This window comes from Corvus cornix, chromosome 5 (assembly GCF_000738735.6).
Source record: "Corvus cornix cornix isolate S_Up_H32 chromosome 5, ASM73873v5, whole genome shotgun sequence".
Taxonomy (NCBI): Eukaryota; Metazoa; Chordata; class Aves; order Passeriformes; family Corvidae; genus Corvus; species Corvus cornix.
The window spans coordinates 26,900,121-26,972,209 of record NC_046335.1 but is presented as its reverse complement, the minus strand read 5'-3'; the positions used below and the strand labels follow the sequence as shown (position 1 = coordinate 26,972,209).

Here is a 72,089-nt window from a genome sequence, read left to right as displayed (position 1 = left end):
AATTACCAGGACATCTTTGAAGGGGTGTAATTTTTGGGATCTAAAGATTTCTTTGTTCAGAAATAAAAGGCAAACCATACCTGTTTAAGAGAGTTTCTTTATCCTGCCACTGAAGGGATATAAACACGAATTGAAGGTTTTTGTTTGTTTTTCTATGGCTCTGGAGCTTGTATCAAATCTCTATGGTTACTTATTTGTATTTTGTTTTAGAAGTATCTTAAAATATTCAGTGTTCATGGAATATTTTCTCCAGAACAAAGACTGCTCTGAAGGATAGCATCAAATGCTAAAAGGTTGCATGATCCAAATTTGTCGGTTTTAGAAGAAAGGCACTTCCTCCTTTTTTGAAATCTTCTGAATTATTATGAGCTCCTTTCTGTAACAACTCTTTGCTTCTACAAGAAATATTCTGAATAACCAAAAGGTAGAAAAAAAAGTAGCTAGAGAACAACCTTCTACCAGGTCTATTTTTAAAATGGAACTTTGCTTTCTTCTCCAGGGCTGTGACCAGACATTTATTGCTAAACTGAGGTGTTTCATCAAAGCTGTGAGTAATATGGTGGGATACATGTGACCCAAAAGTGTGTATTGGGGATTGAAAGCTTACCTATTTAATCGAGGACCCTGAGACAGGAGCACCTTGCACTATGAGTGCTATGTGTAGGTGCTGCCATGTTGAAAGAAACTGTACTCATACAGGCCATTTATTGCTGTTTTTTGTTATTCCTTTTAAAATTGATTCACAGACATTAGAATCAGGTAAAAATATGATTTGTATAAATAAATATATGCAAATTCACTGGTTCACTCTCTAGGTTGCAAGAGATTGTGAAAACTTCAGCTTAGTTGGAAGATGCTGTTTACCAGATTATTTATTAGGTCTCCTTCAGCTTTGTCCAAGGGTGAGAATTTGGCTTTAAATACACTTCATTTATTTAATGCAAGCCTCCATTGAATTATTCTGATTCTGCTTTTATTGCTGTGTAAATACATTTCTGTTATTTTTCAACCTAATAGCTTTTCTAAATTTCTGCTATTTCACTTCTGGTTTCTGGTCATTTTGAACTTAGAGGATTTTGTTTTGGGGGGGATGAGGTTTTGTAGAACTGTGCTTTGAAAACATGATGTGTGCAATTTGCTACTGGCCCCCTTCAGTGTGCAGCACGGCTGCCTGCTACGCACCATGTGCTTCACCTACAGTCAGGTGCTAGAAACAACAGTCCTGTTTTGTCCCTCTGCCCCATATGTTTCCACTCCATCCTTCATATGAAATCTAGGCTGAAAATTGACTTAATTCAATTCACTGGTTTGCCAGTACTTTTGTAGTTTTGTGCTTGGCTCTTGCTTTAGTTGAGTCAGACATCTGCTAAAGCAGTGAGCTGGCCCAACTCACCCTACAGCCACTGAGCTAGTAGGCTGAATGTAAGTAATGAGGGACAGACCACACAGATAAGGTGTGACACAAAATAAGTAGTCTCAGTGACTGTTCTTTACTCCTGATATTAGCTATGTCTGAGCCAAAGTCCACTGCTCCATGGTGCTTGTGCCAGCTGCGTCTACACTGCCTGTAGCAGCAGGAGTGCGTTGCACTGGTTTTGAGCTTGGAATCTTCCCCACCCGTGCCTGAGTCGTCCCTCTTGGCAAGCCAGGATGGGAGCAGTAACAGAGCTTTGGCTTAATCCTGTGTGATGATATTGTCATAGTCTGAACTCCAGAATCTGCAGCCATTTTGTGAGGCCAGACTGCCCAGCTGTAGCACCACACCACAAGGGGCTGGCCAGCACAGGTGGCAGAGCTCAGCGCTGTCACGCAGCCTGTGGTGGGTAACCCTTGGCAGCAAGGGAGGGAGCATCCTTCTCACCAGAGATCCAAGCTCTGGGCATCTGTCCTGTCTACAATGTGGTGACAGAAACAAACTGTTCTAGTTTGTGTTTTCTTTCTGTGAAAGAAAATGTGTAAAATAGGACTGAAGAGATACATACAATCTTTCACAGACCTTTATTTTAACTGAGGAATTTAATCCAATGTAAATAGATTGCATTTGAGTAAAACAATGCAAATATGTATATTAATGTAATTGGAAGACACTTATCTGCCTGAAGGACCTTTTAATGATTTTATTTTTATGGGTTTTTTTCCCCTGGAATGAAGAAAAGTTCATTTTTATAGAATCCTCTGAAGTCTCTGGGATATGTATTCTATGTATCTTCTGCATGTAAATTTACATATATTTTGGAATGTAAATACAGTGGCACTCTATATGGGGGGGGGCATTAGAATCTAATAACAACTCCAATCTCCAATAACAAAAAGTGTTCATATGAATAAAAGAATTGTTGTGGTTATACAGTAAAGAGACTAAAAATGTATATGAAATTAGGGAACTGGAAAAACACATAATTTTTATCATCACTAGAAAAATATCTGGTAGAAGTCAGTGGAGGTACTTGGTTACCATTGTCATTAGTCTGAGTATTACCCAAAGAGAGAGGTAACTAGAAATAAAATACGAAAAATATTTTTAGAAGAGAAAAGCAAATCACTGCGCAGTTGCTTCTTTATCATTCAGAGCATGAGATGCATATTAGTCATAATAAGTGTTGTGCTGGGGGAGTAGGTGCTTTAAAAGCTTTCTTCCTCTTCTGGAAACATCTTGAATGAAGAGCTTAGGAAGAAATCCCTAGAAGAGAATAAACTATCGTGTTTATTAAGAACATCCTATTGATGGGTTATTTGGAATGGTACTAAAAATTTCCCAAGGGAAATATCTATGACTTTTACAATCAACACTTGAAACAATTTTTTTTATAATGTCATAGAAATCCATTTAAATTGAAAATACTTTGTATCAAACTTTCTAATATGACCAAAGATTTAAATCCAACCAGTAACAGTGAACATAATGATAAAATTAAGCATGTGGTAGAGAAAAAATATCCTGGAACAGACAGTGTGGCCCTAAGTTCAATGTTGCTTTAATATTTAAATTTGTGAGAGTTTATTTCAGTAGAAAAGAATCAAATGCCATATCTGAAAAACAAAATGCTTTCCTTAGAAGAACAAAAATTAATGCCCCAAATCTACAACACACTGTCCAAAGGGTTGGTCTCTCCTCTGCATTTCATTTTCAGGCTGCCTTGTATTACAACAAAAGTACTGCAAAGGCAATCAGAATGATGTTACTAAGGAAAAGTCTGCAAGCAAAAGCTAAGGGGGTTTCTGTCTTTGCAACAGAAAACATGAGAAAACTCAAGAGCTTTTCAGGGAAAATGTAGGAATCAAGCAGAGAAGCAGGTCAGTGAATCCAGCATTTAACTTTTCTGGCGAATTCCTGCACCAACCATTGCTCATCTTTTATTTAGTTTCTGATCTCTAGCCCCTCTCTGAACCCTCTCTATCTGTCAAATTTTTTTCTCTCTGATACAGCCAACTTCAAGGAAATGTCAAGATCATCTTCAGGAGTTTACTGTGTCAATTGCCAGCTATTTAGAGCTAGCCTACAAAAAGTACTACTTAACACTGTTAAAAATATGTTACCTGATTATAACTGTATCTGAAGAACCAACTCCCCCAACCATAACTGTTACAGGAATGTCATACAGCTGAGCCATATCAGTCTTTGGAATGTCCAGAAAATTATTCATATCCTTTTTTTAAAAAATGTTGGTGAAAATGAATAATGATGAACTTGAAAAATACATAATTTTGTTCCATACTTCTCTTAACTTCAAAGCCATACTTGTAAGACATGTTACAAGTTTGTTTCCAGTATCTTTACAGTGACCATATCTTACACACATATTATGAGCTCACAAGCCTGAAAAGCAAACTTCAGTTGTAAATTCAGTATGCTCTACCTGTCTGCTAGTGAATAAATATAAAAGAATATTCAATTCAGCAATACATTAAACATATCCTCTGTACTCATCCCAGGGAGGATATATACAATATAAAAGATTTATATGGATTGGTTTCACATAATACTGTGATTTCCTTGGTCTTGTGTTTTTGTTACCTTGTGTATATAGCACCAGCAGAGACTAGAAATTTGTTTTTATCTGGAGCTCTGCTACAGCTCTGCCTATCATGTAGACAAGAAATTAACATGGCTTTCTTCAAACAAAATACAATTATTCTGAAGGTCTTTCTGGTTCCAGTTGTGACTGAACATTCTGCTACAGGTTCCCGTGTTATTTCACTTCAAGCTAACATTTCATTACCTTTGCCAGTTCTTTCTGGCAAATACAAATCATTCCCATGACGAGGAATGAGAGTGGAAAAGGAAAATAATCTGTCCTTTCTCAGCATCAGACGTGCTCTCTTCCCACTGTCCAGCTGGCATCCAGAACCTAAAGCGCAGTTTGAACAGGTATCAGCAGGCATACGGCAAGAGATAGACAAGTCTGACCTGAAGTTTGTGGTCAGACTTTTTTTGCAATCATGGTGCTACATGTTTAGCAGAAATATTTTTTTCTTTTTTCCAAATGACCTCAGTGATGCTCCTTGTATGCTTCCTCTCTAGACTCTTCACCATCTTCGTACCCCTCATTTAGATGCTCTTTAATATCCTTCTTACCCTATCCTAGCTAATGTCCTTCTTATACTGTGGCACCCAAAACTGGACACAATATTCAAGGTGAGGCCGCCCCAGTGCAGAGCAGAGTGGAACAATCCCCCCTCACCTGGCTGGCAATGCTGTGCCTGATGCCCCCTGGGACATGCTTGGCCCTCCTGGCTGCCGGGGCACTGCTGACTCATGTTCAACTTGCCATTGACCAGGACCCCCCAGATACCTTTCCACGGAGCCTCTCATTTCCCAGTCTGTGTGTACTTCCAGGATTGCCCCATCCCAGGTGCAGAATCCAGCATTTGCCCTTGTTAAATTTCATATGGTGGGTGATTTCCCAGCCCTCTGATTTGTTTAGATCTCACTGCAGAGACCCCCTGCCTCTGAGGTAGTCAACAGCTCCTCCTAACTTTGTGTCATCAGCAAACTTAGCATACTTTTGAGTCCTGTGTCCAGTTAGTTTATGAAGACAGTGTTGGAAGGCCTTTATTTCTCAAGTTACATAGACCTTCCCAGGCATCTGCAAGTGACTTGTACACACAGCCTTCCTTCCCCTTTCTATACCAGCCTAGATTAGCTGCCATGGCAGCATGTTCAAGTTGTTCTACACAACTGCTGAAAGCAAACACACCATTCAGATTGGTAAACAATTACCTGGCAGGACTCTGTTATGATTACATGGCGTGATCTGGTTCTGATGAGGCCCTCCCCACCCTAAGTAGACAATCTCTCAGGCACCTCCCCCTTCTTCTGGCTTTGGCTCGACTCATGGGCTTGTTGAGGCACAAGTCAGTATCATTCCCCCTGAGGATTTTCTACTCATGATCTTTGTCGCATCCTGGTCACTTCTCCTCTGCACTGACAGCTTGATAGTTAAACAAGGTATGGCTCAGAGCAATATCAAATAACTCTAGGAAGGAAAAAGGGTTTTCCTGCCACCCATTGGGAAAGCAGGACAAATTGGCAACTGCTGCATTCTTTCTGTGGAATGGATCTTAGGCAAAGGGACAACAGTAGGGTTATGTGCCAGGCTTAGATAAGGGCTATGTCCCACCCACTTGTCTCCTAGCTCCTCGAGCTGCCAGGTCCTTGGTAAAGCACTCCATTAGTACACAAATATGTATCCCCTGAGAATAAGGAAGCTTGGGAAGGCAGTGTAGTTGGTGACTTGGTGTGTGGACCCTGACTGACTAGTTAGGGTGATATGGTCCATAGTCCAAGAATTGTTCTATCTGCAGAGCAAGCAGGTAACTTGCAATCAGGAATGTCTCTCTGCTGTCATGAAAGGAGTGTTACCTTATGTGTGGTGAAAAGGAGCAGAATACCTGGACAGGAGAAGGTGAACTTGATTAGTATAGCTGCTCATGGCACTTGAGCCACTTGAGAGTGAGAAAACACTGAAGCACCCTGGGCAGATATCCTATACTGGCTTGCTAACTTGTAGGTGTACCTTTTAAAGTGGTAAAATGTAAAGTATGTTCCTCAGTTTTTCTGCAGAGACAAAATTTAACCCTTGTCCAGGCTCAGCACTAGCTAAAAAAGACTTCTGGCTCTGGCAAGGCTGGAGTGCTGTGTGGTTGGTGCTATCTTTTTTTGTTCATGCCTGGCCCTCTGCAAAGGTGAGACTATTTTGGTCTATACCTAAAGCCTGGTATACAGAGAGGCAGGTCTGCTCTTCTCCTGTGTGTGGGTATGGATCAGGTAGGGCATGCTAGATCCCTCCCCTTTGCCTAGACATCTGATGGAGATGGAGAATGGCCCTAAAGTGGGTTTGCTGCCCCCCAGTTTCAGGATGGAGCCTGAAGGACAGCAAAAGAAGAGATCTAGATTATATAAAGCACACTGGGGTGATCGCAGGAGATATCTGTCAGGAAAATACCAAATAACAAAGTTTGGCAAGAAGGAGTGCACGTGTTGGCTATAGTTTTCCAGGGACAAACTGTCTGCATGCCTTAGGAGGAGGAACACTGAAGGAGCTTGGTGTGCCACTCTGAAAGAGGCATGAAATAAAGGGTGGATCAGCATGGAGGTGTTGCAGTCATACTCTGTTTAAAACAATGCAGATAATGGCATCAAAGGAATGACCAAGAGCTGAACTTTGCTTCAATAACACAGAAATACATGTTACTTTTCATGCCCTGCATATGCTAATGAAGTAAAAACTTGCACATGCTTTTTATGTGCTACTAAAATCACTAAAATTCCACCTAAACATGAAATGACATCAATTGTAACTTTATGTTTTCTCCTCCCTCAAAGGAAACAATATAAATATAGCTTCAGTGGGGAAGGGGATCAGAGGGGGCTCCACCTTTGTATCCTGGGACAGTCGATGGGCTGTAGTTATCTCCTTTCCCATAAGGACTCCTATGGCTATTGGCTAGGACCTGAACACTTGGCTGTGCCAAGTGCTTCTTCAGGAAATTCAGAAAGCAAGCTTGTGTTTGTGGTTAAACTTGCAGTGCTATATAGTCATCTTGCAATTTAATGTATTTTTCACTGGCTGTATTATTTGTATTTCATGTATTCATGCCCACTTCTGAGGACTGTATATCACCACAACAAGTAAGAACTTGCATTTCTGTTTCTCAATAAACGACACTATTTTGCACCTGACCATGAGAGATATTGAATGTGACTGGACTTTTAGTCTGGCTGTGAGAGTTCTTTGGGCGCAACCAGGCTTAGAGTGGATCGCATTATTTGTGAATCCATAATCATGGTAGTTCTTATTGAACATGACCAGACTTACAGCGCCACGCTGGCTCTGCATTTCTGTTGCTTAGTGTTGAATTGGCTATCAGTCAGAATCTAAGCCCAGTGACCCCCAGCCACCTGACATCTGAGGACCAGCTGGAATGCAAGGAGGTTTATTTTCTGTCAGATCTTCCTCTTAACGCAAAAGAAACATTATCCTTACTCTTAACACAAAAATGTCTGTGGCAGCAGAGTTTACTGAATCTTGCACAGTATAAAAGCTGGTGTTTGGAGATTGCAAAGACCTGTGGGATAGTTCACAGTGCTCCTTCCAAAGCATGAGATGGACATCATTATGGCATTTGCCAAGGCCAGGGCACTGGACTGGGTCTGGCAAATGATTTGTGCATCTGTGTGCTGTTAAAAGAGATAGAATGGGCATAGCCAGAGTAATCAGTTTAATTAACTTCTTTGTATCTATAATTAGTCTGATTTTAGAGCATATTAAAATCGAAATTAAACTTCCAATACATTATTACAGGAACATATTATCTTTCCTTTATGTCCCATTATAGCTGTAATTAATATATTCAAAAGTATACATTACACTGTCACAATAATGAACAAAGCTAAATGAATATAAATATCTGCAGTAAAATACAGTGAAGTCCTGTGGTGCAATGGTAATGTTAGTCATTTTTGCATGAATAAATTGAAGTAGAGTGTGAAATTCCATAACTCTGCTGTGAAGCAAAGTCTCCAGCTGGCATGGACTGTCAAGTCTTTGCAGGACTAGTCTGTTGTAAATATTCATTATTACTAATTTAACGCTTAGTCACAAAATAAACCTCTTATTCTTCTGTGTGATTTCCTATCTGCACTGTGTTCCATTTTCATTCTTTTCTGGAAATGAAAGCTTGAGATATGATTCTGACAGTGTGAACTTTGGAAGTAAAAATCAACAGAGAAACACTTGCTCTAGTCTCGTACAACAACTGATTCAGCACTTGTGGCTGATTACTGAGAATCTTTAGATATTGAATTGTATTGGCTGAATTCATTGATTTTTTTAAGATCAGAGAACAGTATTATTTAGTTTCAGCTCCTTTCATAGCACTGACACCACATCAAATGAATTTATTATTAAAATAAAAACATCAGCAACCTGTAATCACTATTCCCTTGATTACTTGAGAATTCTCTTAATTACTAAACTAAGGGGTCCTTTACTATGCAAGTCTTCTCCGTTGCAAACAAATAGAGAGCATAAACAAGACAGCTCTTATTCTGATGGAGAAATAAAAAGTATAGGGCAAGACAGGCTTTTCAAACTTTTGTCCAAGCTTGCAATGCATTTCCAAAGTCTTTCTGATTTAAAATGCAAATTCTGAACAGGTATATAGATTTTCTAGTACTTTCATTACAAACATGAGTTCAGATGTGCTAGCAATGTTATTATACTGATGTGTATTTGTAAAATTGGAGTATCATGTAGTTTGGAAGGGATGTCTAGACCTTGTCTGGAACAATGTCCTGCTTAAAGCAGGGTCACCTAGAGTGGATAATTGAGGGTAATTCCCAGCCTGTACAAAGATTACTTTAAACAGTGCACTGGAACTTGTATTCAGACATTATTTGCCATGAACCTTGATCCTTTTTCTAAGTCACCTCTTGACAGGTAAGGAAGTCCTGACTTAAAGAAGAACGGTTTAGATCTGTTGACCTTTCGGATGCAATCTCCACATCTTCCTGACAGATTCTCAGTGCATGTTAAAACGGCATAAAATATCTCCAATGCATTTCTAAATGTGCTGTTAAGGGTACCGTTGGCATGAAGGAATCCTGAGGTACCCCAAAGGCAACTTTGTACTTCTCTTTGCTACCCTTGCCAGGGTGACTTGTCAAGATTACTTTGGGGATGGAAGAGTAAACCAGGAGTGTCATTCACTCCATGATCAGTTGCAAGATCTGTAGTTTTTCCTGCTTTTGTGGAAGAATTCTAGCTTGTGTTGGGGCCTGCTTTGACCTCAGGTAGTTTCAGGAAGAAGGGGAAGCCATTGGTTGCTGCCTTCCAGGGAGTGGTTGCTGCCTTCCAGGGAGTGCCTGGAACAAGGCCAGAAAGTCTCCTTAGCCTAGTCAATTGTGCGCCTTGAGATCCCCTTCAATCCAGGCTTAGTAGACTGAAGAATTCAATATGACAAATATTGCTGTGACAGTAGGTCATGGACAGAGCCCTACTGCCAGGCTACGGGGCTGCATGAAGAAATTCTTTGAACTTAAAAATACCCAGTTACCTAAATCCCAGGTGAAATGCTCTCTAAAGCAGCAACTGAGCATTTTGTACTGCTAGTAGGCTTTAACAATTCTTGGATAAAAACCATAAGTAGGGGCAAAAAAGGTCATATTTCTATATCATGGCTGAAAAGCCCTCATACAAAAGGAATATGCACATTCTTCTAGGAATCTGAAGACAGTAGAAAATGTTTCTTACTATTTACCTGGCAGATTATCAGGAGGAGATAGTAAGTTCCTGTGCTAACCACGTTTTTGACACATAAAAGGACATTGTCCTACTTAGAGTTCAAAGAAGGTTTCAGTTAAGTGTTTTACTCTTTCCTGTGTACTTCTGTGCTGCTGTCTTCAGCAGGTTATGCTTGAGCCAGTTTTTTTTTTTTTCCTTTTTTGAGACATTCACTATTTCTATTTTTGAAAACAAAGTTGTGGAAACTATGTCAATGTCAAATACTGGGTAAAACCTGCTAGAAGTGATGGTATCAGAATGTGGTTTTACAGGCTTGTATAATTTTTGGACGTGATAAAATAAAAATTCCTTTTGTGATATGTTAATTCTTTATAAATACGGGTTTTCTTTGTTCAGCATAGACCCTTGAAGGACTTCAGCAGTCCCACTGGAAACCTGATTTTATTAGTGTTTTAGAAGAAGTACTTGTTGAAAAATCTTTAAAAATTTGTTTGGAGAACTTTGGAACATAGCCTTACTTTACCCATCCACAGTAATGTCTGATCTTCTAAAATGAAATGTTAATTTTGTTCAAATTGAGTAAATGTTATGACAGGGATGGTCTCATGGTCATTTACAAGCTGATGTCTGATGGCACTGTTAAAATACTTTAGTAGCTTTAAGTCATTGCTCCTTTGTAATATATGGATTTATCCATGAATTTAATATTTCTGGTCCTAAGACCTGGATTACAATCAGAGGGTTTTGGTCTATGTTGTGATCAGTGCAGCTACTGTATTCATTTTCAGGAAAACGGAAGTTTAATTTACAGCAAAAGCAGGTTTCTTTACATTACTTTGTGCTGACTTTCCCTAGTACAACTTCCGCAATTTCTGCTGACTCTGCCAACATATTAAAGGGCAAGAGTGGCAAGCAGTCAGAGGACCCTGAGTGTATGGGGATGAACTGAGGAAACCTTTACAGTCAAGCAGTTCTTCAGGATTATATTTCTCTTACCTGTCCATTAATTTAATTCTAAAATGTACCATATAAAAAGACCCCTTATTATTTTCAAGGTATATAGAAAGTGACATCAACTCACTTAAAAATCTTAATTGTGGGGAGAAGCAAGAGATTTTGAACAGCTAAACTACCTCACTTTAAAATCCCAGCAACAAGAAATAGTCTTATAAATTAATGCCTTGCCTTATCTCTGAATAATTTACAGTGTTACTTGTGCCACTATCAGAATGGCTTACTGATCAGAGTTATGCACTGTTTCAAGTCCTGAGAAAGTGCTAGTGAGTTTTTGCAGCAATTCCCAGGCTGGCTGTGTCTAGATCTGGGCTTACACCTTTTAATGCCAGGCCTGGACCTAATTCTTCAATCTCAGGAAGTATGTATTGGAGAATTTTAATCAGAAAATAGGGAAGAGAGTTAAAAAGCTTGTGTTTCAAAGAAATAAAATGAAAATTGGATATCTGTACCAAGGTAGTGCTCTATTTGTAGTATGAAGAGTCAAGGAATCTGAATGAGAAGAAACAGAGTGAAAATGCTCAGTTAGATCATAGCATAAAAATAAACAATTAGTCTGAACTGAATTAAATTACAGATATTTAGATCAAAATGTAAAAGACTATAAGAACAGTATATGCATTACTGAAACGCCCTAAGATCATTGTGCTTCAAAACACACCACAGATTTACATTATGCTGGAAGATTTATTAAAAATGCAATTTTAAAAGAAGAATTAAGAAGATGACTATGGTATTTTTGGAAACTAACAAGAACCAAGGAGAAACCTTGCCTGACACAGGAGAACATACAGCAAACACTTCACAGAATCACAGAATATGCTGAGTAGGAAGGGAGCCACAATGATCATCAAGTCCAACTCTTATCCCTGCACAGGACACCCCAAGAGTCATTCCATGTGCGTGAGAACATTGTCCAAATGCTTCTTGAACTCTGTCAGGCTGGTGCTGTGACCACTGCCCTGGGGCACCTGTTCAAGTGCCCAAACATCCTTTGGGTGAAGAACCTTTCCCTAATATCCAACCTAAACCTGAACCTGGCACAGCTTCAGGCCATTCCCTTGGGTCCTGTCACTGGTCCCCACAGAGGAGAGATCAGTGCCTGCCCCTCCTCTTCCCCACAAGGAAGTTGTAACTGCAATGAGGTCTCCCCTCAGTCTCCTCCAGGCTGAACAGACCAAGTGACCTCAGCTGCTCCTCCTATGGCTTCCCCTCCAGGCCCTTCACCATCTTCACTGCCCTCCTTTGGATGCTCTCTAACAGCTCAGTGTCTTTCTCATATTGCAGTGACCAAAATTGCCCACAATATTCAAGGTGAGGCTGCACCAGTGCAGAGCAGAGAGGAACAATTACCTCCTTGACTGGCTTGACAGATTAAATTTATTTAAATGATGGATAAACTAGAATATTACTGACTTAATGTCTCAAGTTACTGTTGAATCTTGTAACTTCGGAAATTAAAATAATTTGTGGTGATTTTCTTATTGATTTACTCAGAAGCATGATTGCTATATTAGACACACAATTTTTCTAAGATTTCTGAAAATTGCAATATCAATTATAAGAGCAAACAAAAGGAAATATAGAAACCACTCAAACAAACAAACAAACAAAACCACACAAAAAACCAAGCAACCAAAAAAACCCCACCAACAACCAAAAAGAATACTAACCAATGGTAAATCTATATGCCAGGGAATAAATTTTCCTATAATCCCCCAAAGACAAGCATTTATAAATTTCATAGAATCATATCATAATGCAGGTTGGAAGGGACCTTTGAAGGTGTTCTAGTCCAAAACCACGCAATAAGGAGGGCCATTTTTAACTAGACCAGGTTGCTTGGAGTCCCATTCAACCTGATCTTGAAGGTTTCCAGGGATGAGACATCCAATACCACTCTGGGCACCCTGTTCCAGTGTTTCACCACCCTAATTGTAAATATTTCTTCCTTGTATCTACTCTGAATCTATCTTCTTTTGGTTTAAAACCATTAACCCTTGTCCTACCAGACAGACCCTGCTAAAAAGTATGTCCTCAATTTTTTGAAAACTACTGCAAATTATTTTAGAGCAAATTCATTAGTAGCTTTTCTTTATTCAGGTTGTCCATTTCAAATTGTTAAATAAATTCACTATGCAATCTATAGTTCATAGCTACCAAATTGAAATTAGGTCACATCACAAGATAGGTATCTTCCTTCGTTAGAAAATGGAACCAGAAAGTACAACTTGTTGTATTTTAGGGGCCTCTATGTATTGTTTACTATAGACTTCATGTACAAACAGAAACCTAAAACATTCTTCTACATATGGCATATCCTAATAAAGTCACATTCTCTACCTACTAAATCAGTAAGTGTCTACCTGGAATTAAAGTGCATGTCAGAAAAATAAAAGCTCAGAAAAATAATGACGGATGTTGTTTCTTTTAATGTCATTTTCTCTTATTCATCACATGGGGACAAACTGTGGCCCTGTAGTCACTGAAATATATGCTCCAAATGTTCAAACTTCGCATATTGAACTTGGCTCAAAAGACTAACTAACATGTAGAAAGTTAACATATAGGGATGTTCAGACCCATTATCTTACAGAAAAACAATGACAGCAAGAGTACTATGCATTTTTCTGGTGGTTCCTAGGCCTTTTACAGATCTGAAATTATGAAGCCTAACAATAACCTGAGAGATTGCATTACAATTTGTTTGTGGATCTGAGCAGAAAATCTGAGCTGTAAAAATGAAGAAGTATTTATAGTGAAAGGCAGAAGTACCTATAAATTAGGTGTACAACTTGTAAGTATAAGGCACCTGGTGCTAAGAATGGGATTCAAAACCAGGCTAGATGCTCAGGCTCCCCTCAGCAATTCATGGTACCTTTGCTATTCAAAGCACCATCTGGTGAATGGAAAGGGATGTAAAGATGCCCAAAGGAAGTTTGGGAAGCCACCTTGGAGGTGACTGTGCCTCTTAGTTCGAAGACCTGAGTGCTGTGGAAAGTCACCTAGGAAAACAGAGAAGTGGATGTGTTCAATGTGGTCTTTGCCTTTTCTCTTCAGATGGTGAAAATTCAAACTTCTCTAATTACCATGGAAAGACCAAACCATAGACAGGAGGAAAATATTTCCATTGAAGCTGTGCCACTGGGCAGAATGGAAGGAAAGATTCACATGATTACTAAGAGTTAAGAAGAGCCTGACACTGTAGTTGGAACACTAGCTGTATTGGAGGATGCTGAAACACTGTCCTCCTATCCATCCTATGTTAGACAGTTGCTAGAGAAAAATATAAGGACTGAAATAGTTTACAGCACTGAAGCAGTGGGCCAGGATTCCTTACTCCTAAGGAAATTCCCTGGCCAATACAACACAGAGTGATCTGACAACAGTCGGTTGGGAAGGGTTTTCTGCATGTGTTTGTGTCCTGCTTTGTATATGTCCTCATATTTTTTGAATCTGGCCCTAAGCAATTGTTGATTCCACACAGCAATTTAACAGCAAAACTAATCCATGCTTCCATTCCATGACCAGAAACTGTAACTCCTGCAGAGCACTTTTGAAAGGAATTTTAAAAGCCTGAGGCAGACTCAGCAATTTGTGTGATGTACAAATGTGAAAATACCAGAGAATCTGGTTACCTCTCCTGGCGGAGAATGGGTTTTTGACAGCGGAAAAAGAGTCATTTTTTTCCTTTGTTGGCCACAATGGGTTGCACACCCTAATGTAAGGTGGGGAAACCTTGTAAGTACCTGGGAAAGAGTTCTTCCTCTATTTGTATTCTAGATGTAGGTTTGGCTTAGCTCTGCTGGGGATTATTTGCCACACACTGCTTGCATCTTTTTATACTAATGAATCATATACAGGCATCATGGGAGAAATTTGGATCCTAGTGGAGATGTTGGCAAACATCCCACTGACTAAACAGCAGACTTAGATGAGCCCAGTGAAGACTAAGGACACTAATGGATTCCTGTAGGGTGTTTCTCAGCAAAAATGGCCTGCCCTGCTGCTGCTAAGCTTCTGAAACAAGCCAACCATTAGCTGTCCCACCAACTCTTCAGGTTGTCCTTCAGGTAATGCATTTAACTTGAAATAGAAATGAACTGTTGCTTTTATTTTTCAGACAAAGCTAAAATGATACTTCTAGAAAGGTGAGACTAAATGTTCTTTTTTAAAGCAAAGAGCAAAACCAACGAGTCAGTTTTCTGAATGCAATCTGTGTGATTAATGTGTCTCGAAATACAGACATTTCTATAAAATATTAATCACTTCACTTCTGGACTGTATTAAATTACATTTAGCAGTTTTGAAATTCCTTCCATATACTTTTATAAGCAAATAATATTTATTAAAATTTTTGATCCTGTAAACCACTTCTTGCATGATTTTACTCTTTTTGTTAAAAAATCTGATTTGTTTGCCAGGCAAAATAGAAGTTCAAGGAGCTTCCTAGGAGAAGAGATGACTTTTGTGAGCAGGAATTCAAGGAATGTACTTTTTTCCTTATAGCTACAGTGCACAAAATTTCAGACACGTGAATGTTGAAGAGTAACTGATTTTTTAAAAAACATTTTGCTTTTTTAACAGGATATCGTCATCATAGCTTCTCTAATTAAAATTATTTACATAGGTAAGTCTATATTAAAGTTATGAATACAGTTTAAATTCTTGATGTATCTTATAGTACCCAGAATGATTGAAATGTGTTTCTGTTTTACTAAAAAGAAAAATTCCCCTAATTGCAAAAGTAATGTGGTTCCATATTGGTTGTTTGATGAATTAAGGTGTAAAGTTCACAAATATATCTATTAGTTGACATGATTATTTTCATTTCAGTCTTATTAAGGTGAAACTTGGTAATGAAGGATTAGATTATAAGAAAACAAAATGGCAATAATGATACCTAGTGTTTAATAAACACCGTATTTTCTCTTATTGGTGTCTTCAGAGATAGAGAAGAGTGCCACACCTCTTTCATGAGCACAACAGATTCACTGTCAGACAAGGAAGGAGTTGGCAGGCTCATGAATACACTAAAGGAGGAGAGCAGCTGTTTAGCAACAAAACCTTCCTAGCAGAGCCTTTCAGCCAGTTGCTGGACCATTTGATGTGGTGCTTGTGAGAGCGTGCGCACGTGTACGTAACTGGAAAGGCAGGAATGCAGGAAAAAAGCTTACAGTGGATGCACTGATTGTCATGTTAACTAGGTAAATATGTAACTTTTATAAGTGGGAGGTATTTTAAGGTTTTACATATGAAAGAACCACTTTCATGCTTTTCAGACACCAAATGAGAAAAATGTCTATGTTGTTGTTTATTGGGACAGTTCCCATAAATGTATATGCACTCAAGTTGTTTCTAGTCCGTAGAGTACTTCTCTTGACTGCAGTCTGTAAAATCTACGATGAAGAATGGGAAGAATAGGCCTGTTATCCTGAATTGATACCAAAAAAGGGCAAAAGGAGAGAACTGCATATCTATTCAAGGCAATTATCATCCATTATGAAGACATGGCTGTTCTGCATTCTTCACACAGGCTAAAGAGCCACATACACTTTTGATGAAAAAATAGAACACGTGTGCAGAACAATAGGTTTCTAGAGGATATATTCCATAGTTGTATTTCTTTGCTGTTGTCCAGGACTCCAAAGCACATTCTCCACACCAAGGACCTAAATCCAAAGGTTTTGCATTTTTTTCTTCAAAAGTTGGGCAGAAATTATCTTAAAAAAAGAGATGTGTATACCATAATGTCAAAAATCCTATTACATGAATAAATTTTGATTTGCATTTAAATGTGTTCATATGAATCCATTAACTCATCTTACAATGACAACAAAAGATCTTTTTTCCTGTTTATTTTAGGTGGATAATAACTTGGGCTTTTATTCGGCATCACGTCTTAAGACATGTTTGCTCAACTGACTGTTTTCATGCATATATGTTTTAATGCATGATGTAAAGTATTTATCATAGGCATGTAGACCCCATTTCAGAGTCATAGCTTAGAATCCAAGTTTTAGAAGTAAATGTTTACTGTTTTATTAACTTACTATGAGCTCAGTCTGAACTCTCCTAATGTAGTCTCACCTGACTAAATACTGGATTTATAACACTGAGCAAAAGAATAGAGATCTGTTTCTGTTGAAGGCAATTAGGACCTATGAGGAAAATAATGGCTGTTCTGTGTTCTTCACACTGGGGAAAAAAAAAAAAAGAGCCACATACAATTTTGGTGAAAAAACCAGAGCACAAATGCACAAACAGTAGATTTCCAGAAGAGGTATTTGTTTGCCTTTGTCCAGGATTCTGATAGATATACAAAAGAAAAGCCTATTCTGTCTCTCCAACCTTTAAGGCAAGATTCAGCTACTCTTCCCAGCACACTTTTTTCCCAGCTCTGCCTTTATATCTGGGGAGGGAAGACACAAGAACATACAGTCCTATAATTGTAATTTGTCTTGAAAATATTCCAGCTTGGTAGTTGGTGAATATTCTTTATGTGTATTAGATTAGCTATTTAAGATAATTTCTATATAAGTAAAGTACCTTCACAAGGATAGTTGCAATAGTAGAAGTCAGCATGATCACTGGTGTGATCACTTTGTAATAGTAATCTGTTGCTAAAATGAATGTCTTTCCTGCTCCTTCCCTTGGCATTTGTTGCCTTTAAATCTCCTGCGATGTTTGCAATTTGGAGGAATCTTCTCTTCCTGTGATATTAAAAAACCTACAGTCTCTGACAACATTTTATTAGAGAAGGAAAGGTGCTTGCCCTATAAGAAAGACTGCTTTAAAGCACAATGCTTAGTACTGTTTCTTTAGAAATGCAGTATTTTAGCATATTTTTCTCGTAACACCTAAACTGTCACTATCTGATAGCACAATAACTTGGTTATTGAAATCACCTTGTTATGTTCAGAATTTGACCAGAAATATTGTAGTCAAATGAAGCAATGTATTATTCATGCTTAGTTAGGTCAGCTGAACACATTTCAGCCTCACCGTGTTTGCAATCATCTTGACTAGTGTCATAATATTTTCCATCACCTCTCCCGAGGCACATTTATCACCTTTTTTTTTCCCCCTTTTTAGAAAAAGAAATTCTCAATTATAGCTGTAAAAAAACAGGCAACTGAAACCCACCCATTTCCTAAAGCTCTATTATCCCTGAGGCATCTGAAACAAAAACATATCAATACCAATTACTTAGCAGAAAGCAATCAAGAAAACCTTCTCACTTTCAAATCTCTCTTCTCCCTGTACTCCTATAACCAATGTGCCTCTAAAAGAAAAGCCTGAGCTGTCTGAAAGCACACAGGGAGACATGGTGATAGCGAAAGCAAGCCTCCTTTATGACCTTGACCCCATGAGTCTTTTGTGGTATCTTCTTCTCACAGCCCTCTCCTGGTTCACCTGTGATAAGTGTAATCTCTTCTCAGCAGCTCCCAATGCTTCAACTCACTGATTTCAACAAGCAAGCAAGCAACAGAAGAGGTGTTGTTCATACAAATCTATCCTCTCCCTTCATCAGGCCGATGCCTGTACTGAAATGAGCTATCATCAGTAAGTCCATAAGAACTGGCACCCACGCCTGCGCAGGACTGGCACCCAGCCTCACAGCAGTATCCTCTGTGGGCTGGAGAGGATGCTGCGGGCAGGCCTGTTGGGAGGCTCCAGCAAAGGCTGCAGGGTGCTGTGGGTGGCTCGGTGCTCTGCTGTGGCCAAGGCTTCTGTAAGGCTGGGCTAGAGCAGCCAGGGGCTTGGGACAGGAGTTAAAAGTGGCTCATTATAAGTGAAATAACAAACTGAAACAATCCTTTATTTCCTTCTCTATGTTCTCTGTGTTGAGCTAGGCAATCACTCCTCAGTATTTAGGTTTCATTAGTATAGATATAGATACAGATATAGATATAGATATAGATATAGATATATATAGTAAGTGGTAAACGTACTCTGGAAGGTTTGGGGTTTTTTTCCCCTTTTTCTGAACTAATTAATACATGTACGGTGTCTGGCTAGTTTTCTTTTCCAGTTAATTTTTAAAAGGATTATGGATTCCATAATTTTTCTCAGTCTCCCTCTCATGCTCTGTTAGATCTTTCTGCACTCATTTGGGATTTTCCAGTCCCTGGGAGTCATGGGGCTCATACCAGCAGAGTAGAACATAGCAAGGCTTAGAAAAAGGCACGGCTTCATAACACAAAATGCTGAATGTGTGAATTATGTGAATGCTTGATTTTGCATAAGCCAGGTTCACTGCAATCACTGGTCATACTCTTGATGTTTCTTTTGAAATGGTAGATGATCAAAATTATCAAAAATGGTGATCAATGTAGTATTTAATTTAAAAAAATGAATAAAATATTTGTTACAAAAACACAACCCCAAAACCTGAATCCCCAAGGGTGGAGTCGGAGAAAGGTAAAGTTTACTACCTGCTCTTTGTTTTGTCAGGTGTACTGATGATCAGAAAACCAATAATGTTGGTGAGCTTTCCCCTCAATGCCATGGGATTATGCAGTGATGTGGGTCTCTTGGCAAGTAAGTGCATTTATCTAAATTATTCCTATTAGAAACCAAAAAGTCTTCAATAATTTGATATGATGGTGTAAGTATTTATGCTTCTATTTTGCCGTCTCTTCCTGTATACAAATGTTTTTACATGGAGCGCAATGAATTAACGTGAGCATAAATAGCAGAACAATTTCAAAGTATGTGAAGATTTTCTCACAAAGAAGGTGTTGTAACATTGATTCTTAAACTTTATGCAAAACAGTGCCTTTCCCTTGAAGTGAGACAGACCTGGGAGTTCTCCTGTTTAGTTAGGGATGTTGGGGAAGAGGTCTGAAAGGCAGCTTGTAGTAAAATAATATGTGCAGATTTCATGTCCTGCAACCACCAACAGCACATTGATTTTTAGTTCAGTACACTGGTAAGATTGCTTGTTTTGCACTTCCAAGTGCTGCAATGAAAGCAGTGATGGAGGAGCAAGGGCAATTAAGAAAATGCTGTACCCATGAGAAGTACGTGCACTGCTCATCTGATTTGTGGTTTGAAATCCACCAATTCCAGAAGCATGGGGAGATATGCACTTGCCTCTCATTTGGCTTCAGATCACCAGAATCAGATGAAATTGATATTCAGGCTTCTAGAGATATACCAAGTGCTTACTTTGTGTTTATAATCAGCCCTTGAACTATGAGGATATTTCTAAGGGGAAATCTGCTACAGGAAAAGGCTCAAGTAACAATAGTCATTATAAATAACAAATGTTGCAAATCATTAATGTAATGACTTTCTTCTGAGTTTCTCAAGGTTTACTAAGATGTTTCTTTGAAGTGCCTTTCTGTATAATTTACAAAACACTAACCTACTTAAATTATTAATCAGCTTTCATTATTATAGTTTATTTTTATGCCTTCTCTGAGTTACTGTGCTCCCTGTATTCTACTCAGTCATTGAAAAGGCTTTTTGAAAGATTTCTTCTGACAAACATTCACAAATATTTCCGATCTATTTTAATAAAATTTTATATGAAAATGCCTTGACAGAGTTGCTTTCATTTATCTTACTTCATTAGTGACATAAAATCTTAAAGTAGCCCTAGAAATCTAAATATTTTGCTCTCATAAGGGCATAAAACTACCTGTTCTCTCATGGATTTGCAGTTTTCTCACCACTTTCCCTTTGAAACTTTATAAACCTTGCATGTCTTTTTAATATGCATCTGAAACAGTCCATGGATATATCCCTATCCAATAGTTAACATTAAACTGCAAAGTTATAAATTTCATAGAGTCTAGGAAAAACACTGTGTCACAAGTCTGCTTAGAACCCTCCTTGTTGGTTCATTGGACATAATTATTGACTTTTTGTAGCTTTATGCAAAATCAAGGGGTTTAATATGTTGTGCAATACCATAGCAAGCTGCCTACTGCAGCCTGACAGAAGTTTTGCATGCTTCCTGGAAGGCCACAAGCAAAGTAAGTTTCTGCACATCAGTTTCCTCTGATTCTGGTGATCTGATGTGAGGAAATCTATATGAAAATCAATTTTCTGGCTTTACAGTCTTCCTGTGTTACATTAATTTTTGGACGACTATTTAGGATCAGAGGAAGAAGAATTAGCTGATCTAATTCTGCCTGAAAACCTGTTTTGTTTTCTTTCAACAAGGAGTGCTTTTGGAGCTGATGGTGTCTCTTACCAGGGTAACATCACAGGAAACTACTGGTGCCTGTTGCCTTTTGTCTGGCTGCTGTGCATTCTTGTGAAGAGGGTACCTCCACACTCCCTGCAGCCAATGGTGCTGCCAACTGTTTCCAGCTGAGGCACTCCTTGCTGGCCTTGCACGCTTCAGGTTTGAGCTTGCTGGGAAAAACTTCCTGCTATTCCCAAGCCTATTTACCTTACTGAGTTTTTTTTAAACTAAAATCAGGATCAAAGTAATTTATACAATCAATTCCTACATGAGAGATCTTATATGTGATGGACCTTTATGAAAATTCTCTAATATTAACGCTTATGGTAATTAATAACTAAGCAGACTTTCAGAAGGATACAGATTCAAATTTAATTTAAAGATTCCTTTAAGTTTGTGTTAAGCTAAGAAATCTCAAAAGATTTTTATCATATGAATACAAGCTTTTAATTCTGCTAATGCAAAATGGGACTTTAATACTCCAAGGTATTTATTTTCAACTCCCCCCCCCCAAAAAAAAACAACCTCAAAATCAGGCAATTCAAATTAAAATTCAGTTCTGGTTATAGGCTTGTTTAGCTTGCCTTTTGGTCCTTTTTTTTTTTTTTTTTTTTTTAAACTGGGATGTGACTGAAAAAACTCTTGCGCAAATGCTGTGATTACAATGCCAAATAATTTTACATTTCTTTAATGTGGACCTACCTAAGGTAAGTATTTCTGGAAATATTCTCGTATAAGGCAGTGTCCATACTAGGTTGTTCAGCCAAATATAACACAAACAGTTTTAGCTAGTTAGAATTTTCTCAAAAATTCAAGTTTACAGGCAATGTGTCTTTAGAAAAGATCTAATTTTGTAAAACTTTTAATTTCCTAATTTTCAGATGTAATATTTAAGATGTTGTCTTGGGGTGACATATGCACAGATGTGCACGCAGTATGTAAAATTGCACAGAATGAACCATATTGTTATTAAATATTATGATTACAAATATAACACTCAAAACTTGGACTGTGCCAAGAATGAGGTTGCTAGCAAAATATTAATTTGTTCCTTTGTATGCATACATATAAACTATTTTTAGTAATAAATCATGCACAGAATATGCATTTCTGTGTGCACAGAAATAAGGTGTATGTGCATGATGACTAGAGATGTCCTGTTCCCTAAGGTGGATAGAATAGATTAGCACCTACTTACTAGCTCTTTTATATGTTCCATGCCTCACCTGCCACTGCTTGAGGAAACCCAGCCCCAGGGGCAGGAGCACAAAGCTCCTCAACTCTATCCCTGTGGGTTTACGTACAACCCTGGAGGGCTCTGAGAGTGGGAGGGGGATTTCATCTCCTGCAAGCCATGTGGGGACCCCTCCGAGTGCCTGTGCTGCCTTGGGTTGCTTTAACCCGACTTCCAGGCTGTCCAGTGCCTGGTAAGCCCTGCGAAAGAATGTCCTACAGTGATTCCCAAGCTATCCAGGGCCTGGTATCCCCTGTGAAGGAATGTCCTGCGCCTTGTCCCACAAAGGCGGGTGTCACACCTGCCGGCTGCGAGAGGCCCCACTGCAGTGCTCCTTCTCTTTTTAATGACTGACAAACCAAAGAAGTACTCTGTTACACCGGCTAAATCTAGGAAATGTTGTGAAATTTACAGGTGGCCAGGCAGGAGAGGACCTGGGGGCACAGGATTGACCAATACAGCATTTTGGCATCTTTTAATTTCATCCCAGTCATCCGCCAGTTTCTTCCCCGGGAGGCAGCGCTGCTGGCTGTAGGTTTAGGGTAGGCCCCAGCTTAGGCTGGCCCCCACCCGCCAGAGCCGGTGGCCCGGGATCAAGCCCGTGGCCACCTGCACACCTCGGAGCCACTCTCGCGAAGGGGCGTCGCGGCGTCCCGGCCTGCGCCGCTGCCCGAGGCGGGACTCGAACTCCAGGCCCTCCGACTCCCGACTCCCCGCGCTAACCGTGCGGCCACCAGAGCACGAGCGGGTGCGCGCCGCGCGCGCCCCCGCACGGGCCGGGGAGGGGGCGGGAGGCGGGGCGGCGCGCGTGCGCGCGCAGCTGGGTGCCGGCCGCGCGCGCCCTCCCAGGCTTCCCAGGGAATCCAGCGGCAGCAGGAAGAGGCTCTTTCCCGCGCACGCGCAGCTGTCCGGGCGGGCGCGCGCTGAGCCGCGGCGGCGGGAGGGAGGGGGAGGGGAGGGAAGCTGCTGAGGTAAAGTTAGGGGGAGAGAGAGACTCCGTCAGCGAAGCGAGAGCCGGGGAGGCTCGGCGGCCGCCATTACTGAGCGCCGGGGAGAGAGCGGAGAGGCGGGACGGGGCTGCGGCGGCCGGGAGCGCTCGGGAGCTGCGGGCCGGAGAGCGGAGAGAGCCCCGCGGGGAGGAGAAGCCGCCGGGGGCGCCGGCGTGGAGAGAGCGTCCCGGGAATGCTGCCGCTCCCGCCGCCGCCGAGGAGCCGGATCCCGACGGCGCGAGGTGAGGGGAGGAATGCGGTCCCGTGGGAGCCAGCCCGGCCTGGAGCGGGGCGGCCGGCCCGGCAGGCGGAAGGGGAGCGGGGGGAGGAGGCGGCTGCAGCCCGGCGAGCCGGCGCGGCGGCCGCTGGCTGTAACCAGTTCGGAGGGCTGGGGCCGCATGGGGAGCGGGCACCGGCCCCGCGCCCCCCGCCTGGCCCCCTCGGCCCCTCCGCGCCACGGAGGGCGGGCGGGAAGGGCAGGGAGCGGAGTGCCTGGTCCCAGACAGGTGATGAAGGCCTGAGCAATGGGAGGGTCTGAGCCTGCTCTGCGAGGCTGCCAGCTGGTCACGGCTCTCTAGGGAGGGAGGAAGGCAGGAAGGGGAGCTTCCCTGCTCCTCTCTTCTTCCTTCCTCATTCCCTTCTTCTGCCTACTCCTTTAGCTTCCTCCCTTCTTCCATTCCCACTGCCTTTCCTCCCTTTTCTCCTTTCTCTGTACTTATTTTCCTCCTCATTACCCGCTAATACTCATTCACGCCTTCTCTGTTCTTTTCCTCCTCTACTAAATTTGAACAGTTGTCCATTCCCCTCCTCCTTCCTTTCACCTTCAAATATTGCTCGATATTAAATTTCAGAAAACTTCACTCCCCTAATGATGTGTGTGCATTTCTGTTTTTCCACCAGGTGGATTTTAAGGCTTTGGAATAGGGTAGCCAGTTGCAGTGTTGCAGCTTTGAAGCATTTTGAATCCCTTCAAGCAGCATAACCTTTAGACTCTCTCCACCCAAGGGAATCACCAGAGACATACAGATGTAATGCCATGGTGTTGTAGCTATAAGACATAAGGAATATGAAACACTGCTTTAATTGAAAAAAGAAGCAGGACTGTGTAGTTATAAAAGGAAGACATACTTGTCACCTTCTCCCCATTATACACCCCACCCCTCTGTATCCCCCTCTTTTGCTCTCTCCAGTATCGCTTTTGATATCAGCGTGGAATATTTCCTTAATAAGTAGCAGGGGAACGTTTTTAATCTAGACCAAAATAGGCCTGTGGGAGTATGTGTGTATTCTTTAGTTTCGTGTCATGCAGATAAACTGGAGGATTTTTTTTCTTAATAAAATCCTTGACAGAAATTTGAAAACTCTACACTGCAGAGTAAAAGCAGTAGAGAGAGAACAGCGTTTGCTGGTCAATTGGACGTCCATTTTAAACCTGTGCATTGAAGCCAGTTGCAGCACTGATGCCTGTATACTTATTTCATCAAGAATGAGGAGTCAATAGGTGGCTTTTTTGTCAGTTGTGCTGTCTTACCTTCTGAAGGGTCTTCTGCATGACAGTTGTTTTCAGCAGTGACATCAGTGACCAGAGTTGGCTGCCTTCTGATAAAACCTGTACTTATTTATAGTACAAATCTAAAGTAAGGGTATTACAAATATTCATCCAGGTGCATTTTTGTAAGGGTTTACTATAATTTTTGTGTTGCTTTGAAAACTATTTTTAAGAAGTGCTAAAAATCTTAAAATTATATTTATAGTACTCTACTAAAACTCAGTATTACTAGATCTTAAGAAGTATGATGCAAATGTAGGGTTTTTTTTAAAGTCTATAGTACTTAAAGTATGGGAAGTTGTTGAAGCATTTGTTATCACTGACTTGTTTTAGTATAAGTTGCTTTAGGCATGGAACATACTGAACTGAAATTGCATTTTTTTCTAAAGTATCGCTATCTAAAGCAGCTGCCATTGTTGTAAAATTGTAAATAATTGCAACCAAATGCCTACCACTCCCTGGTATTGGACTTTACTTTAGCTAAGGTGTTGCATGTGTAACATAATCTGATTAAATACTTTAGGGTCAGACTAAATTGTTTTAAAATGCTATATTTAGCACTAACAGAACCAAATGCTCCACATGTTTTTCGAGCTATGTGCTTTCCTAAAGCTGTAGGTGTTCTTTCCGTGTGCAGACTTTGTAGAAAAGAAAAGCACTGATTATAATAATAGATTGTTCTGTGTAAGTTTCCCTGTTGGGACTTGTTATTTGAGGAGATGGTGGAAAAATAATTCCTTTATGTTTAATAAAGATATTAAAAGGATGCTGACGCTATCTTTAGGCTTCCAAAAGTACTTTCTTGACACAAGATAAATCCCATGTACTGGCATCCTTCAGGAGTATGTCGCATAAAACTTCACAAAGCACTGCACATCACTCCGTGTAGTAGACTGCTCCGCGGTGTGTCCTTAGGATTCTGTGCAGAGGGCGTTCTTGGGGGGTGACACTCCCTGACCTCCGAGAGAGTGGCACTTTGGAAGGCAGATACCCACGGCTGAGTTCTGCTGGCACGGTTACGTCGGGCGGACTGAAAACAGCCCGATTCGTGGCCATGACGTAGCTGTGCGAGCGAGCCCGTGGTGCATTCCTGCTCGGTGATAAGGAAGGAATGCTTTCCAGAGGGGCCTGCGTCCCGCGGCCAGGGAGGGCTCGCGCCGCCAGAGGGCTTTGTGCGCGCGGCGCTGGCGGGCGCGGGGCTGTCCGGCGCGGTGCCCGCGCCCCCGCTGCCCTCAAGGCCCCCGCAGGGCCCGGCGGGGAGCTCAGCGCAGCTTAGGGGGGTCGCGGTCACACTGGGAGGTCAGGACTAGCGCTCCCGGGGCTTTTTCCTCCCCTGTATCTGTGTTACGTCTCTCCTAATGGGCACACAAAATACTTAATCGCTCTTTAATCACTCTTTGTTTGGTTGTTTGGTTCTTTTTCACTCTTGAGAATTTTTAGCCTAAAGGTCAGTGTAAGTGAGCTGGAAGAGTATTGCATTTTACAGATTATTGTTTGAACTATCTCATCACTTCCTTATGTTTATAGATTTGGTGAAATATTTAAAGAAAAGCAAGTTCATAGTTCCTCACAAGAAAACCTGAAACAATTGTGAAGTTATTTTGAATTTGCATGTTAACTGTGTCTTTCTAGTCACTAACATCTATTGGAAAACAAAATAATTAATCTTTGGCTAGTTCTGCCCATTACATTTTGTGGTAAATAAAGAGGTTTTTTTGGCTTTGAGTTAAAATTCCCACACATTTTTGCAGTTCTGCATCAGTTGACATTCAAACATGACAGAAGAATGTTTGCATTTAAAAAAGCAAAACCAATACCTGCATGCGCAGTTTTTGGAAAAGTGTATATTGTTGCATTTTGGCATTTATTAAAGTTGGCTAATTTTTATGCAGAATATTATTTGGTGCTTATATATGCCATTTCTCTTTCTCGTTTCGTAATTTTAAGAAGGGGATAACCAGTGTTGTTTTACACAGGTAGATATGACATATATCGCTTGTACAAGGTCAAACAACAAACTAAGCTTTACGGTGTCGAGTCCTGGATTCTATATTGCAGTTGCTCATGAAGCAAAATAATCTGAAACGATCCAGATCTGGGGATCAGTGACATTAGCTGTAGTTGCTGATACAGGATGTAAATGTTCTTGTTTTTTTTCTTCCAGGCAATGCATTTTACCTCTTTTTCTGTCCTTACTTTGATCCTTCCTTCTTTGTCTGCTTCTTTTTCTTTCTTCTATTTTTATAAGTTTTTTGATGGATCCCCTTTGTCCAATTTCTCCATTAGTTCTTTTGTGTTCTTCCTGAGTACCTCTGTAAATAAGCCTGATTGGAGACTTGCCCTGAGAAACTTCTCTGACCACTCTCCATGTTTTCGGTTGGAGCTTATCCTATGCATAAAGAATTAAGAATTTATTATTTCTGTAAACTTGCACTTTCCTTCCCTGTGGAAGTACAGGCTTTGAAACTATACTGAATGCTTTCAGATTTTCAAAAATCTGAAGATAAGTAGCTTGAGAGGCCTAAGTTCAGAATACTGCAGTGCTGGTAATTTGAACCTTTGCAATTTACCTGTTTATTGTACCTTGGTTTAATTTTTTTAGGTTGGTTTGGTTTTTCTCTTGTTTGTTTGGTTTTTTTTTTTTTGTGGAGAGCAATGATGATAATAGGTGCCCTGGGACTGCTAGATTCCACCTGAAAAATGATGTTTTGTTTAGAATTCAGAAATAATATTTAGGCTCTGATTTAATTTGGGTAATACACAATCTTCAGTGTATTATTATTAATAGAAGACATTTATTGAACTTAGCAGGAACGAAGAGCTTTGAACTTCTGTTTTTAAACACAGTTTTTCATTGCTTTGTAATATGAAGTTGTCTTTCTTTTTTTTTTTTTTTTTTTTTTTTTTAATACATTGGTTACTTTGCTTTTGTATGGAAAGAATAATCTAGGCTACAGAACTACTGTAGGGATGGTAGTTGGCCATCATACTAACCAAATCTGAAACGAACGGTGATTGTAGTCACCCATTCTCATCCTTCATTTCCCTGGCATGATTAATCAGCATACCAGTTACACCATATTCCTTTTCAGCCAGAGGATCACTCTTGAGGGCATTGCAAGATATTGTCCTTTACAATCTGGATGTTGCTTGATTGAGCTTACTTTGTGATAATGTGATAATGTCTGGATAGTGTTTTTTCTCATGTTGGCTGATACTTGGGTAATTGTTGTATTTATCATTATTTATAAGTAAGATTTCAAGTGTGATTAATTAAGGTTACCAGCACTTGTGCAGGCAAGAATATTGGTATGCTTGTGAAGTGGACAGGACACATTAAGTGTTAGGACCTCAACAGACTTAGGTGATTTGAAATTGTTGATAAGGTGACATCAGTATACTCTGGTTTCATTTCTAAAAAGGATTTTCACTTGAAGGGAAGATTTCTTATGCTTGCTTGAGTGAAAAAGGTAACTCCTGGTAAATACTGAACAAGAAATGACAACATTACATTAGGGTACATCAACTTTTTTTTTTTACTGGTTGTAGAAGGGAACACAGTTGAATTCTTACTCTGTTTTGAGTAGGGCTATAGTTATTGTTGTGCTGATAGATCTTGGGCATTGGGTACTGTAGTAAATGTTTTCCAATGCCAAGTTTTGGTTCTCAAAAAGTATCAAGTGAGGAATGACTCAGTATAAAAACTTGGTGTCAGTAGTAACTTGAATCTGGAGCTGTAACTTTCTTGGAATCATGGTCAGTGATATTTTGAGTGCGCAACACTTTCAAACTCATCCTCCAGACCATTTCAGTGATACCTACTGTGTTTGAATTTACTTTGTGATCTGCTGTAGAGGTTACAGTAAGTTTCTGTTGGTGTATTGGTGTACCTGGTAAAGCAGACTAGGCTGTTCACGTATGCTTTTCTTTGCTTCTCCAGGTGATTTACAAACAGAGTTGCAAGACTATGCTAATTGAAACTAACCCCAGAAAATACTAATCCATAAACGATTGGGTCTATACAACACTACAGAGTGAGTAAAGGACTTGGGGAAAAAACTCTTTATTTTTCCCATTGGCAGCTGCTTAAATAGTTGACAGTCATAAGCAATTCTGTAGACTCTTTCAGACAACATTTTTACTTCAGCCATGTTAGGTCTAAAACATTTTTAGGTTCAGAAAACAGGAGGGTATTGAGAAATACTCAGGAGTATTTATCTGTAAGTGATTTTCTTGACTGTGAACTCATCTACAAGTTCCTGTGCAGCCACAATTACTAAATAATGATAGGTGATTAACTCTTCAAGTATTTATTACTTGCTAATAATATGGCATTCTACTCTAGTGTTTAGAATTCAGCTCAGAAGATTTTGGGAAACGTGTATTTGTAAATAGAGATTTCTCTGGCCTCGTAACGTTTCTGACTGATGTTGTGGGGGCCTGTTTTTGAGCTTTCTCTTGTGGCCGTGTCCGTCAAACCTCAGATGCCATCTTGCAAGCAGAGACACTTTCCTCTCAGCTCTTCCACATACTCCTGAGTTCTTCAGAGTCCCATTGTCTTTTTCCTCATGAGCACCTATCTGCTCTGCTCAGGTAGCTGTGGATGTAGAGGAGTGCCACAGCTTGGAGATAAGGGCAGGGAACAGCACTTACCGCCTGTCTTCTTGTTCAAATGATAGAATTTAGCACTGAAGCTCAGCCAGGCTTAATGCAGGACTGATAGACTTCTGCCTATTAATTCAGGTGTTGTTTGGTACCACCAGATTAGTTACTGTTGTGATATTGGTATATTGTTTATCAGTATAGCCAAACCGTTTTTGTCCAAAAGAAAATTTTGCTAAAGCTTAGACTCTTTCAGTTACCTGCATTATTCCCAATGCCGAGTGAAATTACTAAGAATATAATTGTAAGTGGCAAAACAAGAAAAAGCTCTGCTGTTTTGATATAGTATTTAGCATATATATAGTGTGGTGCTGCATCTTGCTTAACAATGACACCTTTCCTTAGTTCAGAATGGCTTACATAATATTCCAGTGCAGGTGACTCAAGTTCCTTTCCTTTTCTGCATCATAATGTATGGATCACTGGCCTGGCAAAGTCTGGGTTTTGTGTGAATGCAAAGGGAAGAACAGTGGAAGAGAGTTCAGTTTTTTGTTACTTTATAGTAGCATCCCTGCAGTGAGATCAGCACTTAAGAGGGTTATATTAGTAACTTGTACCCTAGTTGAGAATTCAAAATCTTCAAATATAATTATACTTTCAATTTCTAATTTGTCACAGTTCAGGAGGCCTTTTAATTTAGAAGTGGTGTATTACAAGTAAAAAGGTTTTGAGGTAGACTGTACTTTTTTACCTAGTAATAAAATATATGTACATAGACATACATTTGTTTAATATATTTTGTACTTATGACTATACCAACTTCATCTGACAAAGCTGTGTTCTAAATACTTTAGAATTCCAAATTACTCTACAAGTGATTAGTGATTTTTGTAGCTCACATTTTATATGTTATCTGAGAAACTACATTAATTTTTTTCAGAACAGGCTTCTACAAACTAGGTATTGTTGAAATATCAAGTTGAAATTCAAATCACAGTCATGTAAGAACTCTCCCCTTTAACAGGTGTACTTACAGGATTTAAAACTTCTAAACTTAGATAAATACCAGCTTGAGATCTTGAGTTTTGTTTATGGGTTTAAAATAAGGAAAACAATCCTCATGCATAGCTGAAGTGTTGTACCTTCTCTGATTGCTGCTTCTTCCTTCATAAACTTGAAAGTTTTAATGGTTCTTATTTTTTGTTTTCAGATCCCTCAGGGAAGGACTTACTGAAGGGCACTGTTTAAATGTGTGACATTACTGCAGGAAGATCACAGCAGGATAGTCATCTTGCTTTGCACCTCGTTTTCCTAAGGGTAAGTTTGGGCTTTAGGCCTTTATTATGTTTAAGGGGGAAGGTGGGTAAATAAGTACAAGATGCTACCTTAATTTCTTTATAACTACACTTGGAAATCTAAAAATCTGTAGAGACAAGGTCCTACAGTGCATCTGTAGATGGTCAGAGATTATTCCTGTAGTGATGTCAGACACTTTGTATCTTCTGAGTGCCTCGGAATTTTCTGTATATCATAGATGTATTATTTTCAATCCTAAGATTGAAATTAATTGGGGAAATCAAACAACCCCTTGTTTGAATCTGTAACAAAGGTGGGGGGGAGGGTTGGGTGAATCGTAGTATTTACAATTTGTTATAATTGAATTAGGCAGATTGAACTAAGATAATGGAACTAATTTACAATTAATTTCCAGTGTACGTGCTTTAAAACAGTACAAAACTATAAAAGTATCTTTACATTAGTGGTATAGTGAAATGAAAAATCTTACATTTGGAGAGCAATTTAATGATGATTACATATTAAATGTGAAGCCATTATAATGTCAGATTTTTACCAGTCGTATTACTTAATTAAAATAGATTTCATTTTGTGACTTTGTACAATCAGTGCAAAGTAGGAACTGTATTTAAAAAAAAACCAAACCCACACTGATTTTAAATCTCTTTAGTGATTCAGCTTCTGCTATGGTTAAAATCTTCCATGTCAGAACTTTAATGATAGACTGATGTGTTTGTTCTCCCTTTGTCAGTGTCCCCTTTCATCTTACTCCTTGTACTTACTTGCTTAAAAATGTATCAATTTAACAAAACATTTCATAGATGGAGGAGGAACAACCTTTGTTGCTGAGGATGTAGAGTATCTGAAAGTATTAATTGTTTCTTATAAACTAATTGCAAATTGACAGTGTCTTCCTGATGAAATGAAGTAATCCTGTGGATGAAGATTTTTGTGTTCTAGTTTAGTCCACATGAAATCTGTATTGTGCTGTGGCAAACAGAAAACATTTTATAGTGAAAGTGCTGACTAAATTTCTCATTCTAACAGTTTGAATGATGCTACTATGATAAGCTTTGCTTTAGAAAGAAAACACTGGGTTTATTTGTAGTAATATAAATACTGCTTGTAAAGGATGTTACTTTTGCTAAGTATTTTTATTCCTGGAGCCATTTTCTGTTAGCTCCAAATTCTGTGTTTTAAGAATATAATAAACACAGTGGAAACAGTGAAAAGCAAAATTCCAAATACAAGTTGTCTTTCTGAATGTGTCTTTGAGTAATCTGATGTAAACAAAAAATAATTCTAAAATCTGGCATAAAAGTTTCAGTTTTTGCAATAGAAGAGCTCTCAAGTATGAAAATTAGGTGTTCCTCTTCATTTTGTAATGAAGTTGATACTTTTTTCCTAAAAAAAGTACTTTCCTTTTTCTGTAATTTCTATAACTAATAGCTGGTTTTATGTATGTAGTTTGTATTTTATATTTTGGTTAGTTAATTGATGCTAAGAAGGGCAAAGTATGTAACACTAAAATTTCAGTACTGACACTTGTTATATTTGTGTTCTTATAAGGGCTATTTGCAGGTTTGTTTTAAGTACCTTTATGTTGTTACTTTGTACTCTACAAATGTAAAAGCATTTGCAAATATGTTAAGTACCGTGGTATCTACCTTTCATTTACAGTGCCATGTAATAGTTGTCTTCTTACCAAGAAAATGAGAAGTATTTTAATCAAAATATTTTCACAGAGTATAGAACAGTCACCTAGGGCAGATTTCCCAGGTCTGTGTCCAGATGTCTTTTGAATATCTTTGGTGCAGGAGCCTTTGCAACCTCTCTGGGCAAACCAGACCAGTGCTCAGTCACCCTCACAATAAAAAAAGTATTTCCTGATGTTCATTTGGCATCTTGTGTATTTTAGTCTGTGCCCATTGCCTCCTGTCCTCTTCTGGGGCACAACTGAAAAGTCTGGCTCTGCCTTCCTTGCACCTTTCCTCCCAATACTTGTACACATTGATGTTCCCCTGAGATCTTCCCTGAGTCTTCTCTTTGCCAGGTTAAACAGTCCTAGCCCTCCTAGCCTTTCCTTGAATGAGAGATGCTGGTGGTGCTTTAACCCCCTGCTGCATTCTCCAATAGTTCTGTATCTCTCCTGTACTGTAGAACTGGGCGCAGTGCATCAGGTGTGGCCTTACCAGTGCTGCAAAGAGGGGAAGGTTCACCTGCCTTGACCTGCTGGCAGTAAATTGTCTAGTGCTGCCCAGGGGACTCTTAGCCTTGTTTGCCACAAGTGCACACCGCTGGGGTTCACGTCCACTGGGATCCCCAGGTCCCCTTCTGTCCAGCTGCTCTTCAGGCAGGTGGCTCCCAGCATATACTGGTACATGGAGTTATTCCTCCCTGCATGCAGGCCTGTATCACCCGCGCCTCCTAATTTTGTCATCAGCAAACTTGCTGAGGATACATTCTCCCCTGTCATCCAGGTAATTAATGAAGATACTGAGCAGTGTTGGACCCAGTACTGGCCTATGGAGTGCGCTTCTAGTTACTGGCCCCCAACTAGATTTCATGCCACTTGTCACAATCTACTGGGACCAGTTATTTGGGTATTCAGTTTTTTCTTTCTTCCTCATAATGTAATTGATTCAAAACCAACAAATACATTTCCATTTGCAGTATGCATGCAAGCAAAGTCTTCTGATTAATAATTGAGACGTAGTCTTAATTGTTATACTTGATGACAGCTTCAATAAGGCCACTGGAACCTTGTAGTAATTCTGTTAACATCTGAATGTAGATATAGTAGTTTTTTTGTTTCCAGTTAATAAAGGTCTGGTTTTTTTTAATAGAAACAGAAGGAATGACAACACTGTATTCTTAAAATCTATACATAAGTCCTACTCTTAGTATTTTTATGATATATGTGTTTTCCTGTAATATTCAGGTTTGAAACATCACCTTAAAAGCAGTTTGCTGTTAGTGTACAAATAAAGTAGTCTACTTTGGCAGATAGGTAGCAGCTGAGCCATGCGGCCAACTGCCTGCTTTTACAACTACTTATTTTGAAGTTTTCTTTACTGCAACCTAAGCTCAAAACTACAAATGCACATAAAAGTAGTGTTGTTCATGCAGATGAGCATACCTAGTGAAAATGTGAGTGTGAATAGAAGTACATGAATATTGGGTTGGGTTTAGAGGTTTTATGTTGTATTTTTGCTTTTTAGTGCCCAGTATTCATAAGTTAAGGAGGAAAAGAGTAATTTGGGGATTTGGGTGTGGGTTTTCTTTTTTTAGAAGTAATGCTGATCAGCTATCAAAACAGCTGACAAACTACTACTAAACTGTGCCTAAAATCTGTTTATTTTTAAATTTGTCGTATAAATAGCATTAACTATAGTTCATACTGAACTGTGAATTTAAAACCTTGTTCAAAGAAGTTGAATTTTCATATACACAGAAAATCAGGGTGATCAAATAAAAGTGCTTCTTAAAATCTCCTTTTTTAATGAATATTTTAAAGAAATACCTGCAATCTTGAACAATCTTTTTTTCTCTGTATTTTTTAGGAAGATGATCCTCCTTGTCATGGTTGTCTGAGTTTCTCTGAATCACAAGCTGAAGCAGGAATGACTGAAAGCGATTTTTGGAGCCCTGGATATACAATTTAAATTTGTAGGAACCTTTTCCAGAATGAAAACCGCATACAGTTACCTTGATAATTGCAAAAGGATGAGAGGAAAGTTATGATGGCAAAAAACAAAGAGCCACGCCCCCCATCTTATGCTGTTAGTGTTGTTGGACTGTCTGGAACTGAAAAGGATAAAGGTAATTGTGGAGTCGGAAAGTCATGTTTGTGCAATAGATTCGTCCGATCAAAAGCAGATGAATATTATCCTGAGCATACCTCTGTGCTTAGCACAATTGACTTTGGAGGAAGAGTTGTTAACAATGATCACTTTTTGTACTGGGGTGACGTAACACAAAGTGGTGAGGATGGAATTGAGTGCAGAATTCATGTAATTGAACAGACTGAGTTCATTGATGATCAGACTTTCTTGCCTCATCGGAGTACAAATTTACAACCGTACATAAAACGTGCAGCTGCCTCCAAACTGCAGTCCGCAGAAAAACTAATGTACATTTGCACAGATCAGCTAGGCTTGGAGCAAGACTTCGAGCAAAAACAAATGCCTGAAGGGAAATTAAACATAGATGGGTTTTTATTGTGCATTGATGTAAGCCAAGGATGCAATAGGAAGTTTGATGATCAACTTAAATTTGTGAATAATCTTTATATCCAGCTCTCAAAGTCTAAAAAACCCATAATAATAGCAGCAACAAAATGTGATGAATGTGTGGATCATTATCTGCGAGAGGTTCAGGCCTTTGCTTCAAATAAGAAGAACCTTGTGGTCGTGGAAACATCGGCAAGATTCAATGTCAATGTTGAAACATGTTTTACTGCACTGGTACAAATGATGGATAAAACTCGTGGTAAACCTAAAATAATCCCCTATCTGGATGCCTATAAAACTCAAAGACAGTTAGTTGTTACGGCAACAGATAAGTTTGAAAAACTTGTCCAAACTGTGAGAGACTATCATGCAACTTGGAAAACCGTTAGTAACAAGCTGAAAAACCACCCTGATTATGAAGAGTACATAAATTTGGAAGGAACAAAAAAGGCCAAAAACACATTTTCAAAACACATAGAGCAACTTAAACAGGAACATATTAGAAAGAGAAAAGAGGAGTACATTAATGCATTGCCAAGAGCTCTTAATACTCTTCTGTCAAATCTAGATGAGATTGAACTTTTGAGCTGGTCAGAAGCCTTGAAGGTAATGGAGAAAAGGCCTGACTTCCAGTCCTGTTTTGTAGTGCTTGAAAAAACACCCTGGGATGAAACTGACCACATAGATAAAGTGAATGACAGAAGGATTCCATTTGACCTTCTCACTACCCTAGAGGCAGAAAAAGTTTATCAAAACCATGTGCAGCATCTTATATCTGAAAAAAGGAGGGTTGAAATGAAAGAGAAATTCAAAAAAACTCTTGAGAAAATCCAATTCATTTCACCTGGGCAGCCGTGGGAAGAAGTTATATGTTTTGTGGTGGATGACGAAGCATTCAAATACATCACTGATGCAGATAGTAAGGAAGTGTATGGTAGGCATCAGAGGGAGATTGTTGAAAAAGCCAAAGAGGAGTTTCAGGAAATGCTTTTTGAACATTCAGAGCTATTTTATGATCTGGATCTTAATGCAACACCAAGCACAGATAAAATGAGTGAAATTCATGCAGTTCTGAGTGAAGAACCTAGATACAAAGCTTTACAGAAACTTGCACCTGATAGAGAATCTCTTCTGCTCAAACACATAGGATTTGTATATCACCCAACTAAAGAAACTTGTCTTAGTGGCCAAAACTGCATGGACATAAAAGTAGAAGAGTTGCTTGCCAACAGTCTTCTGCAACTAGACCATGGACGCTCAAATTTATACCATGATAGTGCCAACATTGATAAAATTAATCTTTTCATTTTGGGCAAAGATGGCCTTGCACAAGAATTGGCAAATGAAATTCGGACACAATCCACTGATGATGAATATGCATTAGATGGAAAAATATATGAACTAGATCTTAGGCCTGTTGATGCCAAATCCCCATACCTGCTGACTCAGTTGTGGACCTCAGCCTTCAAACCACATGGTTGTTTCTGCGTGTTTAACTCTATTGAATCACTGACTTTTATTGGGGAGTGCATTGCAAAAATAAGGGCTGAAGCATCTCAGATAAGGAGAGACAAGTATATGGCTAATCTTTCATTTACATTAATATTGGCTAACCAGAGGGACAGTGTTAGCAAGAATCTACCTATTCTGAGACATCAGGGACAGCAATTGGCTAACAAGTTACAGTGTCCTTTTGTAGATGTGCCTGCTGGTACATACCCACGCAAATTTAATGAGGCCCAAATAAAACAAGCTCTAAGGGGAGTACTGGAAGCAGTTAAACACAATTTTGATGTTGTAAGTCCAGTTCCCACTATTAAAGATCTGTCAGAAGCTGACTTAAGGATTGTCATGTGTGCCATGTGTGGTGATCCGTTCAGTGTGGATCTTATTCTTTCACCTTTCCTTGATTCTCACTCCTGTAGTGCTGCTCAGGCTGGCCAGAATAATTCTTTGATGCTTGATAAAATAATAGGTGAAAAGAGACGTCGAATACAGATAACTATATTATCATACCATTCTTCAATTGGTGTAAGGAAAGATGAACTTGTTCATGGATATATACTGGTCTATTCTGCGAAGCGAAAGGCATCCATGGGAATGCTTCGGGCATTTCTTTCTGAAGTTCAGGATACGATTCCTGTCCAGTTGGTGGCTGTTACTGATAGCCAGGCGGACTTCTTTGAGAATGAAGCAATCAAGGAACTCATGACTGAAGGAGAACACATAGCAACAGAAATTACTGCGAAGTTTACAGCTTTATATTCATTATCTCAATATCATCGTCAAACTGAGGTTTTCACATTGTTCTTCAGTGATGTATTAGAGAAGAAAAACATGATTGAAAGTTCCTACATGTCAGACAGCACAAGGGAATCAACGCATACAAGTGAAGATGTTTTTCCAAGATCGCCGAGAGGAAGTTCCCTTGACTATAATTACCCAGATTCAGAGGATGATGCCGAAGGACCACCGCCTTACAGTCCGATTGGTGATGATGTAAGGTTACTCCCAGCACCTAGTGATCGTTCGAAGTACCGACTGGATTTGGAAGGAAATGAGTATCCTATTCACAGTACGCCAATCAATTGTCATGACCATGAACGCAACCATAAAGTGCCTCCTCCGATAAAACCGAAACCACTTGTTCCAAGAACAAATGTGAAAAAACTGGATCCTAACCTCCTGAAAACAATTGAGGCAGGTATTGGCAAAAACCCCAGGAAACAGCCTTCTCGAGTGCCTGCAGCACCGCCAGAAGATACAGACCAATCTGACAACTATGCTGAACCTATTGACATGGTTTACAAACACAAAGGCTTTGCAGATGATATCTATGCGGTTCCAGAGGATAGTCAGAATCGTATTATTAAAGTTCGAAACTCAATTGTTATAAATACCCAAGGTGAGGAAGAAAATGGGTTTTCTGATAGAGTAGCCAAAAGTCATGGGGAAAGAAGGCCTTCAAAATACAAATACAAGTCTAAGACACTGTTCAGCAAAGCCAAGTCTTACTACAGGAGAACACATTCAGATGCAAGTGATGATGAGGCTTTTACCACCTCCAAACCTAAAAGAAAAGGAAGACATCGTGGAAGCGAAGAAGACCCACTTCTTTCACCTGTTGAAACATGGAAGGGTGGCATAGATAATCCTGCTATTACATCGGATCAAGAATTGGATGATAAAAAAATGAAAAAGAAACCCCACAAAGTAAAAGAAGATAAAAAGGTAAGTCAGTTAATTTAAATTTTATTTACAACTTCTGGTGCATTGTAAAAAGGGAAGACACAAAATATGAAAGAGTTGCACCCTGTTTTGAAACAGGTGCTTTAAAATTTCCAATCAATATTTGTTAGATTTTTTTTGTCTTAAGTTCCTGTTAAGTTGCTTGGAACTAGCAAACCTTAGGGAATGAGATGGTTTGTCACCTTATCAGCTGTTTAATAAATTTCAGTTGTTTTCATCTCTGTACTTACATGTGGAGGCTTCCTTTCTTTTAAGTGAGGTGGTGGGGGTTTTTTTAAGGAAAAAGATGCTTTATGACTTCTTGAGTAGAACTGGTTCTTTCAATTCTTGCAGTTTTTGCTGTTGGAATGAGGTTTAGGGCTGGTGAATGAAAGGAGTGATTTCTTTTTAAGTCTTGGTTGTCTACCTGGAACTCTAGAACAAGTGCATGAAAAGGAAACTTTGTATAGTAGTTCTACTGACTGCTGCATTTTCCTAGTGTGAGCAAACAGCTGATCAAGTTGAAAGTTATACCACTTGTAAGGTTCTCTATTCAAGCAGAGTAAAAGGAACAAAATAGGGAAATAAAAGGAAAATAACAATGTTGCAGTTTACTTGAAAAATGTTTCATTTTCATCTTTATGCCTGAGAGTTACTTATTTTTTGACTTACTGTCTGAGAAGTTTTATCATCCAAGGTAGTGTTGTGGTGTGGGTTCTATATGTACATTCTTTATAGTTTAGATTTTAATTTTAGGCCAGCAGTCATTGTGTTGGGTATAGTTTTGACATGAAATCAAGACTGTTCCTGATCAGTTAGATACTTTCTGTCTTGTCTAAAAATAATCTGACCTTTTTAATATTATCTTTTGTAGCATTTTCAAAATGTCACTTTTTTAGCTTAAATCTGATGGTACTTGAAAACCAGGTAGAAATAAGTTTTGTTAAAGTAGAGCATAGTTACATTTTACTAGTAGATAAAATTTTTCCTGGTGTGCAGCTGTGATTTGAATTACACATGACTGATTTAAAGGGCACTAAATTTTCTTAGGGCTTACTCATAAGCATGGATAATGATGTCTTGTGGGCATAAAATCATATGGTTAAAAATACCTTGAAGTTATCCTTGTGGAGAAACTTCGATTTAAAAAAACCCCAATAATTTATATACTTTTCATAGGATCGTTGAATATCCTGAGTTGGAAGGAACCCACAAAGATAATCAAGTCCAACTTCTGGACTCCTTTTGCTTGAAATAATCTTGTTACATAGAAATTGAAATGTAGTTTCATAATCTTCCTGCTCTCCCAGCTGTGTTGAGTTGACACAGAGTTATTCTGTGTTGAATATTTATGTTTTAAACTGAGTAGATCTAGTAGAGTGGGGTCTTCTCTTCCTATAATTGTGTCAGGAAACCTGCTGATGCCTCTACCAAAGCCTCCACTTTTGGCTTTAGCCTGTTGAGAAGAAGCCTGAGTTGCAAGTTTCAGGCTGTTTTAATTTTTGTAGTGGGTAAGTTTCTTGAAGAGTAGAATTGTTTTAAGTTTTGGTTGGTTGGTTTTGCTTTGGTTTGTGATTTGTTGGTTATCTGGGGGTTATTTTTTCGGAGGGGGTTGTATGTGTTTTGTTTTTTTTTTTACTCGCAAGTAGCAAAGCTGCTACTATTAGAGAAAACTTTTAATAATCGTGGAAATTATTGTAATGATTGAGAAAACAAATTTAACTTGATAGCTCAAATGTTTGCAAGTTTTTAAAGTATCTTGAGTGCTATTTTGAGTGCTCAGTGCTTTTGATAAGTAGTGACTTCTGTGTTGACTTGAATGAAGTTGAAGTGAGAGCAGTTCCAGTTCAAGTGAGTCATTCTAGTTCATTATCTGTTCCTTTGGGTTTTTTAATGCTTAATTTTATTTCAGAAGAGATGCAGTTTTATTAATTTTGGAACTTTTTCCACATGTTTTCCTGTGTTGTTTTGGATGAGCAACTAGCAGTCTTTTATTACAGAAACAAAAAATTATTCAAATTATATTTTCCTTGTCAAGTGTTCTTTGGTCCATGCGAGAGATGTTAGTGCACCACTATTTACAGATTACTTGCCGAGTTTTTTTGAGAGTTTTGACCGCTTGAATGTGAAAGAGATAAATAGAACTTGTGTACTTTCTTTCTGACTATTTCTTAAATCTCTTGCTGATACTTTTTCTGAATTGTTCAGCTCTTTGTAAAGGGAACATAGGATACATGTGTAACTATTCTTGCTTTAATTACAGTGGTTCTGAAATACAGAAATCCTATGAACAAAATTAATTTGTTTGGAAAAACTTGAACTTTGAAGTCTGAAGTCCTAGTTGTCTTTTTCAGAGATTGATTGTTTTATTTTAAGCCTGAATAGGGTGTAACACTCTTGATACTCCTTGCATTTTTGTTTGAGATGTGATGTGTTTCTGGGTGGGTTTCTTGTAAGGTGTCTCAGGAGAGACATAACTGTGCTGCAGGATGCTCATTCTGCCCTGATGCTTTCAGGACCCCGGTCTCCCAACTCACAAGATAAAATCACGTAAAAATATGGGCACCAGGACATTTATAGGGAGGCAGAAAATGGATGTAGAGTGATTGTAGGGTTCAGGTAAAAAAACTGAAGGCAAAAAGGCAAGAGTTGGGTGGGTAGGAAGGAGGAGTCAAGATCTGACGAACAGTAGAGTGGGAAAATGAACAGCTGTAGTTTGGCTAACACGTATCAAACTTTGAAAATCTATTGTGAACACATGTTATTAAAGGCAGAAGTAAATAGTCAGAATTGTGCTACTTGTTGCTATTTGGAAGCATAAATTAAAATGTTTTACTGTGGAAAGTAATAGCAATGACAAATCTGTGGAAAGCAGGTAACATTACTTGCAAGGTCATCTAACGTTTCTTACTACCAAAAGAAACAATTTAAAATTCAGGCCAGTTAAGCAAGTGTGCTTTGGTCTGAATTATTTGCCCATTATTTTTGTCCATAACACTGTGCTAGTGTTCTTAGGTCTTCTTTCAGTATACTGGTAGTCAGAACTGGAAGAGAATTGTCCTTGAGCTCTTCTTTAAATTATCACAGCAATATAATTCCTCTGAAAACTTTTATCCCCTCATTACTCATTTTCTCTGAAAAACTCATCCAGAGCTTCTGTTTCCTCTGTATTGGTGAGCAATCTTGCAATTCCTAGTTTTCACCCTTCCATGTGGTAACCTCTCTCTTGGAATGTTTTTTTCTCTGTCTGGTCACCTCCAAACTGGTAAAGAAAAAATGGCTGCTTCTTGACCTGAGTTTTAGAAGATTTAAAGAGAAATTGGAATTGTCCTCTGAACCTGTGTTTTTAAATGAGGGTGACTGAAACTGTGCATAGTATTGCAAGGAATGTCATAACACAGTGCATCATATAATCTTAATGTTTGCTGATGTCTACTAGAAATTACTACCCGACACAGTTGTGCGATTGTACCCAACCTTTGCTTAGCTGCAGTTGCTGTCACTTTAGGTACCTTTGGCCTGCTCTTGTCCTTGATAATTTCCAGGTAATGACTTCACACTGTATAGTACAGGTGGTTTATTGTACATACACACCTGTATAGTATATACACACGGTATCCGTACATTAGAGCACGTGCTACAGACACATAACAGCGCATAACTGTTACTAGTTGCGCATTCCAGTGCATGATTTTTCCATTACTCTACGACTTTGTCCTTTTTGTTGTTGAGTATCATCTTTTTTCTGCTCCTCCAGTTGTCACTGTAGTTTCCTATATGCCATCACCAAGTGCCTTACTAAAGTTCAGATTGGTACGACCAACAAAGAGATGGTAGTTCTATCTTTGCCTCTAGAAAAGTGGAAAAGGTTGAATCAGTATAGTCTAATCTGTGATACACCCACCTTTATCCTATTTTATTTTATTAGCATGTGTCTAAATGTTCTGAAAAATCCATTATATGGCCTTGCATGTGCTATTAACAAGTTGACCATTGAACTTTTTCTGGTGGGGATAAATATGAAGAGAAGTGAGGAGGTGGTGAAGAAAGCAAGCGGACTGGCTTCAATCACAGGACTTTTTAGCCACGTTCATGTGGAGTTGTGTGTGCACACTGAGCTTGAAATACTTCAAGTGCATGTTGTTCAATATTTGAAGTGCATGCTGTGTGCTAGTATTTGTTAAGCTGTAGTGGCCTGTTTCTTCACCTACAGAACTTCTTCTATAAAGTTTCTCTTATGAGAAAAGCATCTTGTCCTTTCTGTTGTTGCTAAACAAAATAGCAAAAAAATGCATTTTGTGGAGTAAATTCTCCTCTATATTGTCATGCTTTCTATGTTTGATTGTTTATTTCCATCATGGTGTTCACAAACTTTAAAGGATCTACGCACAGACTAAAATGTTAAAATGTAGCTTTGTCCTGTTTCTTCTTTGCCAAGTTAGACCTCTCCGGCTGAGATGTATGCTCACTCATCTCCATGTCTTTATCAGAAACTGGAAGTGGGAATTTCAAGTAGATGCTCATCTCAATTAGAATTTTTAACATTAAGGTCTAGTATGAACATTATTGGTGTTGGTACACATGAAAAGCAGCAGCCTTGCAAGCTGTATCATAAACTGAAGACAAAAATAGTTTAACTTAATTACTTTGGAGATACAAAACAACAAACTACAGAAAATTTCAGGTCATGAAAGGGCATGAACATTCCTAGAGGAAAAGGATCTTGCTGAAGGAAGCCTTCTAATATCTTAGGAAGAACTGTTTCATGTGTGTGCAATAACATTAAAGCTGCAACTGATGCATTTTATGCATTAATAGAAAGCCCAAACCACAGTAGTCCTTGCCTTTCCATTCTCACTGTGTAAACAAGCCCAGTGTAAATATTTAAAAAACTAGTCATCAATTATTATCAATGATTTTTTTTTTATTATTATTATTACTATGAAATAATAGCCAGTTGTTTTTGATCCTTGTCTTAATTTAGTAATTCCCTCTTCAGCAGGAAGCCTGCCTGATGTGGAAACCGGTAGCTATTCCATACAGTGACAACTAACAACCTTGTTATTTGTTTTTACAATGGAATTGATGTGTATTAAAACTTTACCCACCTGCTTTAGAGCTCTTATCTTTGTGAACACTTTGAGATATGTTCAGTGTCTAATTTAGGCTGTTTTTTTTCTCCTCTTAGAGATTATGGTTGTTTAGGTTTTTGTCCTCCACAACATATAAAGAACAGCAAATATCCTGACTAAATTTTTGCAAAGGGAAAGGAAAAGCCTTATCTTGAATTTTTTAAGTACTTCTGAAAAGAAATCCTAACAAATCCACCCACCACAGAGACTAGAGAGATCTTGTAAACAATACAATCAATTACCTGTTCGGTGATAATTCTTTGGCATGTCATTGTTGAAATCTGAAAAAGTTCCACTATATGTTCTTTGACCAATGGTCAGTAGTTTGGTTATTCAATGTCTGATGGGTTTTTTTTTTTTTGGTGAATGGAGTTTCCATCTGTATTGCTAAATCTGAGAAATAGTGTTTTAAAACATTGCTTTGTAATCCTGTTTGCAAACAACACTGGTTGCTTCCAGAGAAGTTTGTGAATTACTTCTTTCCATTTTCATTTATACCAAGATGATTGATTGTAAGATGCTTTTTACTTTAAATGAATCTAAACACTTTCCTCAGTTGTTTCAGCAAGAAAAATCCACTAGCATCTTGATGAAGTCTCACATATTTTACTTTGACTTTTTAGAACATGATATAAGCAGTACGTTTCTCATCTATTTTTCTATGCTTAAACTTGCTTGCTGCCATTATAATTTCAAAACTATATGAAATTTTGTGTTAAAACTATTACAGAAATAGTATGAGGAACTGTAGAGCCCATGTGTGTTGATCTCAGTTTTAATAAGACTATGGTAAATATGTGAGCAATGGCAGATCAACTTACATTTTTATTCAGCTGTTCTTGTGTAAATTCAGTGGTTAATTTAGCAAAATACTGTACTTCAGACTGGAGTGTGCAGTGAATTTTTTTTTGTTCTGAGGAATATAGGAAATATTAGAATCTGTACTTTCAGGTTTCATCTGTTCAAATTTAACACTCTTAATATGCATATTTAGAGCCATATGCCTTATTGAGCCACTGTAGTTTAAAACAGTGTAACAAGCTGGAATTCTAAAAATGGCAGAAGGCATGAAGTGAAGAAAGAGCATGTTAGGGACAGTGATCTGCATTATTCATATATCATATAATTTCTGAAGAGCTGGCTGTGAATTAGAGATTACAAATACTTTATTAAGTATATTTATTCACTATAAAGTGAATGCTGTTCATGGTGTGTGGTTTTATGAAGTCCTGAAAATACAGACTTTGCCCTCCGTGACCCTAGGGCTGACTGCAAATGATGCAGGCAGAAAACTTCCTTTGCATCAAAAGTAGTAGTGAAGTCTTTTGGAGGTAGAGAAGTGGTTGAATTTCTTATTTAATAAATAAATTATTGATGGTAGTTCTGGTGGGATGGCAGTGAGAGGAAAAAAAAGCCTGTCTTGAACAGAGTAAGCAGCCCATCCGTAAAGGGACTTGATAGGATTTTGGCAGTTTTTAGTTTTCTAGGTTAATTTTAAAAGGTTGTATTTAAGTGCATTATACCCTCAAGGCTCACAACTGGCTAAAGTCTTAGCCTAGTTTCTCTCTAGATGATGAGTGTTACTTAGCTGGTTCCCTAGTACCTGTAGTCAAGAGGTTAAGCTTGGGTATTCTTTACATCTATATTTTCAAAGTTAATGTTCTTTGTAATAATATTTCTTTGAAATCAAGAATTGGATACTGTGCCATGCTAGACTATGTTTTTGTGTTTACCTTGTCTTATGTTAAGAGGACTTTAGCTAATCTTTTGCAACATGTATCTTGGTGATTGAAGTACTGCAAAATAAAGCAATATTGCAAGTAAATGCAATGCAAGGCAAGTTTGGAATTATCAGAGTTATAATGCTTTCCTGCCAAAATATATAAGGATCAGTTGAAAGTTTGGCATTAATCTGTTAGGGTATGACGAGAAGTTGTCTTTGGCAAGAAGCAAGTGGTGAAACCCATGCTGAAAGCTCAACGTAAGTGCAGCAATCAATTATACAAAGCCCCACAGATCTATACGAAAACAAAGGATTTCAACTTCATGGTCTTGGGCCTGTATTTTAATGACTAGCCGGAAAACAGTGGTATGTGAAACAATGAGCTTTTTGCTAGGCTTAAGTCACAAAACTTTTGTGCTGGTTCTTGTCTTCTTTAACTTGGTGCCTATTAGTTATTTTTTTATGATGATGTAGGAGAAGCATACAAAATTGGTTTTGGCTGTGCCTAGATTAGTACTTGCTGCATGCAGTATTACGTGACTGCTGCATTGTCGGGCGTAGGTGTTTTGGGAGGATGATTGAACTAAAAATACCTGGGGCAAAATCATAATCTCTTTGCCAAAATCTAGGAATTATGGTTCACCTTACTCAGGTGCTGTTTAACTAAATGAATAATTTAATGTTTAACAGTTTCTGTTTATTGTTTCATTAGAGATATTTTAAAAGAATTTTTTCTGCGTAAAATTAAATGGTAGTTACTATCTTGACTAGGAAATCTGAAAGTTCCGTTCTATGTCTGATAGATCAGAAAAAAAAGGTGTTTTCTCAGAGTGGGGAACAGGGGTTAAAGAAAAGCTTTCACTAAGACTTAATTTTGTTAGAAATAAGACCCATATTTTTTTCCCTGAAGCCAATTGGTCTTTTGGCAAAGATTAGGTCTTTTGCACAGTACACCTTTTTGTTCAGAACAAGTTCTCCACTTAAGAAATCTAGACCAACAACTTCAGGAAGGTGTGGAAGTCTAAAATCAGGAAGTAGCATGTTGGTTTTTCTTAATGCCTTAAAGTTTTGTTTTTAATTTACAGAAGTATTTTTTGTAAAGATCATGTAGATAGTGTTATTTGCAGGAGGATTTGATTTATGCTGTCAGTGGAGAGTTTATGCACTCATATACCCCAAAAGAAAGGAAAATAATGAGGGAGATATTTTAATAAATACTGGCCAGGAGAGGTACAAAATACATAATGATACATAATGAGAAACAGCTGATAAACTTATTGTTGTAGCGGCCTTGTGAAATTGTAATTTCATGTTTATGGAATAGTCTTGCAGTGATCATATCTTGTATTCTGCCTTTAGACCAGTTTGCAAAAGGACTTCAGGGTTCTCTCCTTTTTCTCTTTATTGTTTTATTCTTTATGCTTCATTAAGTTCTTTAGACAAATTTTCACTTTCCAAACTGGGGATTAAACTGTTTTCAAGTAAAGAGTTCATCTAAGAAACCTTTTTGCATTTGTGTGTGCATAATGTCAAACGTGATATCACAGTCCCTTGCAACCTTTCTTCTAAAAGCAGGACAATTATTGGAAAAGAGCACTATTTACTCCGATTTTGTAGCTGTGTCTGGTATTTCATACTATGTCCAGGTATTCTACACAGATAATATTCATAATTTTCATAAAATTTCTGTGGAGTCCTAGTTTATTATTCCATTTGCCTGACTGCTTTCCAAGAGACACACAGAGTCTTTTTCTATCTTGTTGATCTTAAATACACAGTCTTGAGTGTTGCTTCATTTATTCTGTGATGGTGAAGATGTGCAGTGAACACCCTGGGAAAAAAAATTGAGTTGTTTCTCCTTTCTTTACCACCTTAATATATGTATCTAAAATGATCTTTCATTTAACATTTGACAAAAATGTTTTCAGTGAGTTTTATACATTGTTTAGCTTCAGCTTGGCCCTTTCAGCTGTTGCTCATCTGAGCTGGATGCTGCCTAAATAAATATTTTTGATGTACTTTATATTTTCATCAATATTCAGAGATGCATTATGGTATCTGATACAATATAACTCTTGTAATCATCCAAGGCTGGTTTATCAGTTCCACTGGTACAAGTCCTTCTCAGTGGGAAAAAAAAAAATAAAAACAGGAAAATTCCGTATGAAACTCTCCATCTTAGATTTGATTGTGTGCAAACCTCCTTTTGGCTAAAATCCTATGCCTGTAACAAAGCATCCATGCATAATAGGAGTGCCTGCAACTTTAACTTCAAGACTGATTGTTAGTCATTCTCCATTGTCATGTTTCTTGTATAGTTGCAATATAAAGATTGTTTAGTATCTTTAAATATATGCAGAAGACACCAGCCTTGTTTTGGTGATATGACACCGGAGTTTTATCCTGACAATTTATAAGGAGGTGTGGTTCGGATGTGATTCCTGTGAGCTGTGCTGAAAGACTTGTCACAGCACTCTAAACAAGTGGTGTCTTTACTTCTGTTCCTGTGGTCTTTCAGTTACTGATATATTGGGTCATCCTGTTCCTAGTGTAATACAAAACGGATCAAAACTTTTAGAAGTTGAGTGCTTTGTATCTAATGTATTATTACTTTATAATTAAGTATTTATAAATTTATCATTTTAAAAGTGCATTTAATTTTTATTCATTCAGTTTGCTGTAGAGGAATTTTAATGTCTGATAGATATATGATCTGGTTGTGTTTACTGAATGATTGAAATATGAGTTGGTTAAAATGTTACTTGAATATTACTTAAATAACTCTGTTTTGTTGTAGCCGAAAAAGAAAACTAAGACATTCAATCCTCCAATCCGTAGAAACTGGGAAAGTAATTACTTTGGGATGCCCCTACAGGATTTGGTTACACCCGAGAAACCAATACCTCTGTTTGTTGAAAAATGTGTGCAATTCATTGAAGATACAGGTAAGATAGGAGGACTGTTAGAGGAAAGACTTGCCCATTTTGCATAACAAGTAAAGCCTCTCGTTTTCTGTTATAAAGTACTTACAGAATTTTTTACTATAAATAAATACATGGGGTTAGGCACATTTAGAAAGAATGTTTTCTAAATTGTGTGCTTAATATGTGATTTTTTTTTGACTTAATTTATACAAATACTTAATTACTTTTTGACAAATGTCTGAAGTTTAACATGTTCCCTGTAATTTAAAACTTGTATCACTGTCTAATGCCAAATGACGTTTAACCCAATGGCAGTCCAGTCTTACATGTCTTACTATTGCCACTGCATTTTCTTTCATATATTTAAAAGCTCTGAAATCCGCCTTTTCCAATTATAGAAAACAGGGACTTGAAATGGCTTCTGACTTGGTTTGATTAGTCAGCTTGCTTTCTTGATTTTGAAGGTGAACCTAGTTTTGCATTCTAACTTGTCACAGAGACAAACATTTATTTTCTAAACACTGTGTAATTCTCCATGAAAAATGTTAATCTATTTAAGATATAATTTCACAGTATGGTTTTCTCTCTCTCCTTTTTCCCTGGCTTCCTGGTTGTGTGTTTGTCCCTGCTTTCAGCCTATTTACTGTGTGACCATGAGGCAAGTAGGATGATTTTGCTGGTCCAACAGAAGACTACAGTTAGGAGTGGGGATTTGTTTTGAGGTTTGGGAATGACCTGTGGTTGGGTTTTGCTTGGGGTTTTGGGGGGATTTTTTTTGGTTTGTTTGTTTTTGTGAGCACTGTTTTTCAGTTAGTGTGTAGATCCTGCTTGCTCTGAAGTTTTATAAATGCTATATTGCTGTATTTAAAGTAGATGACAGTGTGACAGCTGAAACATGCAGGACCATCTTTTGATGTGTGTCTGCAATTGGATGTTGTTTAGTGTAAAGTAAAACAGCATCTTTTTTCTAATTTGCTTAGATCTCTAATACAATTTTGGCTGTAAGATGACAGTAGCAGTTTTAGCAAGAGTAAAGCTGAAAGGTTTTTTTTCTTATAATAAAATTCAGTTTTACTGCCATCTGTAAGAATAGTGTTTCCAAAAGAATTACCACAGCTGGTAAGCCTAATAGCTGTTTTTAAAGACTTACATACTGCATTATTGCAATAAAAAAATTAGGTGACCTAAACCTCAGGCACTTCAGAGTCAGAGATACTTGTATAGGTCTGTCTTTAACCTTTACTTTCTATGGATTAAAGGTAAGAGCTGTATTTTCTTCCCTCTTGCTTTTTGCTTTTTTTTTTTCACCCAGTTAAAAATGGGAAAGGAGGAAGAAGGGCAAGGAGTAGTAGAGTAGCATAGGCAGTTTAACATATATATATATATGTTGTGTTTGCTGTTTTCTGTAGCAAAAAAAAACCCCAACCCAAAACAAACCAGCATAAATTATGGGTGAGTCACTGTTGGAATTGGTGTTCTTTAAAAGTGGGTACATACAGCTACTATGTGTAGCTATATGAAACAGGTATTAATAGGTATTGAAGACCAATTTCAAGAGTTTGTAGAATCTAGCAATAACTTAATCTGAGCATGTTTCACTTTTTAAGAATACTTTCAAACAACAAAATTACAAATCCAGTTCTAAGAGTTTTATTTGCTTAAAAATATTGTTGTCTTTGTGGTAAACTTTCTAAAAAAAGGTATTTCTCCTGAAGAATTTTCACCAGCTTGTGGGGTGAGAGAGAGAACTATAAGAGTGTGGAAACATAATTTGTTGTCTTTTTTTTTTCTTCATGATTGTCAAACCGTGCGACCAGCTGAAAGATTCAGGACATCTTTTCTGGTGATCTGTCTTGGGAAAATGTTTGGTTTAGCTGCTGTGTGTTCAAAATGTAGGGTCTCCTCAAAAGTGGTGACTCAGAAGGCACAACTTCACTGTTAGGTGCATATATGTTAGTTCATCCTGGGATGCTGCTATACAGCTGGAGAATTTTAATTCTGGCCATAAATGTAAGCTGGACAAACATCGTGCCATCTGCAAACTTAGTGACTGTGAAGACAGTAGTTGTCTTGCTAGTTTTGTTTAAGCACTTAGAACAAAACCTCTACTTTTGATCTGTATTACAATTTTCTTTCTCTTACTCTGGATTCTGTGTAAGTAGTTTTGGTGTTGTTTTCAGCTTCCATAGTTGGCTGTGGGAGTTTTATTTTTGGTGTGTATTATTTTTATACTGAATTAGTATGCTGTAGGCATTTGAGGTTCAAGCAGGGTTCTGATAGAATGTATTTGTTACCTTTGAGAGAGGAGAATGTTCACTTGCATTGCCTTCAAATCCTGTACTGAGATAGATTCACATCATTGACTTTGTGACTGTGAGAAAATTCCACAAATACAGTTTTGAAGATTTATCAGTCTGTACAAGACAAGTCAGGACCTACTGTCTCCAGGCTGGAGTTCAGAATGGTACCGTTCCTTTATGATAAAGCTGCTTGGCCCTGGGGAGTTATTCAGTACTCCTCTGTCTATTAGCAAGTCAGCCTGCTGTCAATTTGAACTGCACTGAATTACCAGTGTTTATTATCATGGTCTTTTTAATCAAGAAGTGCAGTCTTTTCCAGTTTGGCTAATCTGTATCTTTCTCTTACAGAGGATATAATTGTTTAGCATTTCCTTTTCAGGTACTTTCATGGAGTTCAGCTTCTTCCTGTGTAATTTGGATTGTGGCTGAATTTGTGAAGCTGTGATTAATCTCTGTTTGAAGGGCTTATCTTAATTTTTAATGTTCCCTCTTTCTGTCTCATGAAGTTATGCAAGGCAATGCTTTGTACCGAGACTAAATTTTGGCCGAGGCTAGAAAGTACACAGTGTGAAAAAGTTTTCTGTATTTCAGATGCCTAGATGAGACAATAGCACCTTAAAGTGTCTTTGAAGATTCTTGCTCCACCATAAACCTTAAAGAATCGAGCACATGCAGAAAATACTATCAGATTTTTGTTTTACCATAATATTCTGGAATAGCCTCACAAAAAAAAAGTGTTTGTCAGTAGAAGAGGGACAGTTTGGAAAAACTAAAGTAAATTCAGGAACTTAAAAGTTCTAGCCTTTTGTAAATAAACAGATTTTTTTCTTCTGAAGAAGCCGTATTGTTCCTGTCAATGTAAAGGGTGATCTGGTAAAGATCAGGGATCCTAAGTCTGTGCCTGCAGGTGAAGGTTATTGTCTCTGTGTTCCTCTTTAGTGTGTTTCAACAAAAAGCTTTCTTCTAAACTGGTTTAGCTTTATGGAGCCGACCAGTTAGTTTTTGAAATATAATACAGAGTTTGAATCCCCTTGTAATCTTCTGATAGTACTGGAAGCAGAAAGTGGGGGGCAAAGTGGTTAATACCTGAGTAGATCTAAAGCTGGTAAGCTGTAAATATATGTCAGAACCTCCATTTCAGAACAGTCGGCACTGTCACTGGTACTGGGGGTATGAAGCAGCAATAGCACATAATACTTGGTCTTGTTGGAATCTATTGATTAAAAAAAAAAATAGCACAATATCATGTGTGAACATCTTAAATTTTATACCACTGGCACTTCTGGATAAGAAGGAAGGAAAAATTTGCTAAATATTGTAAACAAACTTTGCTTCTGTGTTTCTGCATTGTCCATGATTACAGGAAAACCTTTTTTCTATCCAAGCCTTTAATTTTTGAATTCATTGTAATTATAGCAGGATGAGTAATACTTTGTTTGGTTGTCAGAGCTCTTTCTTGGTTCACTGAAGATGATCAAAAGATTTTTTTTTTTCAGGTAAGTGACTTGCCAATGGTGAATTACGAAGTTTTCCACTAAACATCTTGGTATAAATGTATAATGTTTTCAGGAAAACTGATTTTTTTGTAAAGATCCTGTGATCTTATCTGTAACTTTTTACAGACTATATGAACGCTTTTCTGTCACTAGTGACATGTATGATATTTGTATGCTTTTACCTCTGTCACAACCTTTGCAAATCAGTTTGTATCTTGCCTATGAGGGCAGCTATTTCAATTGACTCTTTGTCATTGGTAGCCATTTTTGATTATGGGCTTCCAAAAGAGTATTTTGATGATACAGTTGTTCTGGTCTGTTTTTTGCTTTCTCCTGATGGACTCAAGAGAACTTAATTTTGTTGCATCATTTGAAATGAACTTCTAAAGTGTATTAGTTTTCTGCAAACTAGGTTTATGAAAATGTATTTAGCAGGGAAACTAGAGTTTTAATTTTTAAGAAAATTGTAGTGGCTGTTTTTGTGTGGAAGTAATGGTGCTATGCTGAGACATACTAGAAAAAAGATTACCTGCTCTTTTAAAAAAAAAAAAAGTCCAATGTAGACCATTACCTTTTTTAGGGCAATTCATTTTTTTGAAATATAGGCAGCAGATTGAGATACTTTTTGAAACTAAACTGTTTAGCTGTATGAATTGCATGAATTCTGTGTTTCTCTAATAATTATCATGGAGAGAATAAGGTAGATATTCTGATACGCTGATAATTTTTTTTGAGAGAGAGGAACAGATTTCTGAAGGCTAATTCAATGTCTTCAACAAAATGTTAATATGGTTTGAATTTTGTATTGCAGTGTAATGGAAAAATATTTACTGAATGTTCGATTGTAAGTGTAAAGAGTGTACATGTTTATGCCAACTTTGTAGCTTGAGTGTTTTGTTAGTAACATTTTTATGCTGTTATACACACCCTGAATTTAGTGATGAACTATTCCATGTACTGTTTGTGTACTGTTCAGCACCTACTGTTGTTGATTTTTAACTTTTCCCAAACTTAAAATAATTCAGGCAAGATGACTTATGCTAACTGATACTATTAGCGTATGAGGGGTTTTCTAATATTTCAGTATTTTTTTGGGTTTACTTTTTGTATTTGTTCAGGCATTGGTGGAAAGTTTGGTATAGATCACATTTCATTCTGTTTACCAAGGAAGGAGACAGCAAATTAACATTACAAATACTAGTAGTTTTGCCATTTAGTACATATAGCTCTTGAAGATATTCAACTTTAATATCAGTATTTTAAAGTTTTTTTCTCTGAGCTTTCAAATGTTTTAAATTTTTTTTGTAGAATATTGCTATCCATGTACTTCATTGAGCAGATTATAAATTTTAAATTCCGTACTTCATAGAAAACTGATAATATTAATAGATTGTTAATTGTACATGAAATAATTTAGCAAAGAGAGGCTTACTAGAATAATTTGTGGTTTAATAATTTAGTTACTCAATTAATATGAGACAAGGAATGGAATAAAGACGGAAGAAGGAATTTGACAGAGTTAAATGTCAATATCTCACATGGTTCCTATGGAGAGCTATAAGGGAAATTAAAAATTGTGTACTTGGTATATGTACAATAATTACTGCTTTTGATATTGAGACCATTTTTGTAATGCTGCTAAATTCAGTTTTGGAGGTAATTCAAGTAAAAAAATATTGCCTTCTGTGATTCCTTCAAACCTAGGTTACACCAAGGTCTTTTATGCTGTATCTGCAGTGAGGCCAGATTTTTACACTGACAGTATAGATAAGGCAAAGTTTGTCTCCAGAGAATGAGGTTTGATAGAAATAGGTGAAGAAAATGAATCAGCAGTGCTGCTTGTGGTAAAAATGTTAGGTAAATCATTGAAATATATTCCTAGTGGCTGGAAAATCCGGAAATCCAAGGTTGTTTACCTTACCTTTTATTCAAGGGGCTTGGGAGAGCTAGAGGGTTTTAGGAGCTTGGTGTTTTGGACAGAGAGAACAGAACCGGACATCCCCCTGGCCTGGTGTATGAGAGCTGGCATTCTCAGCGTAATTTCATAAGAAATAGTATAATAGCCAGAACGATTCTCTCCTGCTGTATGCTTCTGCCACTTTTTACTTTGGGTACTTGTCAGATGTCTCTGAATCAGTGGCGTTCGCTGTTTTGAAAAGCTGTATCAGCAAAAATGATTAAAGTCCTGCTGTGTAGTATTACAGCTGGTAAGTTAAGGGTCAAATATGTGCCAAAACAAGTGCAAGGCAGGGAGCAGGAGCAAGGGAAGGACAGAAACAGTGATTGATGAGGCAGGGAGTTAGACCATCTTTTTCAGTCTTATTGTTCAGTTAAGTTGACCCAACTGCCCATGAAGCTTTATGTTTAGCAAAAAACGCACATGGGCCATGCCTCTGCTACTTTTGTTTCTGGATAGGTACAGTAACAATAGATTTAAATAGTACCCTCATCAAGTTGGCGAGTGATTCTAGAGTGGGTGGTGTGGTTAATGTATTTAAGACCAGGGCTTCTGCTCAAGGGAACATATACCAGCTGGAGGAATGGGATAGTAGGAACCTGAAGGAATTCATTGAGGACAAATGCCTTCAACTAGAATTGCAAGGACTAAACACCTGCAATAGTACATGCTGAGGACTTGACTGGTGCCGTATCAGTGCTAATGAAAAGAATCTTGCAGTCATGGTGGATAATAGGCTGATCATGCCTTCTGTATTGGACTGTCCCAGTAGAAGGGCAGGCACTACAGAGCAGAAGTGGTTACTAAGCTTTGCTCTGCACTTGTTGGACATCATCTGAAATACTGCAAGAAAGGCGTTGACAAACTTGAGTCTGGCAAAAAGAGGTCAGGGGCTGGAGTTCCTAATATGTGGGTTTTTTCAGGTTGGAGAGAGAGGCTGAGGAGGCCCCCAGAAGCGGCTTCCCATACCTATGAGGAGGTTACTGACAAGGTGCAGCCAGGCGAAAGAACTGAAGAACAGTGTCACTAATATAGGAGGTTCTGATTAAAAAGAAAGGCAGTACTTTTGCTCTGAAGGTTATTAAAGCACTGGTTCAGGTTAACCAGAGAGGTTGTGGGGTATCTTGGAGACATTCAAGGGAAGTTTAGACAAGCATCCGAATCTAAATTCTATGTTGACTGTTGTTTGAGCAAGAGGTTGCACTAGATGATCTCCTGAGAATTCCTTCTGTGATCACTTCAAAACTGGCATAGAATAGGTTTCAGTAGTTAGGAGACTGTACACCGGTGTGTGTTTTGTAACTTTGAAATTAAACAACAGGGAGGAAACAAACTCAAGAGGGTAAAACAGGCATCAGTCATTTCTCCTAATGGAAGACTGACTACCAAACAGGGGAGGAGCAGATGCATTAAGTTAGTAGTGTAGAGAAATAGTAGTAGTAGAGAGAATCACTGAAAACTGTAAACAAATATGTTTTGAAATACTCATAAAACACATGTTGTGCACTTGGGTTGTATGGCTAATGAGTTATCTCTTCAAAGGAAACATCATGGGAGTTATAAAAAGAATTCCTAAACAATGCAGGTAGGACCAAGATGCCAGGGTATGTACGATAGTTACGCTGCTCCACTTACTCCATCTGCATTCTCCAGACCCAAAGTGACTAAACAGCTGTACTATATGCCTGGAAAACTACAATGCTTCAGTTGTCACCCATTTTTAATGAAGCAAAGAATGCACCTACCTTTTCCTAGGCATGTTTGTAATGTCATATTAATTGTAGTCTCTTGTTCTTTTTTTCAAAATGAACAGGCCATAAAATATGGGCTTGAGGGGCACTTCATAAATGATTGAGGCCTTGTTTAATAATCAGTTAGTGTAAATTGTAGAAATGTTAATTCAGCTTTGGAGAGCTTCCTATTATAAGAGTCTTTCTAAAAGTACTGCTTACTTCCTTACACTGCTTATTGTTTATTGAACATTTCAATATGCTATAAATTATTTTATTTCAAGAAGCAGTTATAAACTTATTTGTGGTTCTGGTTTTCAGTGTGTGAATTGAATATCATATGTCTTTAAATGTCAGTGTTGAAAAGGACACATTAAGTGTGTTTTATGTAAGTAAAGTTAGTGCTAGATTCTTACTTAGAGTTTGACTTTTTTGCTTGGTAATTACATGCATTCTAGGTGTACATAGAAATTAATGTTTTGGATCAGTAAATTGGTCGTTCCTTTAGTCTTGTGTTGTAACATAGGGGTTGAAAAGAGGTACAGCAGATCCATGGAATCAATCCATGGAATAAAATTAGAGAAATATATAGATCACCAAATTTATAAAGATAAGTGTGGGAATGATAGTCTTAGCTATTGTAGTGAAGAATGAGTCCTTAAAGTACCATTGGCCACTGTAGAGGAAGGAATTGGACTGGGGAGAGACAGGCTTGCTGTGATTGTGGCATGTATTCAGAAACACAGACAGAACATAGCAGAATCTGGCTGTGGATGTTCTTAGCAGACACTCCATGACTTTCCAGCAGTCTAAATGTTAGTATAGCTGTTGTCACTTTGGAAAAGGCTTTGGAAACATCACAGACAGCTCTCTAAAAACTTAAACTCTCCGTACTTGCTATCAAGCAAGCAAAAACCAAAAAAAATAGAGTGTTATGGAGGAAGAAAAATCATGCTATTACATAATGCCATGTATACATACAATTTGGATACTGGTTGCAATTTGGTTCAGCCTTTCTCAGAATAGAAAAGAATTGGAAAAGATAATACATATGGCAGTAAAAGTAATTCTTGGATAAAGATGAACTGAATGGATTAGCTTAGAACATTTCTGAGGAAGAGAAATTACATAAATTTAAAAAACGTGCTGGGAAAATGTAGAGAAGTTAGTACTTCTTGTTAAGAATAAAAACTATGCAAACTTCAAATGCTGAGCATAAACTCAGTGTGCTTTCATAATGTACATTCTGGAATGACAAAGCTGCGTTCACCATGATGTAAAGACCACAAGACTTGAAGGGGTTTGGGTGAATTAGTGATGGATAAATCCCCAGGTGGCTATTACAACGCCTTATGCAAAAGCCTGTGTAAGCCACCATCTGCAGGAAGCTGCGAGGATATACCACAGAAAGATTGCTGGTAGGTTTTGGTTTTTTTCCTCTCCTGTCCTTTCTACGTCTCTCCTCAAGCACCTACTGCTTAGTGTAGTATATGGGATGGAAAGTAGATATTGTACCAGGTTGACTTCGGTCTTCTCTTGTGCTGTAGTTAATTCATTCTATGGAGGAACCAAGAATTGTGAAAATATATTGAAGCCTAAGAATGGAAGTGTCCTACAAACTGATTATGCATATAGGTGCAGATCCACCTTGCTCATTTTCTCTGAAATGCTTTGAACCCCATGTGGCGAAGTTCCAGTTAGATGGGATGGAGCCCTGGTCACAACTGGCAGCACAAAAGAAGTTTATTAGGCTCTAGAAAACTTTGAGAAAAGAGTAGTCTAGGCAAAGGGGATATGATTGTTAAATATATATAGGTTATTGTGATGTGAAGTAAGGAGAATCTAAGTTTTTAAACCTAGTGGTGTTGTAAAGCTAGCAGGACAGAGAAGCAAATAAATCATATGATTCTGATGTATAATATTACAGTAACAGTTGTGTTCAGTAAGGATATATTGAAAATTACGACTGGACCAGAATGCAAGCAGGGTAAGAACATAGAAAAAAATTCTGAAAAACCAAGAGGCTTGCAGATGAAGGAACCGAATTTTTAAAAGGGTGCCAGAAAAAAGAAATGTTGAGTGCTCTCTGTCTCTCCCTCTTTTATTATAGATATACATTATAGATATACAAGAAGTTTAAAAGCTAAAACTTGTGAACTAGAGTGTCTGATACTTGCTGAAGGTCCTGATGTAAGAAGTGTTGGAGACACCTGGTTGCATGATAGAAAGCAACAGAGAATTGGAGCAGTACTTAAAGAATGCTTTCAGACTTCTAGCTGTGTGTATACTCACAAACAGCTTAAACTTAGAAAAAGTGTAATGGCAATTGACCAACTGTTTCATGAAGTGTGACTTTCTAGAATATACACAAGCAAGAAAAAGTTTTTCCTTGAGGAAGAAGACAAATTTAGTTAGCTTAATCCAGAATTGCAGCACTTCACTATTTTTGGAAGATGCCTAAATTCAGTAGGCATCTCCGTGTTTAACCTGAAAATTTTCTGAAGTACTATAAGTTGTTTTTCTATGTTTCTTAGAGCTGTAGCCCAGATACCACACTAGAGCATTTATGTCCAGAGCCAGTTGAAGTATTCAGGGTCTATACACTAAACAGTGGCTGGGTCAGAAACTGCTATTTGCAGCACATTCAGGTTTTTTTTTTTTTTGCAGAAAGAAATTGAATTGTAATTGGATAAGACAAAGAATATCCTGGGGCTGTAGGGTCTCCAATTGAGAATTCTCCCATACTAGACAAAGAGAATCTTGATCATAGCTTGTTCTTATCTACCAGTGGTCTTTTGTGTTTATTTACAGCTTCTGGAAGAAGAATGCAAAGTGTTTCTGGCTTTGATCACATATAGCACATTTGGGGCATTCTTTTGAAGGCAGGTTTGAAAACCCTTTCAGATGGATTGAGTCATTGAAACCACTTTTTGCCCTGTGCCACCAGATTATACCTTCTGGTGGTGTTCAAGGATATCAGTGAACAAGGCTCAGGTTTTTTGAAAGGACTGTTCTGGTGTCTGGCTACAATAGGAGAACTGCTGGCTATGAAACTGGAAAGCTAAAAGGTAGACATGAAAGTTTATTGAAGAATTGCTTACTAAAATAGCCTTGATGCAGCCAGTAAAGAGACACATGAGTTGTTGAGGCATTAAGAAGGAAATGAGTTAGAAGAGTCATATGAAATCATTAAAAATTTCCCAGCTGTATGAACCAGTCAAGTGCTTCTTGTACTTTGAACATTGTAATAGGGTTCTTAATTGTTGTTGGTAACTTAAAAGGAACACTTGGTGGATTGTGGTGTGTCAGAGCAGTTAAGTATTGATCTGATGATCTAAAATGCATTCAGTTTTTGACCTGTGATGGCAAAAGGCCAAGAGATTCCATAAAGCTTTGAAACCTGTGAATTTTTTAATAAAACTATGTAGTGTTATGGAGATCTAGCATACAGAGAATTTTGCACCCATAAAGGTAACTTGCAGAGTTATGGACCTATAAGTTGTTTAAATTCCCTAATAGTTTCTAAATTAGAAAAATACCTCGGGTAATGGTGTGAATATCAGGATGGACTCTTTCATTCAGTGAGTAGCTGTGGGCAAAAAAGATAACGATATGATAGGAAGCATAATCACTGGAGTGGAGTGTGCAAGTGTGTGTGTGCATAATTAAGGTGTACTGTTCAATGTTTACCATGAAAGGCTGATGGAATTATGATGACTCTGTAATGTGTGGTAAAACAAAGTAATAATGAGAAGCTTGGGGAACCTCTGCTTCCTAAGTCCTTTCCTCTTTTTCCCTTTTCCCCCACCCCTTAAAGAAAGACTTGTAAGTGATGTGGTAATTTACCTTAGATAAGAAGTGAGGGGAAATGGATTCAAAGTTTATAAAATATAAATGTTAAAAGGGAAAGAATGTTGGAAGATTAAGTTCTTATCATATACAGGAGTGTGTTACACCATGAAATTAAAAGATCAGGATTCAGTTACAAAGGCTTAATTTTTATTTATTTATTTTTTTTTCTCCCTGCAGAGTATTTTTAGTGTGTTGTTGCTTACCACAGTTAAGTTGTTAAGCCTAAACTGTGAAGACAGTTTTTAAAACCATAAATGTTGTGGGTACCACAGAATTTAGGTTTTTGATTATTATTTAAAAAACTGTATAAATAACAACAGTCTAATAGAGATCAGTGAGAGAATAATTTTGGGTACATTATTCAACAAATATCTGCCATCAGAGTTTTGTTATCCTACAATGTCATTTCCTCTGATTCATATTAAATGGAATAGTGGACTCTAGACAACTGACATTTTGTGTTTTGGTAGTCCTATATCCCTGTTACGGTTAATGTGTTAACTTTTTAGGCACTTAAGAATTGTATTCCTACTTTTGGTTTCTGAATTAGTAGTTATAACTGGTTCTGCTTTGCTCTATGGTATATAAACTTGCTTTTAATTATTTATTTTTCTTCCTCTTCTAAGGATTGTGTACTGAAGGCCTGTACCGTGTTAGTGGGAATAAAACAGATCAAGACAACATTCAAAAACAGTTTGATCAAGGTAATCAGAAATTTTATTATTTAAAGCCAAAACAGAACATGAATTCTCCATGGATTTATCACAGTGCAATATGAAAGGATTGCACTTTCAAATCAACTTCCATAGCACTGAGTACTTAATGCTCTGGTGGGTTGTATTGGTATAGTCCAGGTTATTACCAGTGAAACTCCAAGGATGGGAAGGGAATCTTGTTGCAGCTGGATTAAGTGCTATTAAAATATTATCTAAGTGGTATTTGAAGGTTTTAAAGAGTTTGAGTGCAGTCGTAGCTGCTCCTTGTGTTAGCAGTTCATCAGTCCTAGGCATTAAGGCGTTCACTTCTGCTTCTTATGCCCCAAAGATAGTAATTCTTGATATTTACTGGAGTGAAAGGTCTCTTGAATAATACACATTAACAATTAAGTCTGGATAATTTCTAACACAGCCTTTGTCACTGTAGAATATAGTGAAATGTGATTGGTGGGTTAGGCTGTTCACTTTGGTGTATTTGTTTTTTAAAATGATAACTCTTATTAAAAATTCTTGGATGTTAATAATGAAGTTGAGCCTGTGAAAAATAGTAAAATATCTCCTAGATGTTAAAGAAAATAAATGTACTATTTCTTTATGCCTTGCTTTGCTGTTTAGCAGCATTTGGGAAATAGAATTTATAACTCCTTACTGGGCAAAATTGATTAATCGGAAGCCAGTTAAATGACAAATACAGAAACATTCAAGTCTTCATTGAGAATTAGACAACTTTATTTTTCTGATCTTCTACTGTTTTGTAATACTGTCAGAGTTTGTCATATTTGATTCCTTGTCGGTCGGTGTGATAGCAACTTATCAATATATTTGCCTTTTCATGCCTTATTTAATAACCATTTGGCAAAATTTTAGTTTTCAGTGTTTTGAATAAATTCTTGTTTTCATAAAGTATTATAAGGAATGATAACAGTAGGTTTTACTTACACTGCTATTTAATTTTTCAAATTTTGTTTCGCAGATCATAATATCAGTCTAGAATCAATGGGAGTAACAGTGAATGCCGTGGCTGGGGCTCTTAAAGCTTTTTTTGCAGATCTGCCAGATCCATTAGTTCCTTACTCTTTGCATCAAGAGTTGTTAGAAACATCAAGTAAGTACTAAACAGCCTTTTCTTTATTTGTGTTATTTCCATTGCCCTTATTGCTATTTTTACTTCATTGTAAGTTGAAAGGACTATCTGCACTGAATATTTTTTAAATTGCTTAGATATGTGCATTTTTTAATATTCTTTAAACTTAGAAGAACTATATGATGAGATGAATGTAATACATTTTTTCTTCAGAATGAATTTGGCTTATTTCTCCTTTTCCTAGAAAATTTAATTGGGAGAAATCTACTTTTTTCCGTTTTTTGTTAAGTGATGAAAATGATGAAAGCTCTTGGAGCGGCTTTGCAGTTCTTAACAGGAAAAAACCTCTTGAATTCATGAAGTCCTACATTCAAAGTAGGCTTTAAAAATCAGACACATCTATGGGATATTATGGTAATTCTCTAATTCTCTTAGATTTTTTTCAGATTCTTTTTTGAGCTCTTATAAAAGATGCTTAGTTTTGTTTGCCTTGCAAACATTTTCAGACATTTCATAGTATTCCTATCTTTGAAGTTAATGTCTTGTGTTGGCAGCAGGCTGTTCCACAACATGACCACCACACTTTTTACAGAATACAACTGTGACATACAGTATTCCAAAGTATTTTTTGTTCAAAACATGGAAACACTAGTATAAGCCTAAGGCTGGGGCCTGGGCTTGAGTCATATATAGCCCATTAGAAATTTTGTATTTTTTGATGATATCTGTAGATACCTGTTTCTGGTGTTTTTACTGTACATTTCAGGCATATTGCTTGTTTAATGTAATTACCTTAGTTTTATTTTTTCTTAAAAGTATAGCAGTTAAATTCCAGTCAAAGCATAAAGTAGCTTAGAATATAAGTGGAATTACTGTTTTAAAATCCCATTAATACTGCTTTAAATTTATATTTGGGATATACTGGACTGTATTTAACATTTTTTCTATGACATTAGGATAGATCAAATTTCTTTTTAGCAATGCGACCTTGTATTCCTTTTTATGATATGAATCATCATTGATGAGAAGTGTATTCTGCAGAATGTATGGATCCACAGCATTAGTTGCTGGGTTTTTTAAAATAAAATTGTTACTTTATTTCATATTCCTTTCCTACATGTTGGTTATTTCCTGTTTGAAGCATGAATAATGTCCTTTGGTCCTGTGAAAAATCTCTGCTCTTCTTTAAACAGTATATTTAAAATAGCTGCACTAGCCCTATTAGTAATTATTTTCTTATTTGAGTAACTGTGAAGTTTAAGATACTCTTAAGCTCATGTGAATGTCTTTCTGTCATAATGTTTTGAAAGCAGAGGGAACTCTTAACAAGAAATGACCCTGTCACATTGTTATTCTACAGGCCAGCAGTAAGCTAGTGAAGTTCAGTTACTTGCTGAACACATAAATAATTCTGCTTAAATTCAGAAAAATATTTTTGTGCTTAGTTAAACTCTATCATAAAAAAGTTACTCTGTGGAAATAGGAATTTTATTAAATATTTTCTCACTTGATATTTCTCTGTGGGTATCTTATCTGTACTGTTATACTAGGGAAAAGACTTAGCAACACTTTATTCAGTATGTCTTTCTAGATGTGTCAGAAAATGTCACTTATTTCTATAGAAATCATGGATAAGACAGAACGGCTACACGAGTTAAAAGAAATTGTGAAGAAATTCCACCCAGTGAACTATGATGTCTTCAGATACATAATAACACATCTAAACAGGTTTAGTATTTTTCAATTTCATTTAAGTTGTAATAATTGCAAAAAAGATTGTGTTTTTAACAATGAAATATCTACTAGAATTGAAAATGTGGAAAAATAAATTAGGAGTTACAGTTGATTATTAAAGCCTTGTAGATTTGTTTCTCACATTTTACCGATATATTTATCTGGCATCATTGCTACTATAAAGCTATAAGAATGATTGCTCTACATAAAAAAAGCTTGAAAGAATAACTGCACCTAATAATAACAACGTACCTAATTACAACTATTACAGACACCCCCACCCCCCCCCCCAGGAAATAATAGCCATTAAAATTATAGACTAATCTAGGTTTTAAGGAATTTGAGTCATTTGGCCTCCTCCCCCTGTCCCCCTCCTGCCAAAATATCAAAATCTAAAATATAGAGCCCAAACCTTGTGCTGAATAGTAAAACGTAGAACAAATCTGTAAGTAACAGTAACTTGGTTACATTTGCTTCTTAAATTTTGCTTCTTGCATAAAAATTTAGTGTTTTTATCTTTAAAAGTTATTTCCATATTTACTAAAATAGTATTAATGGATGTATATCACATCATAATCTGAGCCTTTACATATACAATATTGTCATAAAAAAAGAGAGAAAAAGACTAGCTTACTTGTGCTTCTTATGAAATTATTCTCTGGAATCCACAGAATGAGATAAACAGTATTGTTGTTGAGGTTCAGGGAGAGATTGATCTTTGGAGATTGTTTTGTTCAACACCATTGCTTTGACAGAGTCAATTACAACAGATTACCCAGGATGGTGTCCAGTTTGGTTTTCAGTATCTCCGGGAAGTGAGACTCCAATTTCTCAGAACAACTTGTTCAGTGCTCAGTCACCCTCACAGTAAAGAAGTGTTTTCATATGCTAAGAGAATTTCCTGTGGATATTTGTGCCTGCTGCCTTTTGTCCTATGCTGAACACCACTCCAAAGAGTCTCAATTCATCATCTTTACATCCTCCTATCAGATGCTTAAAACCAATGATAAGACTTTCCCTGGCCTTATCCAGGCTAAGCAGTATTAACATTCTTGGCTTTTCCTCATTTGAGGAATCTTGGATCTCTTAGTGATCTTCTTTGTCCCTTCATTGGGCTCACTCCAGTAGTATGTTTATATGTCTGTTGTGCTGGAGAGTCCAGAGCTGGATCCCAGACTCCAGATATGGCCTTTGCAGTGCTGAGCGGAGGGGAAAGATCACCTCCCTAGATCTGCTGGCAGCACTCCTAATGCAGCCTTGGGTGCTGTTGGCCTTCTCTGCCACAGGGTCACCTGGCTGACTCATGCTCAGTTTGTTGTCCATCAGGACTTTTTCGTCTCTCTCTCTGCGCTGTTACTTTTCAGCCAGGCAGTTTTGTGTATACACGCATATGTAAGCTTTTCATGACATATAATTGTTCTGGACTACTCTCTGTGTGTTTGTGTTTATGCAGGTATTTGTAATGATCTAACTGTGCTTGTATTATGGAGGTAGAAATAAGAACCTTTAACTTCCCTACTTAGTCAACAGGGAGAGTGTGGGTAGTCTGTTGCAGTTTGGAAGGAGTCTTTTTTCATGGAATGTGTAAGATTTTAGAATTTAGGTGCCTACTTTTACACTTCTCTCCATCACATATACAACTTGCTTAACGTTTATAAAGTCATCCATTTTCCTTTTCAGGGAAATGGATCAATTTTTCCATTGTAGTCTTGTCCAATACAAATTCAGCCCTAAAATAGATTAAACCATATCAATGAACAAATACCCATATTAGAGAACTTCATGATGTGCTTGCAAGTATCTAAAGTAAAACTAAATGTGTCTGACTTGACTTGGTTATTAGTTACCTGAAATGTTTTGTTAATTCTTAATCAACCTGATAAAAATTTTTGTGGAAGAATGGCAGTCTTGGAATTGTCAAAAGTCTTCATCTGGTCACCTATTTGTGTAGCACAGCTGAATGTACAATGTCAAGTACCTGGATTGCTGCAAGTAAAAGCGCTAAACATAATTTTAAAAATCCCTGAATAGGTTCTAATGCATGCATATCTACAAACAAATGAAACATATTAATCATGGAATTCACTGGAGAACATAAGTGATGTATGCTGGCCTTTACTTTCTGGTCTGGTCCACTCTATTAATTGGTGATTTACATTACAGGTTGCTAGTAACAACATGATCTTTTCTTAAAGAAAGGCTGTCATTTTTTGTCTCATTTGCAGTGTCAGGTAGTTGCATTCCATTCAGCAAGAAATCTGCTTCAATGTAAGCAATTGCATATATAGAAAGAGGTGGATACAGCTGTGTACAGGATCTTAAAGGCTACTTGCAGCTAAACTCTTGACAGTCTGTATTTATTTTTAAGAGATTAATTTGTCGTAAATTACTGCTGGTATATAATTAAAATGGAAATGTTGTTTGCCAAATGAATTGCTCATTTAATGAGGTAAAGCAGTCTTCTACATGATGAAAGAGCTCTCATCACAAGCTAATGTTTTAGATGCTTTGTTTTTACATCCTATGTCATTACACTAAAATGTGTGCTATTGTTGTATAGTTAGTAATGGTTGATTGATAATATTTTGGTGTGTCTACAAGCACAAGACCTGGTTATTGAAACAAAAAAATGTAAGTATTGTCCACATCGTATGAGACCAGTAAGCATAAGAATTCAGTAAATGGCAACAGTGAGATGAATTTTTCATTAGTGTTATAAGCACCTCTCTGAGCATTTCAGGTAATTGTGGTTGATTAACTGTAAGCAGAAGCGAGCTTTTAAAACAGGATAGTATTGGATTGAAATTGGCTTTTTTGATACTGGTTGTGTTTTATGCACGTTTTTTGGTGACAAGATCCTTTATACATAAGGACTAATATGGCATAATATACTTCTGAAGTCTGGGAAAGCACCAGTGTACAGCTTTTGAAGTCTGATCAGAGTGGGTTTACAGTCTGAATTTCCTGAGACTTGGCAGTGGAGGAAGTGGGCAAGATCAGGAGAGACACTCGTCATTTTTCATTTTGAGTGAACATAGAAGGTAAATGAGCATTTGCTGAGCACTTAGAAGAGGATTCTGAAGTAGTTTGGGAAAGTTTGGTAGGAGATAGCATAGAGGTTTGGTAGGGTTTTGCTTACTCTTAGAAACTACAAAGGTAAAGTTGAAGCACAGGAGGGTATACAGTTGATTGTTGATTTTGTTTAATCTGATAGTGAGCTGTTGTTGGGGACGAGGTGCAATGCCTTTCTGTTTATTCTGACCTCTAGCCATAGGTTCCCATTGCTTCATTTATTGGGTGTAATGATTGTGGAGATACAGCATGTTAATAATAATGCTAAGCAAAATGTAGCTTACATTTATTCTTTTATCTGTAAATTAATTTAAAATGTAATTTTTTAGCAAAGAGATTATGAACGTTACTGCCATTCAGAAATAGTATCCAAATGTCCTTTCGACCAAACTTACTCAAAACAGATTGAGAGGCAGTGTTTGTATACCTTCACACTATTTTTTATGCTTTATAGTTACCAGGATACATGCATTGTAAATGAGTGGAAATATTTTCTTATAGTGTTAATTCTAGTGTTTACTATGACTTTCACAGCTTTTGAATCTATGGGCTACAGCCAGCTGTCAGAATTTCTTGTGGGCTGCTCTTGTTAATCATCAAAATTGTAACTGACAAATTTCTGAAGTTTTATTTTCTATTTCTACAGGACAATTGTAGGTCTATTGCCTTTGTGATGTGTACTGTAATATAGAAAATGCATGTTGCCAGCTGAATGCGTATCTTAGGTGTTTTTCAGATGTATTAACACATGCTTTTTAATGTATCTCTCAGTAATTACTTCTTGATAAAATTGTGATGTTGGTTTAGAATGCAGAATATTTTAGAAAACAAAATATCCAGGCTCTTTGTAGCCTATTACTCTGAAAAGCATTTGTTTTTTCTGAGGAGGCATTTACTTGTAGGTGATAAATTTGGTAACAGGATGGTTTGTTATTCTTTGGATGTTTGTTTTTGGTTTTTTTTTGTAATACTATTGCAATAATGAATTCAGATAAGTGAATAACTTGTTTCAGTTTGTTTATTATTGTCAGTTCAAAATGCTGGTGGAATGTTGAATTTCTTTCTTGATTAAAAGCTTAATCAGATTTATATTAGTTAACTATCCAAATCTGGAAACAGCATGGTTTCTGAATTTTCTTCTGCATAATTGCATAAAGTATTCCAGCACAATTGTTTTAATGGATTGCTGGAGGAAAGGAGCAAAAATCTTGAGATTGTTTAGTAATGATGCCTACAGTTAGAGCGTGATGAGAATATTTCTAGTCGATTGCATACTGGTTTTAATTCACGCTGTGTGTATCATTCTCATTTCAGGGTTAGTCAGCAATATAAGACCAACTTTATGACTGCTGATAACTTATCGATTTGTTTCTGGCCTACTTTGATGAGACCTGATTTTGAAAACAGAGAGTTTCTTTCTACCACCAAAATCCACCAGTCGGTTATAGAGACCTTCATTCAACAATGTCAGTTTTTCTTTTACAACGGGGAGATTGTAGAAGCACCTAACCCAGTGGCTTGTCAGCCACCGCCTTCCAACCCAGTGCAGATGGTGGAACCCATGGTACCCCTGCAGCTGCCACCCCCGCTGCAGCCTCAGCTGATACAGTCGCAGTTACCAGCAGACCCTCTCGGTATTATATAGACAGAAGATGATTGCAGGCAGCCTGGCGCTGGACAGTAGAGACAAGCTATAGACATGCATGTTTCAGGATACAGTAATGTACTTCATATTTATGAAAAATAATTCCCATCCAGCTGATTGGACATCTTTTTGTTATATCCCGTACTGTGCTCCTCATTTGTACACGCTGCAGATAAAAACTATGTGATAAGCATGACTGGAGAGGTTTAATTTTTAAAAGCAAAAAATAGCTATAAAGTACAAAGCTGCTGCTGCATGATACCTTATTGCAATCACTATATCATTCCTGTGACGGTTTGTCACAATATATTGTGAATAAAATTTTTCTATAGAAATGAAATGATTAAAAAAAATTACATTTATGAAACATTCAGTGCTTACAGCCTGCTTTATGGCTGGTTTTTGTTATTTAACATGCTATTTTTGGCAATTTGCTTCACATTCAAGCATTCTGTGTAAACAACTAAAGCCCAGCTATAGTTCATTTTGTAATCTCCTGGCTACTTATGTGACTTTATGCTTAGGGTGGTTTATGGAAGAATGCAAAATGCACTGTTGAGAATTTTACGATCCTTCACCATCCATCTTTACTTATAAGTAAACCTGTGGACAGTTTAAGGGTGGGTGAACTTGCTTATTATTTCTTATAGCACAATACCAAGGACATGCTTGTTGTAAAAGTGAGTTTCAAATATTGTACAAAAATTTTGATGTTGCCTACTTATTTCTTTATGTTCCATTACTGAACTAAACATTTTGTAAAACTGTTAATTCTGTAAACAGCTGCATGTTTAAAAGATCATTGACGGTCTTGTAAACTTAATCTAATATATTTTAGATATTTTAATTTTTCCCACTTGGGAATACATGTAGTGTTTAGAAAATAGTTCATGACATTTTCGTATAAGGTTATATAACTTTTCATACATAAACATGATTTTTGTTGTAGTAAAATTCTCTAAACCAAACAATGTTTTAATCTAGGACTTCAATTAATCTATTCTTTAAATCTATTTTTATGTGACCCTCTAAAGATATACAAAAATGCATTGCTAATACATAGCAATAAATACTTTGGGTACTGACAATTAACCTCTTTGGAGTGTGTATATATAAAATCACATAAACTTGTATTCATATTTTTTTCCTGTGGTATGTTGTACTAAAATTTCAAATGACTCTCTTTTTTTCACTATATTTTTAAATTATCTTTTTTTTTCATTTATTTTACTTTTATATTGGTACCAATTTTGCTGTAAAAGAATGCTGCTTAATTTAAACAAATCTTTTGGTTAAATATTTTGATAGTGGTAAAAAAATTAGAAGGTTACAAATTGTAGCAAAGGGGAGACCATAGATAAACACTACCTGTGAGACTTTTCACAGCAGCTTTTTTTCTTTCATGCTCAAAATGTACCTTTTTAGGTCTGCAAAGAAGAAAGTTTATTTCTCATTCAGCTGCTAGAATGTTTTGTGTAGTTTTAAAAAAAAAAGCTTTATGATGGTCACTGTTGTAATCTTCACTTATAACAAGATTTAAGATCGTCTTGTATGTATTATAGTAAATAGATGATTTTGAGAATTAAGGCTTTTATTAAGAGATTGATTTGCTCCATTTCCCCAAAATAAAAATTGCCTTTCCCACTTATGTCCTAGGTATTGTACTTCTAATGACTTGGATTATCATTCTAGATTACTAAGATACCATAAACCTGGCTGCTGTTTGAAGTACATGTATATTATAAATTATCTTGATATTGTGTTATATTCTTGCAAGTAATTATCTTTTTTAAGAAAACATAAAAAAGAAAAGTCAACCCTATTCCTATTGCAAAGCACACAGGAGCTAATAGTCCAATAAAGTCTGTCCTGTAAATTGTAGCATTTCTAACTTGTTCTACTTTACCTGTTGTCTATATAGCTTTTATTTATAGTTTTCAGTCTAATCTTGGCATGTTTAGCAAAGAAAATGAAACTTCAAGAGTTTTTATAAACTATTTCTAGGTTGCTAAAGAATTTATTTTTCTACTGTATATGGCATAGACAAAGCATCACCTGTACAGGAAACAAGTGTATTTCTAATAGAAGTAAGCTTAAAAATAAATGCCAGTCATATCCATATTTAAAAATTCCATCTATAAAGTATCTCCAGTCTTCGTAATGTGAATTACATTTTAAACTTTCGATAAATTGCAAGTTTTTTGCCATAATACTTAACTAATCTTTGAATACTAATTTTTAAAATACTTTACATTCCATTTTCATGATGAACTTTCATGCTGAACTTTTGATCAGCAGTATTTGCAGTATCATTTCTTCGTGTATGATGTTACGGCTAAATCACCATTATTTTTAAGAATCTTTACACTGACATTCAGCCAAATATGGAAGTGTTATTACATTTACTGGATAAACATAGAGAAATAAGAAAGCGTGGCATGCGGCACCTGGTTGTCGCATGGACGAGTCCCTGCATACTGTTTGCATTATGGAAGTGTTGTATGCAGGAATGTGGATATGTGTGTATGTGTAATAGATACACTTTGAGGTTTTTTATCTGTTTGTGTGTTTATGCAGACGTGCATGCACATACACCCACATAGTAAAGTTTTTAAAATATACTAGGAAATTAAACTGTGGTTATTAAAGATTTATAATAGAGCTTTCTCTAATATTATTTTTATTAGTGCTATAAAATGAGGAAGCATGTCAGTTTATCCAAATTCCTCATACTTTGGCTCATGTAGTCCCTTCTAGTTTTAATGAAAATCCAAACAATAATAACTATATTTTTTAATGTGAGCATTTTTACCGTAATATCTATCTTGATGAATATACAAATGTATATTACTTGATCGAGCCATCTCAGTGACACTTTATGGAGTAGTTTCTTTTTTATGTTATAATGATATAGACATACTGCAGTGTATTGTCTTTCACTGTTTCAGCAATTCTAAAATCCCAGACCTGAGTTACAAAAGTGCCATTTTAAGTAATGCTTAACAGGTTATTTCAAAATTCCTTACCCTTCATGATCTTGTGGAATTTAAACTCATATAGTGTAAATAGATTGCAGATGTCAACTTAAGTGAAAAGAAACTTTGTTGTTGTTGTATGTTTTCTCCTTTATTTGAATCCTGGTTGCTAGGAATTTATAGGTATGTCTCTTTTTAGTTGCTGGAGTTTAGCTTCCCATATTTATGATAAACATAGAAAAACTATCAATTGGAGATTAAAAAATGAGCCATAGTTTATGTGCTTCTTTCATTTTTTTTTTTCAGTAATTGTGATGCTGTTTGTCAATTGCAAAAATTGCACACATTTAAAAAAAAATTCAAGTCAAAATTTTGTTCTTTGTTTATAATGTAATCTTTTATTGCTACATCAGGAGAATACTGCAGTGAATTAAATATCAGTGAAGCTTATTCTGTATAAAAGATGCAACGAATAAAATAATAAGATGCTTACTGTGTATAATGTTCAGTTTAGTTGCCTACTAAATTTTTAAAGGCAGAAGCACCCCACCTTTCACAGACACAGAAATGAAATCTAGCAGTAAATCTTGCTAAAGTGAGTGCAGTGTGTGTTTTAAGTTTTTCTTGGGTGGGAGGCTTTCTCTCATGGGTCTCTTAAATTTATTTTTCCTGTGGAATTTTAAAACCTGAATTAACAGCGGTGGGCTTTTAAGGTCAGCTTTAAGTCATCAGAGTTGTACATTACTGGTCATAATTCTGCTAATGATATGGGATAAATGCAGCTTTGATAGTAGTACTGGTTTTAGTTCTCATGTTTGCAGTGTCTTTGCTTGCTTTGTTTCTTCAGAACATCTTGAGTATATGGCTGCTGCAGAAGTAACTGCACAACCTTCCTGACACTCTTCAAATCTGAACACTGTTCAGGTTTTATTATACTTATTATATATATACATATCTATATATATTTATATATATATCATAACACATTCAGATACTGGAGCACTTTAATCTCAAATAGGATTCATCTTGCACACTGAGTAAATTACGTGTAAATCTCAGTTATTTGGATTGCTGTATCAAAACACAGCTCTACTGAATCTGACTGAAGTATAATGTGCTGTTCAGACTCAAGTTTCTGAGAGTAGCTAACCAGAAAACCAAAGTGTAACATCAGTGTTCACTTGTGTCAAATTCAGTTCTTCACCTAATTCATAGTTTCCATGGAATTAGAAAGAGATGAAGTTAATCTGTCATCATAGCTAGTGAACTGAACACTTCCTGCCTTTCCTTACTGATAATTTCTTTCCCAAGTGTGTAGCTGGTGCATCTTATGGCTGTTTCCCATGTGTTTCTCATCTTCCTTATGGAATACAATGCATGTGTATTTAGAGCTGGCACTTTTGTTGCTGAACTGAGTGTTATTGATGCCCAGCTGACCTCAGTGCTTTTATATTGCAGAACAGGGTTTAGTATAATTGATTAGTAATAATTTGACCATTACTGATTTTTATTTGGTGTGATTTAGAAAATAGAGAAAATTAAATAGTTTCACTGAAGGCCTGCAGTGCAGCACCTGGGGTTTTTTTTTGTTTTACAATGTGATACTAACAAAGACTGTTGTTTCTTCTACTTAGAAGCTGTTTGATTTGAGAAAGGAT

The 72,089-nt window shown here is 37.3% G+C and overlaps 1 protein-coding gene and 1 long non-coding RNA gene across 5 annotated transcripts; both read left to right on the top strand.

Annotated features, from left to right (window-relative positions):
• Positions 1–11,978: 11,978 nt before the first annotated feature.
• LOC120410165 lies at positions 11,979–21,579 on the top strand. The gene is made up of 3 exons (XR_005602120.1): positions 11,979–15,390; positions 15,709–19,304; positions 20,937–21,579. It is a non-coding gene; the product is annotated as an uncharacterized LOC120410165 (long non-coding RNA).
• A 1,582-nt stretch (positions 21,580–23,161) lies between these two features.
• ARHGAP5 (Rho GTPase activating protein 5) lies at positions 23,162–70,928 on the top strand. 4 transcript variants are annotated; one of them, XM_039551891.1, is made up of 9 exons: positions 23,163–23,426; positions 30,546–30,652; positions 33,112–33,234; positions 34,195–38,094; positions 47,744–47,891; positions 59,832–59,909; positions 60,895–61,026; positions 62,628–62,733; positions 67,126–70,928. In XM_039551891.1, exons 4-9 carry the CDS (start codon positions 34,372–34,374, stop codon positions 67,454–67,456), a joined length of 4,518 nt encoding a protein of 1,505 aa, XP_039407825.1. In that variant the 5' UTR covers positions 23,163–23,426; positions 30,546–30,652; positions 33,112–33,234; positions 34,195–34,371; the 3' UTR covers positions 67,457–70,928. The 4 variants fall into 4 exon arrangements, with proteins under 4 accessions (XP_039407826.1, XP_039407825.1, XP_039407824.1 ...); XM_039551890.1 differs by lacking the exon at positions 33,112–33,234 and adding an exon at positions 28,674–28,767; XM_039551889.1 differs by lacking the exon at positions 33,112–33,234.
• Positions 70,929–72,089: the final 1,161 nt, after the last annotated feature.

What these genes read in the sequence shown, in the direction of transcription:
- ARHGAP5 (XM_039551889.1), top strand. Translation starts at nt 34,372, where the DNA reads ATGATGGCAAAAAACAAAGAGCCACGCCCCCCATCTTATGCTGTTAGT. An exon ending in AGAGTTGTTAGAAACATCAA is followed by an intron (nt 61,027 to 62,627) that starts GTAAGTACTAAA and finishes TTATTTCTATAG; the next exon opens with AAATCATGGATAAGACAGAA. An exon ending in ATAATAACACATCTAAACAG is followed by an intron (nt 62,734 to 67,125) that starts GTTTAGTATTTT and finishes TTCTCATTTCAG; the next exon opens with GGTTAGTCAGCAATATAAGA.